Here is a 71,053-nt window from a genome sequence, read left to right as displayed (position 1 = left end):
ACGTCCGCTGGCGCAGTGTATCCGTGAGCGGCGCGGAAAGTCTCAAACCCAGCGTTTCAAATCATTGATAGAGGGCGGTTATTTTTGCTTTCTACTTTGACCAGCGCGATAACTTCCGAGCGCGTTCAAAAATCACCATCTGGGGGAAGAAAGAGAACCGCTTAAGAAACAAAAGAATAGTTTCTCTCCTTCACATCCGCTGGCGCAGTATATCCGCGAGGGGCGCGGAAAGTCTCGAAAGTAGCGTTTCAAATCATTCATAGCGGGCGGCTATTTGTGATTTCTACTTTTACGAGCGCGATAACTTCGGAGCGCGTTCAAAAATCACCGTCAAGGGAAAAAAGGCGAACTGCTTAGGAAACAGAATAATAGTTCCCCTCGTTCACGTCCGATAGCGCAGTGTGTCCGTGAGCGGCGCAAACATCTCGAAAGTGGCGTTTTAAATCATTGATAGGAGGGGGCTATGTTTGCTTTCCACTTTGACGAGCGCGATGAATTCGAAGTGCAATCAAAAGTCACCGTCTAGAGGAAAAAGGCGAACGGCTTAGGAAACAGAATTAGAGTTCCCCTCCTTCACGTCCGATAGAGCAGTGTGTCCGTGAGCGGCGCAAACATCTCGAAAGTGGCGTTTTAAATCATTGATAGGAGGGGGCTATGTTTGCTTTCCACTTTGACGAGCGCGATGAATTCGAAGTGCAATCAAAAGTCACCGTCTAGAGGAAAAAGGCGAACGGCTTAGGAAACAGAATTAGAGTTCCCCTCCTTCACGTCCGATAGAGCAGTGTGTCCGTGAGCGGCGCAAACATCTCGAAAGTGGCGTTTTAAATCATTGATAGGAGGGGGCTATGTTTGCTTTCCACTTTGACGAGCGCGATGAATTCGAAGTGCAATCAAAAGTCACCGTCTAGAGGAAAAAGGCGAACGGCTTAGGAAACAGAATTAGAGTTCCCCTCCTTCACGTCCGATAGCGCAGTGTGTCCGTGAGCGGCGCAAACATCTCGAAAGTGGCGTTTTAAATCATTGATAGGAGGGGGCTATGTTTGCTTTCTACTTTGACGAGCGCGATGAATTCGGAGCGCGTTAAAAAATCACCGTCTAGAGGAAAAAGGCGAACGGCTTAGGAAACAGAATTAGAGTTCCCCTCCTTCACGTCCGATAGAGCAGTGTGTCCGTGAGCGGCGCAAACATCTCGAAAGTGGCGTTTTAAATCATTGATAGGAGGGGGCTATGTTTGCTTTCTACTTTGACGAGCGCGATGAATTCGAAGTGCAATCAAAAGTCACCGTCTAGAGGAAAAAGGCGAACGGCTTAGGAAACAGAATAAGAGTTCCCCTCCTTCACGTCCGATAGAGCAGTGTGTCCGTGAGCGGCGCAAACATCTCGAAAGTGGCGTTTTAAATCATTGATAGGAGGGGGCTATGTTTGCTTTCTACTTTGACGAGCGCGATGAATTCGAAGTGCAATCAAAAGTCACCGTCTAGAGGAAAAAGGCGAACGGCTTAGGAAACAGAATAAGAGTTCCCCTCCTTCACGTCCGATAGAGCAGTGTGTCCGTGAGCGGCGCAAACATCTCGAAAGTGGCGTTTTAAATCATTGATAGGAGGGGGCTATGTTTGCTTTCCACTTTGACGAGCGCGATGAATTCGAAGTGCAATCAAAAGTCACCGTCTAGAGGAAAAAGGCGAACGGCTTAGGAAACAGAATTAGAGTTCCCCTCCTTCACGTCCGATAGAGCAGTGTGTCCGTGAGCGGCGCAAACATCTCGAAAGTGGCGTTTTAAATCATTGATAGGAGGGGGCTATGTTTGCTTTCCACTTTGACGAGCGCGATGAATTCGAAGTGCAATCAAAAGTCACCGTCTAGAGGAAAAAGGCGAACGGCTTAGGAAACAGAATTAGAGTTCCCCTCCTTCACGTCCGATAGAGCAGTGTGTCCGTGAGCGGCGCAAACATCTCGAAAGTGGCGTTTTAAATCATTGATAGGAGGGGGCTATGTTTGCTTTCCACTTTGACGAGCGCGATGAATTCGAAGTGCAATCAAAAGTCACCGTCTAGAGGAAAAAGGCGAACGGCTTAGGAAACAGAATTAGAGTTCCCCTCCTTCACGTCCGATAGCGCAGTGTGTCCGTGAGCGGCGCAAACATCTCGAAAGTGGCGTTTTAAATCATTGATAGGAGGGGGCTATGTTTGCTTTCCACTTTGACGAGCGCGATGAATTCGAAGTGCAATCAAAAGTCACCGTCTAGAGGAAAAAGGCGAACGGCTTAGGAAACAGAATTAGAGTTCCCCTCCTTCACGTCCGATAGAGCAGTGTGTCCGTGAGCGGCGCAAACATCTCGAAAGTGGCGTTTTAAATCATTGATAGGAGGGGGCTATGTTTGCTTTCTACTTTGACGAGCGCGATGAATTCGAAGTGCAATCAAAAGTCACCGTCTAGAGGAAAAAGGCGAACGGCTTAGGAAACAGAATAAGAGTTCCCCTCCTTCACGTCCGATAGAGCAGTGTGTCCGTGAGCGGCGCAAACATCTCGAAAGTGGCGTTTTAAATCATTGATAGGAGGGGGCTGTTTGCTTTCTACTTTGACGAGCGCGATGAATTCGAAGTGCAATCAAAAGTCACCGTCTAGACGAAAAAGGCGAACGGCTTAGGAAACAGAATTAGAGTTCCCCTCCTTCACGTCCGATAGAGCAGTGTGTCCGTGAGCGGCGCAAACATCTCGAAAGTGGCGTTTTAAATCATTGATAGGAGGGGGCTATGTTTGCTTTCTACTTTGACGAGCGCGATGAATTCGAAGTGCAATCAAAAGTCACCGTCTAGAGGAAAAAGGCGAACGGCTTAGGAAACAGAATTAGAGTTCCCCTCCTTCACGTCCGATAGAGCAGTGTGTCCGTGAGCGGCGCAAACATCTCGAAAGTGGCGTTTTAAATCATTGATAGGAGGGGGCTATGTTTGCTTTCTACTTTGACGAGCGCGATGAATTCGAAGTGCAATCAAAAGTCACCGTCTAGAGGAAAAAGGCGAACGGCTTAGGAAACAGAATAAGAGTTCCCCTCCTTCACGTCCGATAGAGCAGTGTGTCCGTGAGCGGCGCAAACATCTCGAAAGTGGCGTTTTAAATCATTGATAGGAGGGGGCTATGTTTGCTTTCTACTTTGACGAGCGCGATGAATTCGAAGTGCAATCAAAAGTCACCGTCTAGAGGAAAAAGGCGAACGGCTTAGGAAACAGAATAAGAGTTCCCCTCCTTCACGTCCGATAGAGCAGTGTGTCCGTGAGCGGCGCAAACATCTCGAAAGTGGCGTTTTAAATCATTGATAGGAGGGGGCTATGTTTGCTTTCTACTTTGACGAGCGCGATGAATTCGAAGTGCAATCAAAAGTCACCGTCTAGAGGAAAAAGGCGAACGGCTTAGGAAACAGAATTAGAGTTCCCCTCCTTCACGTCCGATAGAGCAGTGTGTCCGTGAGCGGCGCAAACATCTCGAAAGTGGCGTTTTAAATCATTGATAGGAGGGGGCTATGTTTGCTTTCTACTTTGACGAGCGCGATGAATTCGAAGTGCAATCAAAAGTCACCGTCTAGAGGAAAAAGGCGAACGGCTTAGGAAACAGAATTAGAGTTCCCCTCCTTCACGTCCGATAGAGCAGTGTGTCCGTGAGCGGCGCAAACATCTCGAAAGTGGCGTTTTAAATCATTGATAGGAGGGGGCTATGTTTGCTTTCTACTTTGACGAGCGCGATGAATTCGAAGTGCAATCAAAAGTCACCGTCTAGAGGAAAAAGGCGAACGGCGTAGGAAACAGAATAAGAGTTCCCCTCCTTCACGTCCGATAGAGCAGTGTGTCCGTGAGCGGCGCAAACATCTCGAAAGTGGCGTTTTAAATCATTGATAGGAGGGGGCTATGTTTTCTTTCTACTTTGACGAGCGCGATGAATTCGGAGCGCGTTAAAAAATCACCGTCTAGAGGAAAAAGGCGAACGGCGTAGGAAACAGAATAAGAGTTCCCCTCCTTCACGTCCGATAGAGCAGTGTGTCCGTGAGCGGCGCAAAAATCTCGAAAGTGGCGTTTTAAATCATTGATAGGAGGGGGCTATGTTTGCTTGCTACTTTGACGAGCGCGATGAATTCGGAGCGCGTTAAAAAATCACCGTCTAGAGGAAAAAGGCGAACGGCTTAGGAAACAGAATAAGAGTTCCCCTCCTTCACGTCCGATAGAGCAGTGTGTCCGTGAGCGGCGCAAACATCTCGAAAGTGGCGTTTTAAATCATTGATAGGAGGGGGCTATGTTTGCTTGCTACTTTGACGAGCGCGATGAATTCGGAGCGCGTTAAAAAATCACCGTCTAGAGGAAAAAGGCGAACGGCGTAGGAAACAGAATAAGAGTTCCCCTCCTTCACGTCCGATAGAGCAGTGTGTCCGTGAGCGGCGCAAACATCTCGAAAGTGGCGTTTTAAATCATTGATAGGAGGGGGCTATGTTTGCTTTCTACTTTGACGAGCGCGATGAATTCGGAGCGCGTTAAAAAATCACCGTCTAGAGGAAAAAGGCGAACGGCTTAGGAAACAGAATAAGAGTTCCCCTCCTTCACGTCCGATAGAGCAGTGTGTCCGTGAGCGGCGCAAAAATCTCGAAAGTGGCGTTTTATATCATTGATAGGAGGGGGCTATGTTTGCTTTCTACTTTTACGAGCGCGATGAATTCGGAGCGCGTTAAAAAATCACCGTCTAGAGTAAAAAAGGCGAACGGCTTAGGAAACAGAATAATAGTTCCCCTCCTTCACGTCCGATAGAGCAGTGTGTCCGTGAGCGGCGCAAAAATCTCGAAAGTGGCGTTTTATATCATTGATAGGAGGGGGCTATGTTTGCTTTCCACTTTGACGAGCGTGATGAATTCGGAGCGCGTTAAAAAATCACCGTCTAGAGGAAAAAGGCGAACGGCTTAGGAAACAGAATAAGAGTTCCCCTCCTTCACGTCCGATAGAGCAGTGTGTCCGTGAGCGGCGCAAAAATCTCGAAAGTGGCGTTTTATATCATTGATAGGAGGGGGCTATGTTTGCTTTCTACTTTTACGAGCGCGATGAATTCGGAGCGCGTTAAAAAATCACCGTCTAGAGGAAAAAGGCGAACGGCTTAGGAAACAGAATAATAGTTCCCCTCCTTCACGTCCGATAGAGCAGTGTGTCCGTGAGCGGCGCAAAAATTTCGAAAGTGGCGTTTCATATCATTGATAGGAGGGGGCTATGTTTGCTTTCCACTTTGACGAGCGCGATGAATTCGGAGCGCGTTAAAAAATCACCGTCTAGAGGAAAAAGGCGAATGGCTTAGGAAACAGAATAAGAGTTCCCCTCCTTCACGTCCGATAGAGCAGTGTGTCCGTGAGGGGCGCAAAAATTTCGAAAGTGGCGTTTTATATCATTGATAGGAGGGGGCTATGTTTGCTTTCTACTTTTACGAGCGCGATGAATTCGGAGCGCGTTAAAAAATCACCGTCTAGAGGAAAAAGGCGAACGGCTTAGGAAACAGAATAATAGTTCCCCTCCTTCACGTCCGATAGAGCAGTGTGTCCGTGAGCGGCGCAAAAATCTCGAAAGTGGCGTTTTATATCATTGATAGGAGGGGGCTATGTTTGCTTTCTACTTTGACGAGCGTGATGAATTTGGAGCGCGTTAAAAAATCACCGTCTAGAGTAAAAAAGGCGAACGGCTTAGGAAACAGAATAATAGTTCCCCTCCTTCACGTCCGATAGAGCAGTGTGTCCGTGAGCGGCGCAAAAATCTCGAAAGTGGCGTTTTATATCATTGATAGGAGGGGGCTATGTTTGCTTTCTACTTTGACGAGCGCGATGAATTTGGAGCGCGTTAAAAAATCACTGTCTAGAGGAAAAAGACGAACGGCTTAGGAAACAGAATAGTAGTTCCCCTCCTTCACGTCCGATAGCGCAGTGTGTCCGTGAGCGGCGCAAAAATCTCGAAAGTGGCGTTCTATATCATTGATAGGAGGGGGCTATGTTTGCTTTCTACTTTGACGAGCGCGATGAATTTGGAGCGCGTTAAAAAATCACTGTCTAGAGGAAAAAGACGAACGGCTTAGGAAACAGAATAGTAGTTCCCCTCCTTCACGTCCGATAGCGCAGTGTGTCCGTGAGCGGCGCAAAAATCTCGAAAGTGGCGTTTTAAATCATTGATAGGAGGGGGCTATGTTTGCTTTCCACTTTGACGAGCGCGATGAATTCGGAGCGCGTTAAAAAATCACTGTCTAGAGGAAAAAGACGAACGGCTTAGGAAACAGAATAGTAGTTCCCCTCCTTCACGTCCGATAGCGCAGTGTGTCCGTGAGCGGCGCAAAAATCTCGAAAGTGGCGTTTTATATCATTGATAGGAGGGGGCTATGTTTGCTTTCTACTTTGACGAGCGCGATGAATTTGGAGCGCGTTAAAAAATCACTGTCTAGAGGAAAAAGACGAACGGCTTAGGAAACAGAATAGTAGTTCCCCTCCTTCACGTCCGATAGCGCAGTGTGTCCGTGAGCGGCGCAAAAATCTCGAAAGTGGCGTTTTAAATCATTGATAGGAGGGGGCTATGTTTGCTTTCTACTTTGACGAGCGCGATGAATTCGAAGTGCAATCAAAAGTCACCGTCTAGAGGAAAAAGGCGAACGGCTTAGGAAACAGAATAAGAGTTCCCCTCCTTCACGTCCGATAGAGCAGTGTGTCCGTGAGCGGCGCAAACATCTCGAAAGTGGCGTTTTAAATCATTGATAGGAGGGGGCTATGTTTGCTTTCTACTTTGACGAGCGCGATGAATTCGAAGTGCAATCAAAAGTCACCGTCTAGAGGAAAAAGGCGAACGGCTTAGGAAACAGAATTAGAGTTCCCCTCCTTCACGTCCGATAGAGCAGTGTGTCCGTGAGCGGCGCAAACATCTCGAAAGTGGCGTTTTAAATCATTGATAGGAGGGGGCTATGTTTGCTTTCTACTTTGACGAGCGCGATGAATTCGAAGTGCAATCAAAAGTCACCGTCTAGAGGAAAAAGGCGAACGGCTTAGGAAACAGAATTAGAGTTCCCCTCCTTCACGTCCGATAGAGCAGTGTGTCCGTGAGCGGCGCAAACATCTCGAAAGTGGCGTTTTAAATCATTGATAGGAGGGGGCTATGTTTGCTTTCTACTTTGACGAGCGCGATGAATTCGAAGTGCAATCAAAAGTCACCGTCTAGAGGAAAAAGGCGAACGGCGTAGGAAACAGAATAAGAGTTCCCCTCCTTCACGTCCGATAGAGCAGTGTGTCCGTGAGCGGCGCAAACATCTCGAAAGTGGCGTTTTAAATCATTGATAGGAGGGGGCTATGTTTTCTTTCTACTTTGACGAGCGCGATGAATTCGGAGCGCGTTAAAAAATCACCGTCTAGAGGAAAAAGGCGAACGGCGTAGGAAACAGAATAAGAGTTCCCCTCCTTCACGTCCGATAGAGCAGTGTGTCCGTGAGCGGCGCAAAAATCTCGAAAGTGGCGTTTTAAATCATTGATAGGAGGGGGCTATGTTTGCTTGCTACTTTGACGAGCGCGATGAATTCGGAGCGCGTTAAAAAATCACCGTCTAGAGGAAAAAGGCGAACGGCTTAGGAAACAGAATAAGAGTTCCCCTCCTTCACGTCCGATAGAGCAGTGTGTCCGTGAGCGGCGCAAACATCTCGAAAGTGGCGTTTTAAATCATTGATAGGAGGGGGCTATGTTTGCTTGCTACTTTGACGAGCGCGATGAATTCGGAGCGCGTTAAAAAATCACCGTCTAGAGGAAAAAGGCGAACGGCGTAGGAAACAGAATAAGAGTTCCCCTCCTTCACGTCCGATAGAGCAGTGTGTCCGTGAGCGGCGCAAACATCTCGAAAGTGGCGTTTTAAATCATTGATAGGAGGGGGCTATGTTTGCTTTCTACTTTTACGAGCGCGATGAATTCGGAGCGCGTTAAAAAATCACCGTCTAGAGGAAAAAGGCGAACGGCTTAGGAAACAGAATAAGAGTTCCCCTCCTTCACGTCCGATAGAGCAGTGTGTCCGTGAGCGGCGCAAAAATCTCGAAAGTGGCGTTTTATATCATTGATAGGAGGGGGCTATGTTTGCTTTCTACTTTTACGAGCGCGATGAATTCGGAGCGCGTTAAAAAATCACCGTCTAGAGTAAAAAAGGCGAACGGCTTAGGAAACAGAATAATAGTTCCCCTCCTTCACGTCCGATAGAGCAGTGTGTCCGTGAGCGGCGCAAAAATCTCGAAAGTGGCGTTTTATATCATTGATAGGAGGGGGCTATGTTTGCTTTCCACTTTGACGAGCGTGATGAATTCGGAGCGCGTTAAAAAATCACCGTCTAGAGGAAAAAGGCGAACGGCTTAGGAAACAGAATAAGAGTTCCCCTCCTTCACGTCCGATAGAGCAGTGTGTCCGTGAGCGGCGCAAAAATCTCGAAAGTGGCGTTTTATATCATTGATAGGAGGGGGCTATGTTTGCTTTCTACTTTTACGAGCGCGATGAATTCGGAGCGCGTTAAAAAATCACCGTCTAGAGGAAAAAGGCGAACGGCTTAGGAAACAGAATAATAGTTCCCCTCCTTCACGTCCGATAGAGCAGTGTGTCCGTGAGCGGCGCAAAAATTTCGAAAGTGGCGTTTTATATCATTGATAGGAGGGGGCTATGTTTGCTTTCCACTTTGACGAGCGCGATGAATTCGGAGCGCGTTAAAAAATCACCGTCTAGAGGAAAAAGGCGAATGGCTTAGGAAACAGAATAAGAGTTCCCCTCCTTCACGTCCGATAGAGCAGTGTGTCCGTGAGGGGCGCAAAAATTTCGAAAGTGGCGTTTTATATCATTGATAGGAGGGGGCTATGTTTGCTTTCTACTTTTACGAGCGCGATGAATTCGGAGCGCGTTAAAAAATCACCGTCTAGAGGAAAAAGGCGAACGGCTTAGGAAACAGAATAATAGTTCCACTCCTTCACGTCCGATAGAGCAGTGTGTCCGTGAGCGGCGCAAAAATCTCGAAAGTGGCGTTTTATATCATTGATAGGAGGGGGCTATGTTTGCTTTCTACTTTGACGAGCGCGATGAATTTGGAGCGCGTTAAAAAATCACCGTCTAGAGTAAAAAAGGCGAACGGCTTAGGAAACAGAATAATAGTTCCCCTCCTTCACGTCCGATAGCGCAGTGTGTCCGTGAGCGGCGCAAAAATCTCGAAAGTGGCGTTTTAAATCATTGATAGGAGGGGGCTATGTTTGCTTTCCACTTTGACGAGCGCGATGAATTCGGAGCGCGTTAAAAAATCACCGTCTAGAGTAAAAAAGGCGAACGGCTTAGGAAACAGAATAATAGTTCCCCTCCTTCACGTCCGATAGAGCAGTGTGTCCGTGAGCGGCGCAAAAATCTCGAAAGTGGCGTTTTATATCATTGATAGGAGGGGGCTATGTTTGCTTTCTACTTTGACGAGCGCGATGAATTTGGAGCGCGTTAAAAAATCACTGTCTAGAGGAAAAAGACGAACGGCTTAGGAAACAGAATAGTAGTTCCCCTCCTTCACGTCCGATAGCGCAGTGTGTCCGTGAGCGGCGCAAAAATCTCGAAAGTGGCGTTTTATATCATTGATAGGAGGGGGCTATGTTTGCTTTCTACTTTGACGAGCGTGATGAATTCGGAGCGCAATCAAAAATCACCGTCTAGAGTAAAAAAGGCGAACGGCTTAGGAAACAGAATAGTAGTTCCCCTCCTTCACGTCCGATAGCGCAGTGTGTCCGTGAGCGGCGCAAAAATCTCGAAAGTGGCGTTTTATATCATTGATAGGATGGGGCTATGTTTGCTTTCTACTTTGACGAGCGTGATGAATTCGGAGCGCAATCAAAAATCACCGTCTAGAGTAAAAAAGGCGAACGGCTTAAGGAAACAGAATAGTAGTTCCCCTCCTTCACGTCCGATAGCGCAGTGTGTCCGTGAGCGGCGCAAAAATCTCGAAAGTGGCGTTTTATATCATTGATAGGAGGGGGCTATGTTTGCTTTCTACTTTGACGTGCGCGATGAATTTGGAGCGCGTTAAAAAATCACCGTCTAGAGGAAAAAAGACGAACGGCTTAGGAAACAGAATAAGAGTTCCCCTCCTTCACGTCCGATAGCGCAGTGTGTCCTTCAGCGGCGCAAAAATCTCGAAAGTGGCGTTTTAAATCATTGACGAGGAGGCTATGTCTGTTTTCTACTTTGACGAGCGCGATGAATTCGGAGCGCGTTAAAAAATCACCGTCTAGAGGAAAAAAGGCGAACGGCTTAGGAAACAGAATAAGAGTTCCCCTCCTTCACGGCCGATAGCGCAGTGTGTCCGTGAGCGGCGCAAAAATCTCGAAAGTGGCGTTTTAAATCATTGACGAGGAGGCTATGTTTGTTTTCTACTTTGACGAGCGCGATGAATTCGGAGCGCGTTAAAAAATCACCGTCTAGAGGAAAAAAGGCGAACGGCTTAGGAAACAGAATAAGAGTTCCCCTCCTTCACGGCCGATAGCGCAGTGTGTCCGTGAGCGGCGCAAAAATCTCGAAAGTGGCGTTTTATATCATTGATAGGAGGGGGCTATGTTTGCTTTCTACTTTGACGAGCGCGATGAATTTGGAGCGCAATCAAAAATCACCGTCTAGAGGAAAAAAGACGAACGGCTTAGGAAACAGAATAAGAGTTCCCCTCCTTCACGTCCGATAGCGCAGTGTGTCCGTGAGCGGCGCAAAAACTCGAAAGTGGCGTTTTAAATCATTGACGAGGAGGCTATGTCTGTTTTCTACTTTGACGAGCGCGATGAATTCGGAGCGCGTTAAAAAATCACCGTCTAGAGTAAAAAAGACGAACGGCTTAGGAAAGAGAATAAGAGTTCCCCTCCTTCACGTCCGATAGCGCAGTGTGTCCGTGAGCGGCGCAAAAATCTCGAAAGTGGCGTTTTAAATCATTGACGAGGAGGCTATGTTTGTTTTCTACTTTGACGAGCGCGATGAATTCGGAGCGCGTTAAAAAATCACCGTCTAGAGGAAAAAAGGCGAACGGCTTAGGAAACAGAATAAGAGTTCCCCTCCTTCACGTCCGATAGCGCAGTGTGTCCGTGAGCGGCGCAAAAATCTCGAAAGTGGCGTTTTAAATCATTGACGAGGAGGCTATGTCTGTTTTCTACTTTGACGAGCGCGATGAATTCGGAGCGCGTTAAAAAATCACCGTCTAGAGTAAAAAAGACGAACGGCTTAGGAAAGAGAATAAGAGTTCCCCTCCTTCACGTCCGATAGAGCAGTGTGTCCGTGAGCGGCGCAAAAATCTCGAAAGTGGCGTTTTATATCATTGATAGGAGGGGGATATGTTTGCTTTCTACTTTTACGAGCGCGATGAATTCGGAGCGCGTTAAAAAATCACCGTCTAGAGTAAAAAAGGCGAACGGCTTAGGAAACAGAATAATAGTTCCCCTCCTTCACGTCCGATAGAGCAGTGTGTCCGTGAGCGGCGCAAAAATCTCGAAAGTGGCGTTTTATATCATTGATAGGAGGGGGCTATGTTTGCTTTCTACTTTCACGAGCGCGATGAATTTTGAGCGCGTTAAAAAATCACCGTCTAGAGTAAAAAAGGCGAACGGCTTAGGAAACAGAATAATAGTTCCCCTCCTTCACGTCCGATAGCGCAGTGTGTCCGTGAGCGGCGCAAAAATCTCGAAAGTGGCGTTTTATATCATTGATAGGAGGGGGCTATGTTTGCTTTCTACTTTTACGAGCGCGATGAATTCGGAGCGCGTTAAAAAATCACCGTCTAGAGGAAAAAGGCGAACGGCTTAGGAAACAGAATAATAGTTCCCCTCCTTCACGTCCGATAGAGCAGTGTGTCCGTGAGCGGCGCAAAAATTTCGAAAGTGGCGTTTTATATCATTGATAGGAGGGGGCTATGTTTGCTTTCCACTTTGACGAGCGCGATGAATTCGGAGCGCGTTAAAAAATCACCGTCTAGAGGAAAAAGGCGAATGGCTTAGGAAACAGAATAAGAGTTCCCCTCCTTCACGTCCGATAGAGCAGTGTGTCCGTGAGCGGCGCAAAAATTTCGAAAGTGGCGTTTTATATCATTGATAGGAGGGGGCTATGTTTGCTTTCTACTTTTACGAGCGCGATGAATTCGGAGCGCGTTAAAAAATCACCGTCTAGAGGAAAAAGGCGAACGGCTTAGGAAACAGAATAATAGTTCCCCTCCTTCACGTCCGATAGAGCAGTGTGTCCGTGAGCGGCGCAAAAATCTCGAAAGTGGCGTTTTATATCATTGATAGGAGGGGGCTATGTTTGCTTTCTACTTTGACGAGCGCGATGAATTTGGAGCGCGTTAAAAAATCACCGTCTAGAGGAAAAAAGACGAACGGCTTAGGAAACAGAATAAGAGTTCCCCTTCTTCACGGCCGATAGCGCAGTGTGTCCGTGAGCGGCGCAAAAACTCGAAAGTGGCGTTTTATATCATTGATAGGAGGGGGCTATGTTTGCTTTCTACTTTTACGAGCGCGATGAATTCGGAGCGCGTTAAAAAATCACCGTCTAGAGGAAAAAGGCGAACGGCTTAGGAAACAGAATAAGAGTTCCCCTTCTTCACGGCCGATAGCGCAGTGTGTCCGTGAGCGGCGCAAAAACTCGAAAGTGGCGTTTTATATCATTGATAGGAGGGGGCTATGTTTGCTTTCTACTTTGACGAGCGTGATGAATTCGGAGCGCAATCAAAAATCACCGTCTAGAGGAAAAAAGACGAACGGCTTAGGAAACAGAATAATAGTTCCCCTCCTTCACGTCCGATAGAGCAGTGTGTCCGTGAGCGGCGCAAAAATCTCGAAAGTGGCGTTTTATATCATTGATAGGAGGGGGCTATGTTTGCTTTCTACTTTTACGAGCGCGATGAATTCGGAGCGCGTTAAAAAATCACCGTCTAGAGGAAAAAGGCGAACGGCTTAGGAAACAGAATAAGAGTTCCCCTTCTTCACGGCCGATAGCGCAGTGTGTCCGTGAGCGGCGCAAAAATCTCGAAAGTGGCGTTTTATATCATTGATAGGAGGGGGCTATGTTTGCTTTCTACTTTTACGAGCGCGATGAATTCGGAGCGCGTTAAAAAATCACCGTCTAGAGGAAAAAGGCGAACGGCTTAGGAAACAGAATAATAGTTCCCCTCCTTCACGTCCGATAGAGCAGTGTGTCCGTGAGCGGCGCAAAAATTTCGAAAGTGGCGTTTTATATCATTGATAGGAGGGGGCTATGTTTGCTTTCCACTTTGACGAGCGCGATGAATTCGGAGCGCGTTAAAAAATCACCGTCTAGAGGAAAAAGGCGAATGGCTTAGGAAACAGAATAAGAGTTCCCCTCCTTCACGTCCGATAGAGCAGTGTGTCCGTGAGCGGCGCAAAAATTTCGAAAGTGGCGTTTTATATCATTGATAGGAGGGGGCTATGTTTGCTTTCTACTTTTACGAGCGCGATGAATTCGGAGCGCGTTAAAAAATCACCGTCTAGAGGAAAAAGGCGAACGGCTTAGGAAACAGAATAATAGTTCCCCTCCTTCACGTCCGATAGAGCAGTGTGTCCGTGAGCGGCGCAAAAATCTCGAAAGTGGCGTTTTATATCATTGATAGGAGGGGGCTATGTTTGCTTTCCACTTTGACGAGCGCGATGAATTCGGAGCGCGTTAAAAAATCACCGTCTAGAGGAAAAAGGCGAATGGCTTAGGAAACAGAATAAGAGTTCCCCTTCTTCACGGCCGATAGCGCAGTGTGTCCGTGAGCGGCGCAAAAACTCGAAAGTGGCGTTTTATATCATTGATAGGAGGGGGCTATGTTTGCTTTCTACTTTCACGAGCGCGATGAATTTTGAGCGCGTTAAAAAATCACCGTCTAGAGTAAAAAAGGCGAACGGCTTAGGAAACAGAATAATAGTTCCCCTCCTTCACGTCCGATAGAGCAGTGTGTCCGTGAGCGGCGCAAAAATCTCGAAAGTGGCGTTTTATATCATTGATAGGAGGGGGCTATGTTTGCTTTCTACTTTGACGAGCGCGATGAATTTGGAGCGCGTTAAAAAATCACCGTCTAGAGGAAAAAGACGAACGGTTTAGGAAACAGAATAATAGTTCCCCTCCTTCACGTCCGATAGAGCAGTGTGTCCGTGAGCGGCGCAAAAATCTCGAAAGTGGCGTTTTATATCATTGATAGGAGGGGGCTATGTTTGCTTTCTACTTTCACGAGCGCGATGAATTTTGAGCGCGTTAAAAAATCACCGTCTAGAGTAAAAAAGGCGAACGGCTTAGGAAACAGAATAATAGTTCCCCTCCTTCACGTCCGATAGCGCAGTGTGTCCGTGAGCGGCGCAAAAATCTCGAAAGTGGCGTTTTATATCATTGATAGGAGGGGGCTATGTTTGCTTTCTACTTTTACGAGCGCGATGAATTCGGAGCGCGTTAAAAAATCACCGTCTAGAGGAAAAAGGCGAACGGCTTAGGAAACAGAATAATAGTTCCCCTCCTTCACGTCCGATAGAGCAGTGTGTCCGTGAGCGGCGCAAAAATTTCGAAAGTGGCGTTTTATATCATTGATAGGAGGGGGCTATGTTTGCTTTCCACTTTGACGAGCGCGATGAATTCGGAGCGCGTTAAAAAATCACCGTCTAGAGGAAAAAGGCGAATGGCTTAGGAAACAGAATAAGAGTTCCCCTCCTTCACGTCCGATAGAGCAGTGTGTCCGTGAGCGGCGCAAAAATTTCGAAAGTGGCGTTTTATATCATTGATAGGAGGGGGCTATGTTTGCTTTCTACTTTTACGAGCGCGATGAATTCGGAGCGCGTTAAAAAATCACCGTCTAGAGGAAAAAGGCGAACGGCTTAGGAAACAGAATAATAGTTCCCCTCCTTCACGTCCGATAGAGCAGTGTGTCCGTGAGCGGCGCAAAAATCTCGAAAGTGGCGTTTTATATCATTGATAGGAGGGGGCTATGTTTGCTTTCCACTTTGACGAGCGCGATGAATTTGGAGCGCGTTAAAAAATCACCGTCTAGAGGAAAAAGACGAACGGTTTAGGAAACAGAATAAGAGTTCCCCTCCTTCACGTCCGATAGCGCAGTGTGTCCGTGAGCGGCGCAAAAACTCGAAAGTGTCGTTTTATATCATTGATAGGAGGGGGCTATGTTTGCTTTCTACTTTTACGAGCGTGATGAATTCGGAGCGCAATCAAAAATCACCGTCTAGAGGAAAAAAGACGAACGGCTTAGGAAACAGAATAAGAGTTCCCCTTCTTCACGGCCGATAGCGCAGTGTGTCCGTGAGCGGCGCAAAAACTCGAAAGTGGCGTTTTATATCATTGATAGGAGGGGGCTATGTTTGCTTTCTACTTTGACGAGCGCGATGAATTTGGAGCGCGTTAAAAAATCACCGTCTAGAGGAAAAAAGACGAACGGCTTAGGAAACAGAATAAGAGTTCCCCTCCTTCACGTCCGATAGCGCAGTGTGTCCGTGAGCGGCGCAAAAACTCGAAAGTGGCGTTTTATATCATTGATAGGAGGGGGCTATGTTTGCTTTCTACTTTGACGAGCGTGATGAATTCGGAGCGCAATCAAAAATCACCGTCTAGAGGAAAAAAGACGAACGGCTTAGGAAACAGAATAATAGTTCCCCTCCTTCACGTCCGATAGAGCAGTGTGTCCGTGAGCGGCGCAAAAATCTCGAAAGTGGCGTTTTATATCATTGATAGGAGGGGGCTATGTTTGCTTTCTACTTTTACGAGCGCGATGAATTCGGAGCGCGTTAAAAAATCACCGTCTAGAGGAAAAAGGCGAACGGCTTAGGAAACAGAATAAGAGTTCCCCTTCTTCACGGCCGATAGCGCAGTGTGTCCGTGAGCGGCGCAAAAACTCGAAAGTGGCGTTTTATATCATTGATAGGAGGGGGCTATGTTTGCTTTCTACTTTGACGAGCGCGATGAATTTGGAGCGCGTTAAAAAATCACCGTCTAGAGGAAAAAGACGAACGGTTTAGGAAACAGAATAAGAGTTCCCCTTCTTCACGGCCGATAGCGCAGTGTGTCCGTGAGCGGCGCAAAAACTCGAAAGTGGCGTTTTATATCATTGATAGGAGGGGGCTATGTTTGCTTTCTACTTTGACGAGCGTGATGAATTCGGAGCGCAATCAAAAATCACCGTCTAGAGGAAAAAAGACGAACGGCTTAGGAAACAGAATAAGAGTTCCCCTCCTTCACGTCCGATAGCGCAGTGTGTCCTTCAGCGGCGCAAAAATCTCGAAAGTGGCGTTTTAAATCATTGACGAGGAGGCTATGTCTGTTTTCTACTTTGACGAGCGCGATGAATTCGGAGCGCGTTAAAAAATCACCGTCTAGAGTAAAAAAGACGAACGGCTTAGGAAAGAGAATAAGAGTTCCCCTCCTTCACGTCCGATAGCGCAGTGTGTCCGTGAGCGGCGCAAAAATCTCGAAAGTGGCGTTTTAAATCATTGACGAGGAGGCTATGTTTGTTTTCTACTTTGACGAGCGCGATGAATTCGGAGCGCGTTAAAAAATCACCGTCTAGAGGAAAAAAGGCGAACGGCTTAGGAAACAGAATAAGAGTTCCCCTCCTTCACGTCCGATAGCGCAGTGTGTCCGTGAGCGGCGCAAAAATCTCGAAAGTGGCGTTTTAAATCATTGACGAGGAGGCTATGTCTGTTTTCTACTTTGACGAGCGCGATGAATTCGGAGCGCGTTAAAAAATCACCGTCTAGAGTAAAAAAGACGAACGGCTTAGGAAAGAGAATAAGAGTTCCCCTCCTTCACGTCCGATTGCGCAGTGTGTCCGTGAGCGGCGCAAAAATCTCGAAAGTGGCGTTTTAAATCATTGACGAGGAGGCTATGTTTGTTTTCTACTTTGACGAGCGCGATGAATTCGGAGCGCGTTAAAAAATCACCGTCTAGAGGAAAAAAGGCGAACGGCTTAGGAAACAGAATAAGAGTTCCCCTCCTTCACGTCCGATAGCGCAGTGTGTCCGTGAGCGGCGCAAAAAGCTCGAAAGTGGCGTTTTAAATCATTGATAGGAGGGGGCTATGTTTGCTTTCTACTTTTACGAGCGCGATGAATTCGGAGCGCGTTAAAAAATCACCGTCTAGAGGAAAAAGGCGAACGGCTTAGGAAACAGAATAATAGTTCCCCTCCTTCACGTCCGATAGAGCAGTGTGTCCGTGAGCGGCGCAAAAATCTCGAAAGTGGCGTTTTATATCATTGATAGGAGGGGGCTATGTTTGCTTTCCACTTTGACGAGCGCGATGAATTCGGAGCGCGTTAAAAAATCACCGTCTAGAGGAAAAAGGCGAATGGCTTAGGAAACAGAATAAGAGTTCCCCTTCTTCACGGCCGATAGCGCAGTGTGTCCGTGAGCGGCGCAAAAACTCGAAAGTGGCGTTTTATATCATTGATAGGAGGGGGCTATGTTTGCTTTCTACTTTCACGAGCGCGATGAATTTTGAGCGCGTTAAAAAATCACCGTCTAGAGTAAAAAAGGCGAACGGCTTAGGAAACAGAATAATAGTTCCCCTCCTTCACGTCCGATAGAGCAGTGTGTCCGTGAGCGGCGCAAAAATCTCGAAAGTGGCGTTTTATATCATTGATAGGAGGGGGCTATGTTTGCTTTCTACTTTGACGAGCGCGATGAATTTGGAGCGCGTTAAAAAATCACCGTCTAGAGTAAAAAAGGCGAACGGCTTAGGAAACAGAATAATAGTTCCCCTCCTTCACGTCCGATAGAGCAGTGTGTCCGTGAGCGGCGCAAAAATCTCGAAAGTGGCGTTTTATATCATTGATAGGAGGGGGCTATGTTTGCTTTCTACTTTCACGAGCGCGATGAATTTTGAGCGCGTTAAAAAATCACCGTCTAGAGTAAAAAAGGCGAACGGCTTAGGAAACAGAATAATAGTTCCCCTCCTTCACGTCCGATAGCGCAGTGTGTCCGTGAGCGGCGCAAAAATCTCGAAAGTGGCGTTTTATATCATTGATAGGAGGGGGCTATGTTTGCTTTCTACTTTCACGAGCGCGATGAATTTTGAGCGCGTTAAAAAATCACCGTCTAGAGTAAAAAAGGCGAACGGCTTAGGAAACAGAATAATAGTTCCCCTCCTTCACGTCCGATAGCGCAGTGTGTCCGTGAGCGGCGCAAAAATCTCGAAAGTGGCGTTTTATATCATTGATAGGAGGGGGCTATGTTTGCTTTCTACTTTTACGAGCGCGATGAATTCGGAGCGCGTTAAAAAATCACCGTCTAGAGGAAAAAGGCGAACGGCTTAGGAAACAGAATAATAGTTCCCCTCCTTCACGTCCGATAGAGCAGTGTGTCCGTGAGCGGCGCAAAAATTTCGAAAGTGGCGTTTTATATCATTGATAGGAGGGGGCTATGTTTGCTTTCCACTTTGACGAGCGCGATGAATTCGGAGCGCGTTAAAAAATCACCGTCTAGAGGAAAAAGGCGAATGGCTTAGGAAACAGAATAAGAGTTCCCCTCCTTCACGTCCGATAGAGCAGTGTGTCCGTGAGCGGCGCAAAAATTTCGAAAGTGGCGTTTTATATCATTGATAGGAGGGGGCTATGTTTGCTTTCTACTTTTACGAGCGCGATGAATTCGGAGCGCGTTAAAAAATCACCGTCTAGAGGAAAAAGGCGAACGGCTTAGGAAACAGAATAATAGTTCCCCTCCTTCACGTCCGATAGAGCAGTGTGTCCGTGAGCGGCGCAAAAATCTCGAAAGTGGCGTTTTATATCATTGATAGGAGGGGGCTATGTTTGCTTTCCACTTTGACGAGCGCGATGAATTTGGAGCGCGTTAAAAAATCACCGTCTAGAGGAAAAAGACGAACGGTTTAGGAAACAGAATAAGAGTTCCCCTCCTTCACGTCCGATAGCGCAGTGTGTCCGTGAGCGGCGCAAAAACTCGAAAGTGTCGTTTTATATCATTGATAGGAGGGGGCTATGTTTGCTTTCTACTTTTACGAGCGTGATGAATTCGGAGCGCAATCAAAAATCACCGTCTAGAGGAAAAAAGACGAACGGCTTAGGAAACAGAATAAGAGTTCCCCTTCTTCACGGCCGATAGCGCAGTGTGTCCGTGAGCGGCGCAAAAACTCGAAAGTGGCGTTTTATATCATTGATAGGAGGGGGCTATGTTTGCTTTCTACTTTGACGAGCGCGATGAATTTGGAGCGCGTTAAAAAATCACCGTCTAGAGGAAAAAAGACGAACGGCTTAGGAAACAGAATAAGAGTTCCCCTCCTTCACGTCCGATAGCGCAGTGTGTCCGTGAGCGGCGCAAAAACTCGAAAGTGGCGTTTTATATCATTGATAGGAGGGGGCTATGTTTGCTTTCTACTTTGACGAGCGTGATGAATTCGGAGCGCAATCAAAAATCACCGTCTAGAGGAAAAAAGACGAACGGCTTAGGAAACAGAATAATAGTTCCCCTCCTTCACGTCCGATAGAGCAGTGTGTCCGTGAGCGGCGCAAAAATCTCGAAAGTGGCGTTTTATATCATTGATAGGAGGGGGCTATGTTTGCTTTCTACTTTTACGAGCGCGATGAATTCGGAGCGCGTTAAAAAATCACCGTCTAGAGGAAAAAGGCGAACGGCTTAGGAAACAGAATAAGAGTTCCCCTTCTTCACGGCCGATAGCGCAGTGTGTCCGTGAGCGGCGCAAAAACTCGAAAGTGGCGTTTTATATCATTGATAGGAGGGGGCTATGTTTGCTTTCTACTTTGACGAGCGCGATGAATTTGGAGCGCGTTAAAAAATCACCGTCTAGAGGAAAAAGACGAACGGTTTAGGAAACAGAATAAGAGTTCCCCTTCTTCACGGCCGATAGCGCAGTGTGTCCGTGAGCGGCGCAAAAACTCGAAAGTGGCGTTTTATATCATTGATAGGAGGGGGCTATGTTTGCTTTCTACTTTGACGAGCGTGATGAATTCGGAGCGCAATCAAAAATCACCGTCTAGAGGAAAAAAGACGAACGGCTTAGGAAACAGAATAAGAGTTCCCCTCCTTCACGTCCGATAGCGCAGTGTGTCCTTCAGCGGCGCAAAAATCTCGAAAGTGGCGTTTTAAATCATTGACGAGGAGGCTATGTCTGTTTTCTACTTTGACGAGCGCGATGAATTCGGAGCGCGTTAAAAAATCACCGTCTAGAGTAAAAAAGACGAACGGCTTAGGAAAGAGAATAAGAGTTCCCCTCCTTCACGTCCGATAGCGCAGTGTGTCCGTGAGCGGCGCAAAAATCTCGAAAGTGGCGTTTTAAATCATTGACGAGGAGGCTATGTTTGTTTTCTACTTTGACGAGCGCGATGAATTCGGAGCGCGTTAAAAAATCACCGTCTAGAGGAAAAAAGGCGAACGGCTTAGGAAACAGAATAAGAGTTCCCCTCCTTCACGTCCGATAGCGCAGTGTGTCCGTGAGCGGCGCAAAAATCTCGAAAGTGGCGTTTTAAATCATTGACGAGGAGGCTATGTCTGTTTTCTACTTTGACGAGCGCGATGAATTCGGAGCGCGTTAAAAAATCACCGTCTAGAGTAAAAAAGACGAACGGCTTAGGAAAGAGAATAAGAGTTCCCCTCCTTCACGTCCGATTGCGCAGTGTGTCCGTGAGCGGCGCAAAAATCTCGAAAGTGGCGTTTTAAATCATTGACGAGGAGGCTATGTTTGTTTTCTACTTTGACGAGCGCGATGAATTCGGAGCGCGTTAAAAAATCACCGTCTAGAGGAAAAAAGGCGAACGGCTTAGGAAACAGAATAAGAGTTCCCCTCCTTCACGTCCGATAGCGCAGTGTGTCCGTGAGCGGCGCAAAAAGCTCGAAAGTGGCGTTTTAAATCATTGATAGGAGGGGGCTATGTTTGCTTTCTACTTTCACGAGCGCGATGAATTTTGAGCGCGTTAAAAAATCACCGTCTAGAGTAAAAAAGGCGAACGGCTTAGGAAACAGAATAATAGTTCCCCTCCTTCACGTCCGATAGCGCAGTGTGTCCGTGAGCGGCGCAAAAATCTCGAAAGTGGCGTTTTATATCATTGATAGGAGGGGGCTATGTTTGCTTTCTACTTTCACGAGCGCGATGAATTTTGAGCGCGTTAAAAAATCACCGTCTAGAGTAAAAAAGGCGAACGGCTTAGGAAACAGAATAATAGTTCCCCTTCTTCACGGCCGATAGCGCAGTGTGTCCGTGAGCGGCGCAAAAATCTCGAAAGTGGCGTTTTATATCATTGATAGGAGGGGCTATGTTTGCTTTCTACTTTGACGAGCGCGATGAATTCGGAGCGCGTTGAAAAATCACCGTCTAGAGGAAAAAGACGAACGGCTTAGGAAACAGAATAATAGTTCCCCTTCTTCACGGCCGATAGCGCAGTGTGTCCGTGAGCGGCGCAAAAATCTCGAAAGTGGCGTTTTATATCATTGATAGGACGGGGCTATGTTTGCTTTCTACTTTGACGAGCGCGATGAATTTTGAGCGCGTTAAAAAATCACCGTCTAGAGTAAAAAAGGCGAACGGCTTAGGAAACAGAATAAGAGTTCCCCTCCTTCACGTCCGATAGCGCAGTGTGTCCGTGAGCGGCGCAAAAATCTCGAAAGTGGCGTTTTATATCATTGATAGGAGGGGCTATGTTTGCTTTCTACTTTGACGAGCGCGATGAATTCGGAGCGCGTTAAAAAATCACCGTCTAGAGGAAAAAGACGAACGGCTTAGGAAACAGAATAATAGTTCCCCTTCTTCACGGCCGATAGCGCAGTGTGTTCGTGAGCGGCGCAAAAATCTCGAAAGTGGCGTTTTATATCATTGATAGGAGGGGGCTATGTTTGCTTTCTACTTTGACGAGCGCGATGAATTTTGAGCGCGTTAAAAAATCACCGTCTAGAGTAAAAAAGGCGAACGGCTTAGGAAACAGAATAAGAGTTCCCCTCCTTCACGTCCGATAGCGCAGTGTGTCCGTGAGCGGCGCAAAAATCTCGAAAGTGGCGTTTTATATCATTGATAGGAGGGGCTATGTTTGCTTTCTACTTTGACGAGCGCGATGAATTCGGAGCGCGTTAAAAAATCACCGTCTAGAGGAAAAAGACGAACGGCTTAGGAAACAGAATAATAGTTCCCCTTCTTCACGGCCGATAGCGCAGTGTGTCCGTGAGCGGCGCAAAAATCTCGAAAGTGGCGTTTTAAATCATTGACGAGGAGGCTATGTTTGTTTTCTACTTTGACGAGCGCGATGAATTCGGAGCGCGTTAAAAAATCACCGTCTAGAGGAAAAAAGGCGAACGGCTTAGGAAACAGAATAAGAGTTCCCCTCCTTCACGTCCGATAGCGCAGTGTGTCCGTGAGCGGCGCAAAAAGCTCGAAAGTGGCGTTTTAAATCATTGATAGGAGGGGGCTATGTTTGCTTTCTACTTTCACGAGCGCGATGAATTTTGAGCGCAATCAAAAATCACCGTCTAGAGTAAAAAAGGCGAACGGCTTAGGAAACAGAATAATAGTTCCCCTTCTTCACGGCCGATAGCGCAGTGTGTCCGTGAGCGGCGCAAAAATCTCGAAAGTGGCGTTTTATATCATTGATAGGAGGGGGCTATGTTTGCTTTCTACTTTCACGAGCGCGATGAATTTTGAGCGCGTTAAAAAATCACCGTCTATAGGAAAAAGACGAACGGCTTAGGAAACAGAATAAGAGTTCCCTTTCTTCACGGCCGATAGCGCAGTGTGTCCGTGAGCGGCGCAAAAACTCGAAAGTGACGTTTTAAATCATTGATAGGAGGGGGCTATGTTTGCTTTCTACTTTCACGAGCGCGATGAATTTTGAGCGCGTTAAAAAATCACCGTCTAGAGGAAAAAGACGAACGGCTTAGGAAACAGAATAAGAGTTCCCTTTCTTCACGGCCGATAGCGCAGTGTGTCCGTGAGCGGCGCAAAAACTCGAAAGTGGCGTTTTAAATCATTGACGAGGAGGCTATGTTTGTTTTCTACTTTGACGAGCGCGATGAATTCGGAGCGCGTTAAAAAATCACCGTCTAGAGGAAAAAAGGCGAACGGCTTAGGAAACAGAATAAGAGTTCCCCTCCTTCACGTCCGATAGCGCAGTGTGTCCGTGAGCGGCGCAAAAAGCTCGAAAGTGGCGTTTTAAATCATTGATAGGAGGGGGCTATGTTTGCTTTCTACTTTCACGAGCGCGATGAATTTTGAGCGCAATCAAAAATCACCGTCTAGAGTAAAAAAGGCGAACGGCTTAGGAAACAGAATAATAGTTCCCCTTCTTCACGGCCGATAGCGCAGTGTGTCCGTGAGCGGCGCAAAAATCTCGAAAGTGGCGTTTTATATCATTGATAGGAGGGGGCTATGTTTGCTTTCTACTTTGACGAGCGCGATGAATTTGGAGCGCGTTAAAAAATCACCGTCTAGAGGAAAAAGACGAACGGCTTAGGAAACAGAATAATAGTTCCCCTCCTTCACGTCCGATAGCGCAGTGTGTCCGTGAGCGGCGCAAAAACTCGAAAGTGGCGTTTTATATCATTGATAGGAGGGGGCTATGTTTGCTTTCTACTTTCACGAGCGCGATGAATTTTGAGCGCGTTAAAAAATCACCGTCTATAGGAAAAAGACGAACGGCTTAGGAAACAGAATAAGAGTTCCCTTTCTTCACGGCCGATAGCGCAGTGTGTCCGTGAGCGGCGCAAAAACTCGAAAGTGGCGTTTTATATCATTGATAGGAGGGGGCTATGTTTGCTTTCTACTTTCACGAGCGCGATGAATTTTGAGCGCGTTAAAAAATCACCGTCTAGAGTAAAAAAGGCGAACGGCTTAGGAAACAGAATAATAGTTCCCCTTCTTCACGGCCGATAGCGCAGCGTGTCCTTCAGCGGCGCAAAAATCTCGAAAGTGGCGTTTTAAATCATTGACGAGGAGGCTATGTCTGTTTTCTACTTTGACGAGCGCGATGAATTCGGAGCGCGTTAAAAAATCACCGTCTAGAGGAAAAAGACGAACGGCTTAGGAAACAGAATAAGAGTTCCCCTCCTTCACGTCCGATAGCGCAGTGTGTCCGTGAGCGGCGCAAAAACTCGAAAGTGGCGTTTTATATCATTGATAGGAGGGGGCTATGTTTGCTTTCTACTTTCACGAGCGCGATGAATTTTGAGCGCGTTAAAAAATCACCGTCTAGAGTAAAAAAGGCGAACGGCTTAGGAAACAGAATAATAGTTCCCCTTCTTCACGGCCGATAGCGCAGCGTGTCCTTCAGCGGCGCAAAAATCTCGAAAGTGGCGTTTTAAATCATTGACGAGGAGGCTATGTTTGTTTTCTACTTTGACGAGCGCGATGAATTCGGAGCGCGTTAAAAAATCACCGTCTAGAGGAAAAAAGGCGAACGGCTTAGGAAACAGAATAAGAGTTCCCCTCCTTCACGTCCGATAGCGCAGTGTGTCCGTGAGCGGCGCAAAAAGCTCGAAAGTGGCGTTTTAAATCATTGATAGGAGGGGGCTATGTTTGCTTTCTACTTTCACGAGCGCGATGAATTTTGAGCGCAATCAAAAATCACCGTCTAGAGTAAAAAAGGCGAACGGCTTAGGAAACAGAATAATAGTTCCCCTTCTTCACGGCCGATAGCGCAGTGTGTCCGTGAGCGGCGCAAAAATCTCGAAAGTGGCGTTTTATATCATTGATAGGAGGGGGCTATGTTTGCTTTCTACTTTCACGAGCGCGATGAATTTTGAGCGCGTTAAAAAATCACCGTCTAGAGTAAAAAAGGCGAACGGCTTAGGAAACAGAATAATAGTTCCCCTCCTTCACGTCCGATAGCGCAGTGTGTTCGTGAGCGGCGCAAAAATCTCGAAAGTGGCGTTTTATATCATTGATAGGAGGGGGCTATGTTTGCTTTCTACTTTCACGAGCGCGATGAATTTTGAGCGCGTTAAAAAATCACCGTCTAGAGTAAAAAAGGCGAACGGCTTAGGAAACAGAATAATAGTTCCCCTTCTTCACGGCCGATAGCGCAGTGTGTCCGTGAGCGGCGCAAAAATCTCGAAAGTGGCGTTTTATATCATTGATAGGAGGGGGCTATGTTTGCTTTCTACTTTCACGAGCGCGATGAATTTTGAGCGCGTTAAAAAATCACCGTCTAGAGGAAAAAGACGAACGGCTTAGGAAACAGAATAAGAGTTCCCCTTCTTCACGGCCGATAGCGCAGTGTGTCCGTGAGCGGCGCAAAAACTCGAAAGTGGCGTTTTATATCATTGATAGGAGGGGGCTATGTTTGCTTTCTACTTTCACGAGCGCGATGAATTTTGAGCGCGTTAAAAAATCACCGTCTAGAGTAAAAAAGGCGAACGGCTTAGGAAACAGAATAATAGTTCCCCTCCTTCACGTCCGATAGCGCAGTGTGTTCGTGAGCGGCGCAAAAATCTCGAAAGTGGCGTTTTATATCATTGATAGGAGGGGGCTATGTTTGCTTTCTACTTTCACGAGCGCGATGAATTTTGAGCGCGTTAAAAAATCACCGTCTATAGGAAAAAGACGAACGGCTTAGGAAACAGAATAAGAGTTCCCTTTCTTCACGGCCGATAGCGCAGTGTGTCCGTGAGCGGCGCAAAAACTCGAAAGTGGCGTTTTAAATCATTGATAGGAGGGGGCTATGTTTGCTTTCTACTTTGACGAGCGCGATGAATTTGGAGCGCAATCAAAAATCACCGTCTAGAGTAAAAAAGGCGAACGGCTTAGGAAACAGAATAATAGTTCCCCTTCTTCACGGCCGATAGCGCAGTGTGTCCGTGAGCGGCGCAAAAATCTCGAAAGTGGCGTTTTATATCATTGATAGGAGGGGGCTATGTTTGCTTTCTACTTTGACGAGCGCGATGAATTTTGAGCGCAATCAAAAATCACCGTCTAGAGGAAAAAAGGCGAACGGCTTAGGAAACAGAATAAGAGTTCCCCTCCTTCACGTCCGATAGCGCAGTGTGTCCGTGAGCGGCGCAAAAAGCTCGAAAGTGGCGTTTTAAATCATTGATAGGAGGGGGCTATGTTTGCTTTCTACTTTCACGAGCGCGATGAATTTTGAGCGCAATCAAAAATCACCGTCTAGAGTAAAAAAGGCGAACGGCTTAGGAAACAGAATAATAGTTCCCCTTCTTCACGGCCGATAGCGCAGTGTGTCCGTGAGCGGCGCAAAAATCTCGAAAGTGGCGTTTTATATCATTGATAGGAGGGGGCTATGTTTGCTTTCTACTTTCACGAGCGCGATGAATTTTGAGCGCGTTAAAAAATCACCGTCTAGAGTAAAAAAGGCGAACGGCTTAGGAAACAGAATAATAGTTCCCCTCCTTCACGTCCGATAGCGCAGTGTGTTCGTGAGCGGCGCAAAAATCTCGAAAGTGGCGTTTTATATCATTGATAGGAGGGGGCTATGTTTGCTTTCTACTTTCACGAGCGCGATGAATTTTGAGCGCGTTAAAAAATCACCGTCTAGAGTAAAAAAGGCGAACGGCTTAGGAAACAGAATAATAGTTCCCCTTCTTCACGGCCGATAGCGCAGTGTGTCCGTGAGCGGCGCAAAAATCTCGAAAGTGGCGTTTTATATCATTGATAGGAGGGGGCTATGTTTGCTTTCTACTTTCACGAGCGCGATGAATTTTGAGCGCGTTAAAAAATCACCGTCTAGAGGAAAAAGACGAACGGCTTAGGAAACAGAATAAGAGTTCCCCTTCTTCACGGCCGATAGCGCAGTGTGTCCGTGAGCGGCGCAAAAACTCGAAAGTGGCGTTTTATATCATTGATAGGAGGGGGCTATGTTTGCTTTCTACTTTCACGAGCGCGATGAATTTTGAGCGCGTTAAAAAATCACCGTCTAGAGTAAAAAAGGCGAACGGCTTAGGAAACAGAATAATAGTTCCCCTCCTTCACGTCCGATAGCGCAGTGTGTTCGTGAGCGGCGCAAAAATCTCGAAAGTGGCGTTTTATATCATTGATAGGAGGGGGCTATGTTTGCTTTCTACTTTCACGAGCGCGATGAATTTTGAGCGCGTTAAAAAATCACCGTCTATAGGAAAAAGACGAACGGCTTAGGAAACAGAATAAGAGTTCCCTTTCTTCACGGCCGATAGCGCAGTGTGTCCGTGAGCGGCGCAAAAACTCGAAAGTGGCGTTTTAAATCATTGATAGGAGGGGGCTATGTTTGCTTTCTACTTTCACGAGCGCGATGAATTTTGAGCGCAATCAAAAATCACCGTCTAGAGTAAAAAAGGCGAACGGCTTAGGAAACAGAATAATAGTTCCCCTTCTTCACGGCCGATAGCGCAGTGTGTCCGTGAGTGGCGCAAAAATCTCGAAAGTGGCGTTTTATATCATTGATAGGAGGGGGCTATGTTTGCTTTCTACTTTGACGAGCGCGATGAATTTTGAGCGCAATCAAAAATCACCGTCTAGAGTAAAAAAGGCGAACGGCTTAGGAAACAGAATAATAGTTCCCCTTCTTCACGGCCGATAGCGCAGTGTGTCCGTGAGCGGCGCAAAAATCTCGAAAGTGGCGTTTTAAATCATTGATAGGAGGGGGCTATGTTTGCTTTCTACTTTCACGAGCGCGATGAATTTTGAGCGCAATCAAAAATCACCGTCTAGAGTAAAAAAGGCGAACGGCTTAGGAAACAGAATAATAGTTCCCCTTCTTCACGGCCGATAGCGCAGCGTGTCCTTCAGCGGCGCAAAAATCTCGAAAGTGGCGTTTTAAATCATTGACGAGGAGGCTATGTCTGTTTTCTACTTTGACGAGCGCGATGAATTCGGAGCGCGTTAAAAAATCACCGTCTAGAGGAAAAAGACGAACGGCTTAGGAAACAGAATAAGAGTTCCCCTCCTTCACGTCCGATAGCGCAGTGTGTCCGTGAGCGGCGCAAAAACTCGAAAGTGGCGTTTTATATCATTGATAGGAGGGGGCTATGTTTGCTTTCTACTTTCACGAGCGCGATGAATTTTGAGCGCGTTAAAAAATCACCGTCTAGAGGAAAAAGACGAACGGCTTAGGAAACAGAATAATAGTTCCCCTCCTTCACGTCCGATAGCGCAGTGTGTCCGTGAGCGGCGCAAAAACTCGAAAGTGACGTTTTAAATCATTGATAGGAGGGGGCTATGTTTGCTTTCTACTTTGACGAGCGCGATGAATTTGGAGCGCGTTAAAAAATCACCGTCTATAGGAAAAAGACGAACGGCTTAGGAAACAGAATAATAGTTCCCCTTCTTCACGGCCGATAGCGCAGTGTGTCCGTGAGCGGCGCAAAAATCTCGAAAGTGGCGTTTTATATCATTGATAGGAGGGGGCTATGTTTGCTTTCTACTTTCACGAGCGCGATGAATTTTGAGCGCGTTAAAAAATCACCGTCTAGAGTAAAAAAGGCGAACGGCTTAGGAAACAGAATAATAGTTCCCCTTCTTCACGGCCGATAGCGCAGCGTGTCCTTCAGCGGCGCAAAAATCTCGAAAGTGGCGTTTTAAATCATTGACGAGGAGGCTATGTCTGTTTTCTACTTTGACGAGCGCGATGAATTCGGAGCGCGTTAAAAAATCACCGTCTAGAGGAAAAAGACGAACGGCTTAGGAAACAGAATAATAGTTCCCCTCCTTCACGTCCGATAGCGCAGTGTGTCCGTGAGCGGCGCAAAAACTCGAAAGTGGCGTTTTATATCATTGATAGGAGGGGGCTATGTTTGCTTTCTACTTTCACGAGCGCGATGAATTTTGAGCGCGTTAAAAAATCACCGTCTAGAGGAAAAAGACGAACGGCTTAGGAAACAGAATAATAGTTCCCCTCCTTCACGTCCGATAGCGCAGTGTGTCCGTGAGCGGCGCAAAAACTCGAAAGTGACGTTTTATATCATTGACGAGGAGGCTATGTCTGTTTTCTACTTTGACGAGCGCGATGAATTCGGAGCGCGTTAAAAAATCACCGTCTAGAGGAAAAAGACGAACGGCTTAGGAAACAGAATAAGAGTTCCCCTTATTCACGGCCCATAGCGCAGTGTGTCCGTGAGCGGCGCAAAAACTCGAAAGTGGCGTTTTATATCATTGATAGGAGGGGGCTATGTTTGCTTTCTACTTTGACGAGCGTGATGAATTCGGAGCGCAATCAAAAATCACCGTCTAGAGGAAAAAAGACGAACGGCTTAGGAAACAGAATAAGAGTTCCCCTCCTTCACGTCCGATAGCGCAGTGTGTCCTTCAGCGGCGCAAAAATCTCGAAAGTGGCGTTTTAAATCATTGACGAGGAGGCTATGTCTGTTTTCTACTTTGACGAGCGCGATGAATTCGGAGCGCGTTAAAAAATCACCGTCTAGAGTAAAAAAGACGAACGGCTTAGGAAACAGAATAAGAGTTCCCCTCCTTCACGTCCGATAGCGCAGTGTGTCCGTGAGCGGCGCAAAAATCTCGAAAGTGGTGTTTTAAATCATTGATAGGAGGGGGCTATGTTTGCTTTCTACTTTGACGAGCGCGATGAATTCGGAGCGCGTTAAAAAATCACCGTCTAGAGCAAAAAAGGCGAACGGCTTAGGAAACAGAATAAGAGTTCCCCTCCTTCACCTCCAATAGCGCAGTGTGTCCGTGAGCGGCGCAAAAATCTCGAAAGTGGTATTTTAAATCATTGATAGGAGGAGGCTATGTTTGCTTTCTACTTTGACGAGCGCGATGAATTCGGAGCGCAATCAAAAATCACCGTCTAGAGTAAAAAAGGCGAACGGCTTAGGAAACAGAATAAGAGTTCCCCTCCTTCACGTCCGATAGCGCAGTGTGTCCGTGAGCGGCGCAAAAATCTCGAAAGTGGTGTTTTAAATCATTGATAGGAGGGGGCTATGTTTGCTTTCTACTTTGACGAGCGCGATGAATTCGGAGCGCGTTAAAAAATCACCGTCTAGAGCAAAAAAGGCGAACGGCTTAGGAAACAGAATAAGAGTTCCCCTTCTTCACGGCCGATAGCGCAGTGTTTCCGTGAGTGGCGCAAAAATCTCGAAAGTGGGGTTTAAAGCATTGATAGGAGGGGGCTATGTTTGCTTTCTACTTTGACGAGCGCGATGAATTCGGTGCGCAATCAAAAATCACCGTCTAGAGGAAAAAGGCGAACGGCGTAGGAAACAGAATAATAGTTCCCCTCCTTCAGGTCCGATAGCGCAGTGTGTCCGTGAGCGGCGCAAAAATCTCGAAACTGGCGTTTTAAATCATTGATAGGAGGGGGCTATGTTTGCTTTCTACTTTGACGAGCGCGATGAATTCGGTGCGCAATCAAAAATCACCGTCTAGAGGAAAAAGGCGAACGGCGTAGGAAACAGAATAATAGTTCCCCTCCTTCAGGTCCGATAGCGCAGTGTGTCCGTGAGCGGCGCAAAAATCTCGAAACTGGCGTTTTAAATCATTGATAGGAGGGGCTATGTTTGCTTTCTACTTTGACGAGCGTGATGAATTCGGAGCGCAATCAAAAATCACCGTCTAGAGGAAAAAAGGCGAACGGCTTAGGAAACAGAATAACAGTTCCCCTCCTTCACGTCCGATAGCGCAGTGTGTCCTTCAGCGGCGCAAAAATCTCGAAAGTGGCGTTTTAAATCATTGACGAGGAGGCTATGTTTGTTTTCTACTTTGACGAGCGCGATGAATTTGGAGCGCAATCAAAAATCACCGTCTAGAGTAAAAAAGGCGAACGGCTTAGGAAACAGAATAATAGTTCCCCTTCTTCACGGCCGATAGCGCAGTGTGTCCGTGAGCGGCGCGAAAATCTCGAAAGTGGCTTTTTATATCATTGATAAGATGGGGCTATGTTTGCTTTCTACTTTGACGAGCGCGATGAATTTGGAGCGCAATCAAAAATCACCGTCTAGAGTAAAAAAGGCGAACGGCTTAGGAAACAGAATAAGAGTTCCCCTCCTTCACGTCCGATAGCGCAGTGTGTCCGTGAGCGGCGCGAAAATCTCGAAAGTGGCTTTTTATATCATTGATAGGATGGGGCTATGTTTGCTTTCTACTTTGACGAGCGCGATGAATTTGGAGCGCAATCAAAAATCAACGTCTAGAGTAAAAAAGGCGAACGGCTTAGGAAACAGAATAATAGTTCCCTTTCTTCACGGCCGATAGCGCAGTGTGTCCGTGAGCGGCGCGAAAATCTCGAAAGTGGCTTTTTATATCATTGATAGGATGGGGCTATGTTTGCTTTCTACTTTGACGAGCGCGATGAATTTGGAGCGCAATCAAAAATCACCGTCTAGAGTAAAAAAGGCGAACGGCTTAGGAAACAGAATAAGAGTTCCCCTCCTTCACGGCCGATAGCGCAGTGTGTCCGTGAGCGGCGCAAAAATCTCGAAAGTGGCTTTTTATATCATTGATAGGATGGGGCTATGTTTGCTTTCTACTTTGACGAGCGCGATGAATTTGGAGCGCAATCAAAAATCACCGTCTAGAGTAAAAAAGGCGAACGGCTTAGGAAACAGAATAAGAGTTCCCCTTCTTCACGGCCGATAGCGCAGTGTGTCCGTGAGCGGCGCAAAAATCTCGAAAGTGGCTTTTTATATCATTGATAGGATGGGGCTATGTTTGCTTTCTACTTTGACGAGCGCGATGAATTTGGAGCGCAATCAAAAATCACCGTCTAGAGTAAAAAAGGCGAACGGCTTAGGAAACAGAATAACAGTTCCCCTCCTTCACGTCCGATAGCGCAGTGTGTCCTTCAGCGGCGCAAAAATCTCGAAAGTGGCGTTTTAAATCATTGACGAGGAGGCTATGTTTGTTTTCTACTTTGACGAGCGCGATGAATTTGGAGCGCAATCAAAAATCACCGTCTAGAGTAAAAAAGGCGAACGGCTTAGGAAACAGAATAATAGTTCCCCTTCTTCACGGCCGATAGCGCAGTGTGTCCGTGAGCGGCGCGAAAATCTCGAAAGTGGCTTTTTATATCATTGATAAGATGGGGCTATGTTTGCTTTCTACTTTGACGAGCGCGATGAATTTGGAGCGCAATCAAAAATCACCGTCTAGAGGAAAAAGGCGAACGGCTTAGGAAACAGAATAAGAGTTCCCCTCCTTCACGTCCGATAGCGCAGTGTGTCCGTGAGCGGCGCGAAAATCTCGAAAGTGGCTTTTTATATCATTGATAGGATGGGGCTATGTTTGCTTTCTACTTTGACGAGCGCGATGAATTTGGAGCGCAATCAAAAATCACCGTCTAGAGTAAAAAAGGCGAACGGCTTAGGAAACAGAATAATAGTTCCCCTTCTTCACGGCCGATAGCGCAGTGTGTCCGTGAGCGGCGCGAAAATCTCGAAAGTGGCTTTTTATATCATTGATAAGATGGGGCTATGTTTGCTTTCTACTTTGACGAGCGCGATGAATTTGGAGCGCAATCAAAAATCAACGTCTAGAGTAAAAAAGGCGAACGGCTTAGGAAACAGAATAATAGTTCCCTTTCTTCACGGCCGATAGCGCAGTGTGTCCGTGAGCGGCGCGAAAATCTCGAAAGTGGCTTTTTATATCATTGATAAGATGGGGCTATGTTTGCTTTCTACTTTGACGAGCGCGATGAATTTGGAGCGCAATCAAAAATCACCGTCTAGAGTAAAAAAGGCGAACGGCTTAGGAAACAGAATAAGAGTTCCCCTCCTTCACGGCCGATAGCGCAGTGTGTCCGTGAGCGGCGCAAAAATCTCGAAAGTGGCTTTTTATATCATTGATAGGATGGGGCTATGTTTGCTTTCTACTTTGACGAGCGCGATGAATTTGGAGCGCAATCAAAAATCACCGTCTAGAGTAAAAAAGGCGAACGGCTTAGGAAACAGAATAACAGTTCCCCTCCTTCACGTCCGATAGCGCAGTGTGTCCTTCAGCGGCGCAAAAATCTCGAAAGTGGCGTTTTAAATCATTGACGAGGAGGCTATGTTTGTTTTCTACTTTGACGAGCGCGATGAATTTGGAGCGCAATCAAAAATCACCGTCTAGAGTAAAAAAGGCGAACGGCTTAGGAAACAGAATAATAGTTCCCCTTCTTCACGGCCGATAGCGCAGTGTGTCCGTGAGCGGCGCGAAAATCTCGAAAGTGGCTTTTTATATCATTGATAAGATGGGGCTATGTTTGCTTTCTACTTTGACGAGCGCGATGAATTTGGAGCGCAATCAAAAATCACCGTCTAGAGGAAAAAGGCGAACGGCTTAGGAAACAGAATAAGAGTTCCCCTCCTTCACGTCCGATAGCGCAGTGTGTCCGTGAGCGGCGCGAAAATCTCGAAAGTGGCTTTTTATATCATTGATAGGATGGGGCTATGTTTGCTTTCTACTTTGACGAGCGCGATGAATTTGGAGCGCAATCAAAAATCACCGTCTAGAGTAAAAAAGGCGAACGGCTTAGGAAACAGAATAATAGTTCCCCTTCTTCACGGCCGATAGCGCAGTGTGTCCGTGAGCGGCGCGAAAATCTCGAAAGTGGCTTTTTATATCATTGATAAGATGGGGCTATGTTTGCTTTCTACTTTGACGAGCGCGATGAATTTGGAGCGCAATCAAAAATCACCGTCTAGAGGAAAAAGGCGAACGGCTTAGGAAACAGAATAAGAGTTCCCCTCCTTCACGTCCGATAGCGCAGTGTGTCCGTGAGCGGCGCAAAAATCTCGAAAGTGGCCTTTTATATCATTGATAGGAGGGGGCTATGTTTGCTTTCTACTTTGACGAGCGCGATGAATTTGGAGCGCAATCAAAAATCAACGTCTAGAGTAAAAAAGGCGAACGGCTTAGGAAACAGAATAATAGTTCCCCTTCTTCACGGCCGATAGCGCAGTGTGTCCGTGAGCGGCGCGAAAATCTCGAAAGTGGCTTTTTATATCATTGATAAGATGGGGCTATGTTTGCTTTCTACTTTGACGAGCGCGATGAATTTGGAGCGCAATCAAAAATCACCGTCTAGAGTAAAAAAGGCGAACGGCTTAGGAAACAGAATAAGAGTTCCCCTCCTTCACGTCCGATAGCGCAGTGTGTCCGTGAGCGGCGCGAAAATCTCGAAAGTGGCTTTTTATATCATTGATAGGATGGGGCTATGTTTGCTTTCTACTTTGACGAGCGCGATGAATTTGGAGCGCAATCAAAAATCACCGTCTAGAGTAAAAAAGGCGAACGGCTTAGGAAACAGAATAATAGTTCCCTTTCTTCACGGCCGATAGCGCAGTGTGTCCGTGAGCGGCGCGAAAATCTCGAAAGTGGCTTTTTATATCATTGATAGGATGGGGCTATGTTTGCTTTCTACTTTGACGAGCGCGATGAATTTGGAGCGCAATCAAAAATCAACGTCTAGAGTAAAAAAGGCGAACGGCTTAGGAAACAGAATAAGAGTTCCCCTTCTTCACGGCCGATAGCGCAGTGTGTCCGTGAGCGGCGCGAAAATCTCGAAAGTGGCTTTTTATATCATTGATAGGATGGGGCTATGTTTGCTTTCTACTTTGACGAGCGCGATGAATTTGGAGCGCAATCAAAAATCACCGTCTAGAGTAAAAAAGGCGAACGGCTTAGGAAACAGAATAATAGTTCCCTTTCTTCACGGCCGATAGCGCAGTGTGTCCGTGAGCGGCGCGAAAATCTCGAAAGTGGCTTTTTATATCATTGATAAGATGGGGCTATGTTTGCTTTCTACTTTGACGAGCGCGATGAATTTGGAGCGCAATCAAAAATCACCGTCTAGAGTAAAAAAGGCGAACGGCTTAGGAAACAGAATAAGAGTTCCCCTCCTTCACGGCCGATAGCGCAGTGTGTCCGTGAGCGGCGCAAAAATCTCGAAAGTGGCTTTTTATATCATTGATAGGATGGGGCTATGTTTGCTTTCTACTTTGACGAGCGCGATGAATTTGGAGCGCAATCAAAAATCACCGTCTAGAGTAAAAAAGGCGAACGGCTTAGGAAACAGAATAAGAGTTCCCCTTCTTCACGGCCGATAGCGCAGTGTGTCCGTGAGCGGCGCAAAAATCTCGAAAGTGGCTTTTTATATCATTGATAGGATGGGGCTATGTTTGCTTTCTACTTTGACGAGCGCGATGAATTTGGAGCGCAATCAAAAATCACCGTCTAGAGTAAAAAAGGCGAACGGCTTAGGAAACAGAATAAGAGTTCCCCTCCTTCACGTCCGATAGCGCAGTGTGTCCGTGAGCGGCGCAAAAATCTCGAAAGTGGCTTTTTATATCATTGATAGGATGGGGCTATGTTTGCTTTCTACTTTGACGAGCGCGATGAATTTGGAGCGCAATCAAAAATCACCGTCTAGAGTAAAAAAGGCGAACGGCTTAGGAAACAGAATAATAGTTCCCCTTCTTCACGGCCGATAGCGCAGTGTGTCCGTGAGCGGCGCAAAAATCTCGAAAGTGGCTTTTTATATCATTGATAGGATGGGGCTATGTTTGCTTTCTACTTTGACGAGCGCGATGAATTTGGAGCGCAATCAAAAATCACCGTCTAGAGTAAAAAAGGCGAACGGCTTAGGAAACAGAATAAGAGTTCCCCTCCTTCACGTCCGATAGCGCAGTGTGTCCGTGAGCGGCGCAAAAATCTCGAAAGTGGCTTTTTATATCATTGATAGGATGGGGCTATGTTTGCTTTCTACTTTGACGAGCGCGATGAATTTGGAGCGCAATCAAAAATCACCGTCTAGAGTAAAAAAGGCGAACGGCTTAGGAAACAGAATAAGAGTTCCCCTTCTTCACGGCCGATAGCGCAGTGTGTCCGTGAGCGGCGCAAAAATCTCGAAAGTGGCTTTTTATATCATTGATAAGATGGGGCTATGTTTGCTTTCTACTTTGACGAGCGCGATGAATTTGGAGCGCAATCAAAAATCACCGTCTAGAGTAAAAAAGGCGAACGGCTTAGGAAACAGAATAAGAGTTCCCCTTCTTCACGGCCGATAGCGCAGTGTGTCCGTGAGCGGCGCGAAAATCTCGAAAGTGGCTTTTGATATCATTGATAGGATGGGGCTATGTTTGCTTTCTACTTTGACGAGCGCGATGAATTTGGAGCGCAATCAAAAATCACCGTCTAGAGTAAAAAAGGCGAACGGCTTAGGAAACAGAATAATAGTTCCCCTTCTTCACGGCCGATAGCGCAGTGTGTCCGTGAGCGGCGCAAAAATCTCGAAAGTGGCTTTTTATATCATTGATAGGATGGGGCTATGTTTGCTTTCTACTTTGACGAGCGCGATGAATTTGGAGCGCAATCAAAAATCACCGTCTAGAGTAAAAAAGGCGAACGGCTTAGGAAACAGAATAAGAGTTCCCCTTCTTCACGGCCGATAGCGCAGTGTGTCCGTGAGCGGCGCGAAAATCTCGAAAGTGGCTTTTGATATCATTGATAGGATGGGGCTATGTTTGCTTTCTACTTTGACGAGCGCGATGAATTTGGAGCGCAATCAAAAATCACCGTCTAGAGTAAAAAAGGCGAACGGCTTAGGAAACAGAATAATAGTTCCCCTTCTTCACGGCCGATAGCGCAGTGTGTCCGTGAGCGGCGCAAAAATCTCGAAAGTGGCTTTTTATATCATTGATAGGATGGGGCTATGTTTGCTTTCTACTTTGACGAGCGCGATGAATTTGGAGCGCAATCAAAAATCACCGTCTAGAGTAAAAAAGGCGAACGGCTTAGGAAACAGAATAATAGTTCCCCTTCTTCACGGCCGATAGCGCAGTGTGTCCGTGAGCGGCGCGAAAATCTCGAAAGTGGCTTTTGATATCATTGATAGGATGGGGCTATGTTTGCTTTCTACTTTGACGAGCGCGATGAATTTGGAGCGCAATCAAAAATCACCGTCTAGAGTAAAAAAGACGAACGGCTTAGGAAACAGAATAATAGTTCCCCTTCTTCACGGCCGATAGCGCAGTGTGTCCGTGAGCGGCGCAAAAATCTCGAAAGTGGCTTTTTATATCATTGATAGGATGGGGCTATGTTTGCTTTCTACTTTGACGAGCGCGATGAATTTGGAGCGCAATCAAAAATCACCGTCTAGAGTAAAAAAGACGAACGGCTTAGGAAACAGAATAATAGTTCCCCTTCTTCACGGCCGATAGCGCAGTGTGTCCGTGAGCGGCGCGAAAATCTCGAAAGTGGCTTTTGATATCATTGATAGGATGGGGCTATGTTTGCTTTCTACTTTGACGAGCGCGATGAATTTGGAGCGCAATCAAAAATCACCGTCTAGAGTAAAAAAGACGAACGGTTTAGGAAACAGAATAATAGTTCCCCTTCTTCACGGCCGATAGCGCAGTGTGTCCGTGAGCGGCGCAAAAATCTCGAAAGTGGCTTTTTATATCATTGATAGGATGGGGCTATGTTTTCTTTCTACTTTGACGAGCGCGATGAATTTGGAGCGCAATCAAAAATCACCGTCTAGAGTAAAAAAGACGAACGGTTTAGGAAACAGAATAAGAGTTCCCCTTCTTCACGGCCGATAGCGCAGTGTGTCCGTGAGCGGCGCAAAAACTCGAAAGTGGCGTTTTATATCATTGATAGGAGGGGGCTATGTTTGCTTTCTACTTTGACGAGCGTGATGAATTCGGAGCGCAATCAAAAATCACCGTCTAGAGGAAAAAAGACGAACGGCTTAGGAAACAGAATAAGAGTTCCCCTCCTTCACGTCCGATAGCGCAGTGTGTCCTTCAGCGGCGCAAAAATCTCGAAAGTGGCGTTTTAAATCATTGACGAGGAGGCTATGTCTGTTTTCTACTTTGACGAGCGCGATGAATTCGGAGCGCGTTAAAAAATCACCGTCTAGAGTAAAAAAGACGAACGGCTTAGGAAAGAGAATAAGAGTTCCCCTCCTTCACGTCCGATAGCGCAGTGTGTCCGTGAGCGGCGCAAAAATCTCGAAAGTGGCGTTTTAAATCATTGACGAGGAGGCTATGTTTGTTTTCTACTTTGACGAGCGCGATGAATTCGGAGCGCGTTAAAAAATCACCGTCTAGAGTAAAAAAGACGAACGGCTTAGGAAACAAAATAAGAGTTCCCCTCCTTCACGGCCGATAGCGCAGTGTCTCCGTGAGCGGCGCAAAAATCTCGAAAGTGGCGTTTTAAATCATTGACGAGGAGGCTATGTTTGTTTTCTACTTTGACGAGCGCGATGAATTCGGAGCGCGTTATAAAATCACCGTCTAGAGGAAAAAAGGCGAACGGCTTAGGAAAGAGAATAAGAGTTCCCCTCCTTCACGTCCGATAGCGCAGTGTGTCCGTGAGCGGCCCAAAAATCTCGAAAGTGGTATTTTAAATCATTGATAGGAGGAGGCTATGTTTGCTTTCTACTTTGACGAGCGCGATGAATTCGGAGCGCGTTAAAAAATCACCGTCTAGAGTAAAAAAGGCGAACGGCTTAGGAAACAGAATAAGAGTTCCCCTCCTTCACGTCCGATAGCGCAGTGTGTCCGTGAGCGGCGCAAAAATCTCGAAAGTGGCGTTTTAAATCATTGACGAGGAGGCTATGTCTGTTTTCTACTTTGACGAGCGCGATGAATTCGGAGCGCGTTAAAAAATCACCGTCTAGAGTAAAAAAGACGAACGGCTTAGGAAAGAGAATAAGAGTTCCCCTCCTTCACGTCCGATTGCGCAGTGTGTCCGTGAGCGGCGCAAAAATCTCGAAAGTGGCGTTTTAAATCATTGACGAGGAGGCTATGTTTGTTTTCTACTTTGACGAGCGCGATGAATTCGGAGCGCGTTAAAAAATCACCGTCTAGAGGAAAAAAGGCGAACGGCTTAGGAAAGAGAATAAGAGTTCCCCTCCTTCACGTCCGATAGCGCAGTGTGTCCGTGAGCGGCGCAAAAATCTCGAAAGTGGTATTTTAAATCATTGATAGGAGGAGGCTATGTTTGCTTTCTACTTTGACGAGCGCGATGAATTCGGAGCGCGTTAAAAAATCACCGTCTAGAGTAAAAAAGGCGAACGGCTTAGGAAACAGAATAAGAGTTCCCCTCCTTCACGTCCGATAGCGCAGTGTGTCCGTGAGCGGCGCAAAAATCTCGAAAGTGGCGTTTTAAATCATTGACGAGGAGGCTATGTTTTTTTTCTACTTTGACGAGCGCGATGAATTCGGAGCGCGTTAAAAAATCACCGTCTAGAGTAAAAAAGGCGAACGGCTTAGGAAACAGAATAAGAGTTCCCCTTCTTCACGGCCGATAGCGCAGTGTGTCCGTGAGTGGCGCAAAAATCTCGAAAGTGGGGTTTAAATCATTGATAGGAGGGGGCTATGTTTGCTTTCTACTTTGACGAGCGCGATGAATTCGGAGCGCGTTAAAAAATCACCGTCTAGGGTAAAAACGACGAACGGCTTAGGAAACAGAATAAGAGTTCCCCTCCTTCACGTCCGATAGCGCAGTGTGTCCGTGAGCGGCGCAAAAATCTCGAAAGTGGGGTTTAAATCATTGATAGGAGGGGGCTATGTTTGCTTTCTACTTTCACGAGCGCGATGAATTTGGAGCGCGTTAAAAAATCACCGTCTAGAGTAAAAAAGGCGAACGGCTTAGGAAACAGAATAAGAGTTCCCCTCCTTCACGTCCGATAGCGCAGTGTGTCCGTGAGCGGCGCAAAAATCTCGAAAGTGGCTTTTTATATCATTGATAGGATGGGGCTATGTTTGCTTTCTACTTTGACGAGCGCGATGAATTTGGAGCGCAATCAAAAATCACCGTCTAGAGTAAAAAAGGCGAACGGCTTAGGAAACAGAATAATAGTTCCCCTTCTTCACGGCCGATAGCGCAGTGTGTCCGTGAGCGGCGCAAAAATCTCGAAAGTGGCGTTTTATATCATTGATAGGAGGGGGCTATGTTTGCTTTCTACTTTGACGAGCGCGATGAATTCGGAGCGCAATCAAAAATCACCGTCTAGAGTAAAAAAGGCGAACGGCTTAGGAAACAGAATAAGAGTTCCCCTCCTTCACGTCCGATAGCGCAGTGTGTCCTTCAGCGGCGCAAAAATCTCGAAAGTGGCGTTTTAAATCATTGACGAGGAGGCTATGTCTGTTTTCTACTTTGACGAGCGCGATGAATTCGGAGCGCGTTAAAAAATCACCGCCTAGAGGAAAAAGACGAAGGGCTTAGGAAACAGAATAAGAGTTCCCCTTCTTCACAGCCGATAGCGCAGTGTGTCCGTGAGCGGCGCAAAAACTCGAAAGTGGCGTTTTATATCATTGATAGGAGGGGGCTATGTTTGCTTTCTACTTTGACGAGCGTGATGAATTCGGAGCGCAATCAAAAATCACCGTCTAGAGGAAAAAAGACGAACGGTTTAGGAAACAGAATAAGAGTTCCCCTCCTTCACGTCCGATAGCGCAGTGTGTCCTTCAGCGGCGCAAAAATCTCGAAAGTGGCGTTTTAAATCATTGACGAGGAGGCTATGTCTGTTTTCTACTTTGACGAGCGCGATGAATTCGGAGCGCGTTAAAAAATCACCGTCTAGAGTAAAAAAGACGAACGGCTTAGGAAACAGAATAAGAGTTCCCCTCCTTCACGTCCGATAGCGCAGTGTGTCCGTGAGCGGCGCAAAAATCTCGAAAGTGGGGTTTAAATCATTGATAGGAGGGGGCTATGTTTGCTTTCTACTTTGACGAGCGCGATGAATTCGGAGCGCGTTAAAAAATCACCGTCTAGAGTAAAAAAGGCGAACGGCTTAGGAAACAGAATAAGAGTTCCCCTCCTTCACGTCCGATAGCGCAGTGTGTCCGTGAGCGGCGCAAAAATCTCGAAAGTGGCGTTTTAAATCATTGACGAGGAGGCTATGTTTTTTTTCTACTTTGACGAGCGCGATGAATTCGGAGCGCGTTAAAAAATCACCGTCTAGAGTAAAAAAGGCGAACGGCTTAGGAAACAGAATAAGAGTTCCCCTTCTTCACGGCCGATAGCGCAGTGTGTCCGTGAGTGGCGCAAAAATCTCGAAAGTGGGGTTTAAATCATTGATAGGAGGGGGCTATGTTTGCTTTCTACTTTGACGAGCGCGATGAATTCGGAGCGCGTTAAAAAATCACCGTCTAGGGTAAAAACGACGAACGGCTTAGGAAACAGAATAAGAGTTCCCCTCCTTCACGTCCGATAGCGCAGTGTGTCCGTGAGCGGCGCAAAAATCTCGAAAGTGGGGTTTAAATCATTGATAGGAGGGGGCTATGTTTGCTTTCTACTTTCACGAGCGCGATGAATTTGGAGCGCGTTAAAAAATCACCGTCTAGAGTAAAAAAGGCGAACGGCTTAGGAAACAGAATAAGAGTTCCCCTCCTTCACGTCCGATAGCGCAGTGTGTCCGTGAGCGGCGCAAAAATCTCGAAAGTGGCTTTTTATATCATTGATAGGATGGGGCTATGTTTGCTTTCTACTTTGACGAGCGCGATGAATTTGGAGCGCAATCAAAAATCACCGTCTAGAGTAAAAAAGGCGAACGGCTTAGGAAACAGAATAAGAGTTCCCCTCCTTCACGTCCGATAGCGCAGTGTGTCCTTCAGCGGCGCAAAAATCTCGAAAGTGGCGTTTTAAATCATTGACGAGGAGGCTATGTCTGTTTTCTACTTTGACGAGCGCGATGAATTCGGAGCGCGTTAAAAAATCACCGCCTAGAGGAAAAAGACGAAGGGCTTAGGAAACAGAATAAGAGTTCCCCTTCTTCACAGCCGATAGCGCAGTGTGTCCGTGAGCGGCGCAAAAACTCGAAAGTGGCGTTTTATATCATTGATAGGAGGGGGCTATGTTTGCTTTCTACTTTGACGAGCGTGATGAATTCGGAGCGCAATCAAAAATCACCGTCTAGAGGAAAAAAGACGAACGGTTTAGGAAACAGAATAAGAGTTCCCCTCCTTCACGTCCGATAGCGCAGTGTGTCCTTCAGCGGCGCAAAAATCTCGAAAGTGGCGTTTTAAATCATTGACGAGGAGGCTATGTCTGTTTTCTACTTTGACGAGCGCGATGAATTCGGAGCGCGTTAAAAAATCACCGTCTAGAGTAAAAAAGACGAACGGCTTAGGAAACAGAATAAGAGTTCCCCTCCTTCACGTCCGATAGCGCAGTGTGTCCGTGAGCGGCGCAAAAATCTCGAAAGTGGTGTTTTAAATCATTGATAGGAGGGGGCTATGTTTGCTTTCTACTTTGACGAGCGCGATGAATTCGGAGCGCGTTAAAAAATCACCGTCTAGAGGAAAAAAGGCGAACGGCTTAGGAAACAGAATAAGAGTTCCCCTTCTTCACGGCCGATAGCGCAGTGTGTCCGTGAGCGGCGCAAAAATCTCGAAAGTGGGGTTTAAATCATTGATAGGAGGGGGCTATGTTTGCTTTCTACTTTGACGAGCGCGATGAATTTGGAGCGCGTTAAAAAATCACCGTGTAGAGGAAAAAGACGAACGGCTTAGGAAACAGAATAAGAGTTCCCCTTCTTCACGGCCGATAGCGCAGTGTGTCCGTGAGCGGCGCAAAAACTCGAAAGTGGCGTTTTATATCATTGATAGGAGGGGGCTATGTTTGCTTTCTACTTTGACGAGCGCGATGAATTTGGAGCGCGTTAAAAAATCACCGTCTAGAGGAAAAAGACGAACGGCTTAGGAAACAGAATAAGAGTTCCCCTTCTTCACGGCCGATAGCGCAGTGTGTCCGTGAGCGGCGCAAAAACTCGAAAGTGGCGTTTTATATCATTGATAGGAGGGGGCTATGTTTGCTTTCTGCTTTGACGAGCGCGATGATTTCGGAGCGCAATCAAAAATCACCGTCTAGAGTAAAAATGGCGAACGGCTTAGGAAACAGAATAAGAGTTCCCCTTCTTCACGGCCGATAGCGCAGTGTGTCCGTGAGCGGCGCAAAAATCTCGAAAGTGGTGTTTTAAATCATTGATAGGAGGGGGCCATGTTTGCTTTCTACTTTGACGACCGCGATGAATTCGGAGCGCGTTAAAAAATCACCGTCTAGAGGAAAAAAGGCGAACGGCTTAGGAAACAGAATAAGAGTTCCCCTTCTTCACGGCCGATAGCGCAGTGTTTCCGTGAGTGGCGCAAAAATCTCGAAAGTGGGGTTTAAATCATTGATAGGAGGGGGCTATGTTTGCTTTCTACTTTGACGAGCGCGATGAATTCGGTGCGCAATCAAAAATCACCGTCTAGAGGAAAAAGGCGAACGGCGTAGGAAACAGAATAATAGTTCCCCTCCTTCAGGTCCGATAGCGCAGTGTGTCCGTGAGCGGCGCAAAAATCTCGAAACTGGCGTTTTAAATCATTGATAGGAGGGGCTATGTTTGCTTTCTACTTTGAGGAGCGCGATAACTTCGGAGCGCGTTCAAAAATCACCGTCAGGGGAAAAAAGGCGAACTGCTTAGAAACAGAATAACAGTTCCCCTCCTTCACGTCCGATAGCGCAGTGTGTCCTTCAGCGGCGCAAAAATCTCGAAAGTGGCGTTTTAAATCATTGATAGGAGGGGGCTATGTTTGCTTTCTACTTTGACGAGCGCGATGAATTCGGAGCGCGTTAAAAAATCACCGTCTAGAGTAAAAAAGACGAACGGCTTAGGAAACAGAATAAGAGTTCCCCTCCTTCACGTCCGATAGCGCAGTGGGTCCGTGAGCGGCGCAAAAAGCTCGAAAGTGGCGTTTTAAATCATTGATAGGAGGGGGCTATGTTTGTTTTCTACTTTGACGAGCGCGATGAATTCGGAGCGTGTTAAAAAATCACCGTCTAGAGTAAAAAAGACGAACGGCTTAGGAAACAAAATAAGAGTTCCCCTCCTTCACGGCCGATAGCGCAGCGTGTCCGTGAGCGGCGCAAAAATCTCGAAAGTGGCGTTTTAAATCATTGATAGGAGGGGGCTATGTTTGCTTTCTACTTTGACGAGCGCGATGAATTCGGAGCGCGTTAAAAAATCACCGTCTAGAGTAAAAAAGGCGAACGGCTTAGGAAACAGAAAAAGAGTTCCCCTCCTTCACGTCCGATAGCGCAGTGTGTCCGTGAGCGGCGCAAAAAGCTCGAAAGTGGTGTTTTAAATCATTGATAGGAGGGGGCTATGTTTGCTTTCTACTTTGACGAGCGCGATGAATTCGGAGCGCAATCAAAAATCACCGTCTAGAGTAAAAAAGACGAACGGCTTAGGAAACAGAATAAGAGTTCCCCTCCTTCACGTCCGATAGCGCAGTGTGTCCGTGAGCGGCGCAAAAATCTCGAAAGTGGCGTTTTATATCATTGATAGGAGGGGGCTATGTTTGCTTTCTACTTTGACGAGCGCGATGAATTCGGAGCGCGTTAAAAAATCACCGTCTAGAGTAAAAAAGGCGAACGGCTTAGGAAACAGAATAAGAGTTCCCCTCCTTCACGTCCGATAGCGCAGTGTGTCCGTGAGCGGCGCAAAAATCTCGAAAGTGGTGTTTTAAATCATTGATAGGAGGGGGCTATGTTTGCTTTCTACTTTGACGAGCGCGATGAATTCGGAGCGCGTTAAAAAAATCACCGTCTAGAGTAAAAAAGACGAACGGCTTAGGAAACAGAATAAGAGTTCCCCTCCTTCACGTTCGATAGCGCAGTGTGTCCGTGAGCGGCGCAAAAATCTCGAAAGTGGCCTTTTATATCATTGATAGGAGGGGGCTATGTTTGCTTTCTACTTTGACGAGCGCGATGAATTCGGAGCGCGTTAAAAAATCACCGTCTAGAGTAAAAAAGGCGAACGGCTTAGGAAACAGAATAAGAGTTCCCCTCCTTCACGTCCGATAGCGCAGTGTGTCCGTGAGCGGCGCAAAAATCTCGAAAGTGGTGTTTTAAATCATTGATAGGAGGGGGCTATGTTTGCTTTCTACTTTGACGAGCGCGATGAATTCGGAGCGCGTTAAAAAATCACCGTCTAGAGTAAAAAAGGCGGACGGCTTAGGAAACAGAATAAGAGTCCCCCTCCTTCACGTCCGATAGCGCAGTGTGTCCGTGAGCGGCGCAAAAATCTCGAAAGTGGTGTTTTAAATCATTGATAGGAGGGGGCTATGTTTGCTTTCTATTTTGACGAGCGCGATGAAATCGGAGCGCGTTAAAAAATCACCGTCTAGAGTAAAAAAGGCGAACGGCTTAGGAAACAGAATAATAGTTCCCCTCCTTCACGTCCGATAGCGCAGTGTGTCCGTGAGCGGCGCAAAAATCTCAAAGGGGTGTTTTAAATCATTGATAGGAGGGGGCTATGTTTGCTTTCTACTTTGACGAGCGCGATGAATTCGGAGCGCGTTAAAAAATCACCGTCTATAGGAAAAAAGGCGAACGGCTTAGGAAACAGAATAAGAGTTCCCCTCCTTCACGTCCGATAGCGCAGTGTGTCCGTGAGCGGCGCAAAAATCTCGAAAGTGGTATTTTAAATCATTGATAGGAGGAGGCTATGTTTGCTTTCTACTTTGACGAGCGCGATGAATTCGGAGCGCAATCAAAAATCACCGTCTAGAGTAAAAAAGGCGAACGGCTTAGGAAACAGAATAAGAGTTCCCCTCCTTCACGTCCGATAGCGCAGTGTGTCCATGAGCGGCGCAAAAATCTCGAAAGTGGTGTTTTAAATCATTGATAGGAGGGGGCTATGTTTGCCTTCTACTTTGACGAGCGCGATGAATTCGGAGCGCGTTAAAAAATCACCGTCTAGAGGAAAAAAGGCGAACGGCTTAGGAAACAGAATAATAGTTCCCCTCCTTCACGTCCGATAGCGCAGTGTGTCCGTGAGCGGCGCAAAAATCTCGAAAGTGGTGTTTTAAATCATTGATAGGAGGGGGCTATGTTTGCTTTCTACTTTGACGAGCGCGATGAATTCGGAGCGCGTTAAAAAATCACCGTCTAGAGTAAAAAAGACGAACGGCTTAGGAAAGAGAATAATAGTTCCCCTCCTTCACGTCCGATTGCGCAGTGTGTCCGTGAGCGGCGCAAAAATCTCGAAAGTGGCGTTTTAAATCATTGATAAGAGGGGGCTATGTTTGCTTTCTACTTTGACGAGCGCGATGAATTCGGAGCGCGTTAAAAAATCACCGTCTAGAGTAAAAAAGGCGAACGGCTTAGGAAACAGAATAAGAGTTCCCCTCCTTCACGTCCGATAGCGCAGTGTGTCCGTGAGCGGCGCAAAAATCTCGAAAGTGGTGTTTTAAATCATTGATAGGAGGGGGCTAGGTTTGCTTTCTACTTTGACGAGCGCGATGAATTCGGAGCGCGTTAAAAAATCACCGTCTAGAGTAAAAAAGGCGAACGGCTTAGGAAACAGAATAAGAGTCCCCCTCCTTCACGTCCGATAGCGCAGTGTGTCCGTGAGCGGCGCAAAAATCTCGAAAGTGGTGTTTTAAATCATTGATAGGAGGGGGCTATGTTTGCTTTCTACTTTGACGAGCGCGATGAATTCGGAGCGCGTTAAAAAATCACCGTCTAGAGTAAAAAAGGCGAACGGCTTAGGAAACAGAATAATAGTTCCGCTCCTTCACGTCCGATAGCGCAGTGTGTCCGTGAGCGGAGCAAAAATCTCGAAAGTGGTGTTTTAAATCATTGATAGGAGGGGGCTATGTTTGCTTTCTACTTTGACGAGCGCGATGAATTCGGAGCGCGTTAAAAAATCACCGTCTAGAGGAAAAAAGGCGAACGGCTTAGGAAACAGAATAAGAGTTCCCCTCCTTCACGTCCGATAGCGCAGTGTGTCCGTGAGCGGCGCAAAAATCTCGAAAGTGGTATTTTAAATCATTGATAGGAGGAGGCTATGTTTGCTTTCTACTTTGACGAGCGCGATGAATTCGGAGCGCAATCAAAAATCACCGTCTAGAGTAAAAAAGGCGAACGGCTTAGGAAACAGAATAAGAGTTCCCCTCCTTCACGTCCGATAGCGCAGTGTGTCCGTGAGCGGAGCAAAAATCTCGAAAGTGGTGTTTTAAATCATTGATAGGAGGGGGCTATGTTTGCTTTCTACTTTGACGAGCGCGATGAATTCGGAGCGCGTTAAAAAATCACCGTCTAGAGGAAAAAAGGCGAACGGCTTAGGAAACAGAATAAGAGTTCCCCTCCTTCACGTCCGATAGCGCAGTGTGTCCGTGAGCGGAGCAAAAATCTCGAAAGTGGTGTTTTAAATCATTGATAGGAGGGGGCTATGTTTGCTTTCTACTTTGACGAGCGCGATGAATTCGGAGCGCGTTAAAAAATCACCGTCTAGAGGAAAAAAGGCGAACGGCTTAGGAAACAGAATAAGAGTTCCCCTCCTTCACGTCCGATAGCGCAGTGTGTCCGTGAGCGGCGCAAAAATCTCGAAAGTGGTATTTTAAATCATTGATAGGAGGAGGCTATGTTTGCTTTCTACTTTGACGAGCGCGATGAATTCGGAGCGCGTTAAAAAATCACCGTCTAGAGTAAAAAAGGCGAACGGCTTAGGAAACAGAATAAGAGTTCCCCTCCTTCACGTCCGATAGCGCAGTGTGTCCGTGAGCGGCGCAAAAATCTCGAAAGTGGCGTTTTAAATCATTGACGAGGAGGCTATGTTTTTTTTCTACTTTGACGAGCGCGATGAATTCGGAGCGCGTTAAAAAATCACCGTCTAGAGTAAAAAAGGCGAACGGCTTAGGAAACAGAATAAGAGTTCCCCTCCTTCACGTCCGATAGCGCAGTGTGTCCGTGAGCGGCGCAAAAATCTCGAAAGTGGTATTTTAAATCATTGATAGGAGGGGGCTATGTTTGCTTTCTACTTTGACGAGCGCGATGAATTCGGAGCGCAATCAAAAATCACCGTCTAGAGTAAAAAAGGCGAACGGCTTAGGAAACAGAATAAGAGTTCCCCTCCTTCACGTCCGATAGCGCAGTGTGTCCGTGAGCGGCGCAAAAAGCTCGAAAGTGGTGTTTTAAATCATTGATAGGAGGGGGCTATGTTTGCTTTCTACTTTGACGAGCGCGATGAATTCGGAGCGCAATCAAAAATCACCGTCTAGAGTAAAAAAGGCGAACGGCTTAGGAAACAGAATAAGAGTTCCCCTCCTTCACGTCCGATAGCGCAGTGTGTCCGTGAGCGGCGCAAAAATCTCGAAAGTGGTGTTTTAAATCATTGATAGGAGGGGGCTATGTTTGCTTTCTACTTTGACGAGCGCGATGAATTCGGAGCGCGTTAAAAAATCACCGTCTAGAGGAAAAAAGGCGAACGGCTTAGGAAACAGAATAAGAGTTCCCCTCCTTCACGTCCGATAGCGCAGTGTGTCCGTGAGCGGCGCAAAAATCTCGAAAGTGGTATTTTAAATCATTGATAGGAGGAGGCTATGTTTGCTTTCTACTTTGACGAGCGCGATGAATTCGGAGCGCAATCAAAAATCACCGTCTAGAGTAAAAAAGGCGAACGGCTTAGGAAACAGAATAAGAGTTCCCCTCCTTCACGTCCGATAGCGCAGTGTGTCCGTGAGCGGCGCAAAAAGCTCGAAAGTGGTGTTTTAAATCATTGATAGGAGGGGGCTATGTTTGCTTTCTACTTTGACGAGCGCGATGAATTCGGAGCGCGTTAAAAAATCACCGTCTAGAGTAAAAAAGACGAACGGCTTAGAAAACAGAATAAGAGTTCCCCTCCTTCACGTCCGATAGCGCAGTGTGTTCGTGAGCGGCGCAAAAATCTCGAAAGTGGCGTTTTAAATCATTGACGAGGAGGCTATGTTTGCTTTCTACTTTGACGAGCGCGATGAATTCGGAGCGCTTTAAAAAATCACCGTCTAGAGTAAAAAAGACGAACGGCTTAGGAAACAGAATAAGAGTTCCCCTCCTTCACGTCCGATTGCGCAGTGTGTCCGTGAGCGGCGCAAAAATCTCGAAAGTGGCGTTTTAAATCATTGATAGGAGGGGGCTATGTTTGCTTTCTACTTTGACGAGCGCGATGAATTCGGAGCGCGTTAAAAAATCACCGTCTAGAGTAAAAAAGACGAACGGCTTAGAAAACAGAATAAGAGTTCCCCTCCTTCACGTCCGATAGCGCAGTGTGTCCGTGAGCGGCGCAAAAATCTCGAAAGTGGCGTTTTATATCATTGATAGGGGGGGGGGGGGCTATGTTTGCTTTCTACTTTGACGAGCGCGATGAATTCGGAGCGCAATCAAAAATCACCGTCTAGAGTAAAAAAGGCGAACGGCTTAGGAAAGAGAATAATAGTTCCCCTCCTTCACGTCCGATAGCGCAGTGTGTCCGTGAGCGGCGCAAAAAGCTCGAAAGTGGTGTTTTAAATCATTGATAGGAGGGGGCTATGTTTGTTTTCTACTTTGACGAGCGCGATGAATTCAGGGCGCGTTAAAAAATCACCGTCTAGAGTAAAAAAGGCGAACGGCTTAGGAAACAGAATAATAGTTCCCCTCCTTCACGTCCGATAGCGCAGTGTGTTCGTGAGCGGCGCAAAAATCTCGAAAGTGGCGTTTTAAATCATTGACGAGGAGGCTATGTTTGCTTTCAACTTTGACGAGCGCGATGAATTCGGAGCGCTTTAAAAAATCACCGTCTAGAGTAAAAAAGACGAACGGCTTAGGAAACAGAATAAGAGTTCCCCTCCTTCACGTCCGATTGCGCAGTGTGTCCGTGAGCGGCGCAAAAATCTCGAAAGTGGCGTTTTAAATCATTGATAGGAGGGGGCTATGTTTGCTTTCTACTTTGACGAGCGAGATGAATTCGGAGCGCGTTAAAAAATCACCGTCTAGAGTAAAAAAGGCGAACGGCTTAGGAAACAGAATAATAGTTTCCCTCCTTCACGTCCGATAGCGCAGTGTGTCCGTGAGCGGCGCAAAAATCTCGAAAGTGGTGTTTTAAATCATTGACGAGGAGGCTATGTTTGCTTTCTACTTTGACGAGCGCGATGAATTCGGAGCGCGTTAAAAAATCACCGTCTAGAGTAAAAAAGACGAACGGCTTAGAAAACAGAATAAGAGTTCCCCTCCTTCACGTCCGATAGCGCAGTGTGTCCGTGAGCGGCGCAAAAATCTCGAAAGTGGCGTTTTATATCATTGATAGGGGGGGGCTATGTTTGCTTTCTACTTTGACGAGCGCGATGAATTCGGAGCGCAATCAAAAATCACCGTCTAGAGTAAAAAAGGCGAACGGCTTAGGAAAGAGAATAATAGTTCCCCTCCTTCACGTCCGATAGCGCAGTGTGTCCGTGAGCGGCGCAAAAAGCTCGAAAGTGGTGTTTTAAATCATTGATAGGAGGGGGCTATGTTTGTTTTCTACTTTGACGAGCGCGATGAATTCGGAGCGCGTTAAAAAATCACCGTCTAGAGTAAAAAAGGCGAACGGCTTAGGAAACAGAATAATAGTTCCCCTCCTTCACGTCCGATAGCGCAGTGTGTCCGTGAGCGGCGCAAAAATCTCGAAAGTGGTGTTTTAAATCATTGATAGGAGTGGGCTATGTTTGCTTTCTACTTTGACGAGCGCGATGAATTCGGAGCGAAATCAAAAATCACCGTCTAGAGTAAAAAAGACGAACGGCTTAGGAAACAGAATAAGAGTTCCCCTCCTTCACGTCCGATAGCGCAGTGTGTCCGTGAGCGGCGCAAAAAGCTCGAAAGTGGTGTTTTAAATCATTGATAGGAGGGGGCTATGTTTGCTTTCTACTTTGACGAGCGCGATGAATTGGGAGCGCAATCAAAAATCACCGTCTAGAGTAAAAAAGGCGAACGGCTTAGGAAACAGAATAATAGTTCCCCTCCTTCACGTCCGATAGCGCAGTGTGTCCGTGAGCGGCGCAAAAATCTCGAAAGTGGCGTTTTAAATCATTGATAGGAGGGTCTATATTTTCTTTCTACTTTGACGAGCGCGATGAATTCGGAGCGCAATCAAAAATCACCGTCTAGAGGAAAAAGACGAACGGCTTAAGAAACAGAATAAGAGTTCCCCTCCTTGACGTCCGATAGCGCAGTGTGTCCGTGAGTGGCGCAAAAATCTCGAAAGTGGGTTTTAAATCATTGATAGGAGGGGGCTATGTTTGCTTTCTACTTTGACGAGCGCGATGAATTCGGAGCGCAATCAAAAATCACCGTCTAGAGGAAAAAGACGAACGGCTTAGGAAACAGAATAATAGTTCCCCTCCTTGACGTCCGATAGCGCAGTGTGTCCGTGAGTGGCGCAAAAATCTCGAAAGTGGGGTTTAAATCATTGATAGGAGTGGGCTATGTTTGCTTTCTACTTTGACGAGCGCGATGAATTCGGAGCGAAATCAAAAATCACCGTCTAGAGTAAAAAAGACGAACGGCTTAGGAAACAGAATAAGAGTTCCCCTCCTTCACGTCCGATAGCGCAGTGTGTCCGTGAGCGGCGCAAAAAGCTCGAAAGTGGTGTTTTAAATCATTGATAGGAGGGGGCTATGTTTGCTTTCTACTTTGACGAGCGCGATGAATTGGGAGCGCAATCAAAAATCACCGTCTAGAGTAAAAAAGGCGAACGGCTTAGGAAACAGAATAATAGTTCCCCTCCTTGACGTCCGATAGCGCAGTGTGTCCGTGAGTGGCGCAAAAATCTCGAAAGTGGGGTTTAAATCATTGATAGGAGGGGGCTATGTTTGCTTTCTACTTTGACGAGCGCGATGAATTCGGAGCGCAATCAAAAATCACCGTCTAGAGGAAAAAGACGAACGGCTTAAGAAACAGAATAAGAGTTCCCCTCCTTGACGTCCGATAGCGCAGTGTGTCCGTGAGTGGCGCAAAAATCTCGAAAGTGGGTTTTAAATCATTGATAGGAGGGGGCTATGTTTGCTTTCTACTTTGACGAGCGCGATGAATTCGGAGCGCAATCAAAAATCACCGTCTAGAGGAAAAAGACGAACGGCTTAGGAAACAGAATAATAGTTCCCCTCCTTGACGTCCGATAGCGCAGTGTGTCCGTGAGTGGCGCAAAAATCTCGAAAGTGGGGTTTAAATCATTGATAGGAGGGGGCTATGTTTGCTTTCTACTTTGACGAGCGCGATGAATTCGGAGCGCAATCAAAAATCACCGTCTAGAGGAAAAAGACGAACGGCTTAGGAAACAGAATAAGAGTTCCCCTCCTTGACGTCCGATAGCGCAGTGTGTCCGTGAGCGGCGCAAAAATCTCGAAAGTTGCGTTTTAAATCATTGATAGGAGGGGGCTATGTTTGCTTTCTACTTTGACGAGCGCGATGAATTCGGAGCGCAATCAAAAATCACCGTCTAGAGGAAAAAGACGAACGGCTTAGGAAACAGAATAATAGTTCCCCTCCTTGACGTCCGATAGCGCAGTGTGTCCGTGAGTGGCGCAAAAATCTCGAAAGTGGGGTTTAAATCATTGATAGGAGGGGGCTATGTTTGCTTTCTACTTTGACGAGCGCGATGAATTCGGAGCGCAATCAAAAATCACCGTCTAGAGGAAAAAGACGAACGGCTTAGGAAACAGAATAGGAGTTCCCCTTCTTCACGGCCGATAGCGCAGTGTGTCCGTGAGCGGCGCAAAAATCTCGAAAGTTGCGTTTTAAATCATTGATAGGAGGGGGCTATGTTTGCTTTCTACTTTGACGAGCGCGATGAATTCGGAGCGCAATCAAAAATCACCGTTTAGACGAAAAAGACGAACGGCTTAGGAAACAGAATAATAGTTCCCCTCCTTGACGTCCGATAGCGCAGTGTGTCCGTGAGCGGCGCAAAAATCTCGAAAGTTGCGTTTTAAATCATTGATAGGAGGGGGCTATGTTTGCTTTCTACTTTGACGAGCGCGATGAATTCGGAGCGCAATCAAAAATCACCGTCTAGACGAAAAAGACGAACGGCTTAGGAAACAGAATAATAGTTCCCCTCCTTCACGTCCGATAGCGCAGTGTGTCCTTCAGCGGCGCAAAAATCTCGAAAGTGGCGTTTTAAATCATTGACGAGGAGGCTATGATTGCTTTCTACTTTGACGAGCGCGATGAATTCGGAGCGCGTTAAAAAATCACCGTCTAGAGTAAAAAAGGCGAACGGCTTAGGAAACAGAATAAGAGTTCCCCTCCTTCACGTCCGATAGCGCAGTGTGTCCGTGAGCGGCGCAAAAATCTCGAAAGTGGCGTTTTAAATCATTGATAGTAGGGGGCTATGTTTGCTTTCTACTTTGACGAGCGCGATGAATTCGGAGCGCGTTAAAAAATCACTGTCTAGAGTAAAAAAGACGAACGGCTTAGGAAACAGAATAAGAGTTCCCCTCCTTCACGTCCGATTTCGCAGTGTGTCCGTGAGCGGCGCAAAAATCTCGAAAGTGGCGTTTTATATCACTGATAGGAGGGGGCTATGTTTGCTTTCTACTTTGACGAGCGTGATGAATTCGGAGCGCAATCAAAAATCACCGTCTAGAGTAAAAAAGGCGAACGGCTTAGGAAACAGAATAATAGTTCCCCTCCTTGACGTCCGATAGCGCAGTGTGTCCGTGAGCGGCGCAAAAGGCTCGAAAGTGGTGTTTTAAATCATTGATAGGAGGGGGCTATGTTTGCTTTCTACTTTGACGAGCGCGATGAATTCGGAGCGCGTTAAAAAATCACCGTATAGAGTAAAAAAGACGAACGGCTTAGGAAACAGAATAAGAGTTCCCGTCCTTCACGTCCGATAGCGCAGTGTGTCCGTGAGCGGCGCAAAAATCTCGAAAGTGGTGTTTTAAATCATTGATAGGAGGGGGCTATGTTTGCTTTCTACTTTGACGAGCGCGATGAATTCGGAGCGCAATCAAAAATCACCGTCTAGAGTAAAAAAGGCGAACGGCTTAGGAAACAGAATAATAGTTCCCCTCCTTCACGTCCGATAGCGCCGTGGGTCCGTGAGCGGCGCAAAAAGCTCGAAAGTCGCGTTTTAAATCATTGATAGGAGGGGGCTATGTTTGCTTTCTACTTTGACGAGCGCGATGAATTCGGAGCGCGTTAAAAAATCACCGTCTAGAGTAAAAAAGACGAACGGCTTAGGAAACAGAATAAGAGTTCCCCTCCTTCACGTCCGATAGCGCAGTGTGTCCGTGAGCGGCGCAAAAGGCTCGAAAGTGGTGTTTTAAATCATTGATAGGAGGGGGCTATGTTTGCTTTCTACTTTGACGAGCGCGATGAATTCGGAGCGCGTTAAAAAATCACCGTATAGAGTAAAAAAGATGAACGGCTTAGGAAACAGAATAAGAGTTCCCCTCCTTCACGTCCGATTTCGAAGTGTGTCCGTGAGCGGCGCAAAAAGCTCGAAAGTCGCGTTTTAAATCATTGATAGGAGGGGGCTATGTTTGCTTTCTACTTTGACGAGCGCAATGAATTCGGAGCGCGTTAAAAAATCACCGTCTAGAGTAAAAAAGACGAACGGCTTAGGAAACAGAATAAGAGTTCCCCTCCTTCACGTCCGATTTCGCAGTGTGTCCGTGAGCGGCGCAAAAATCTCGAAAGTCGCGTTTTAAATCATTGATAGGAGGGGGCTATGTTTGCTTTCTACTTTGACGAGCGCGATGAATTCGGAGCGCGTTAAAAAATCACCGTCTAGAGTAAAAAAGACGAACGGCTTAGGAAACAGAATAAGAGTTCCCCTCCTTCACGTCCGATTTCGCAGTGTGTCCGTGAGCGGCGCAAAAGGCTCGAAAGTGGTGTTTTAAATCATTGATAGGAGGGGTTATGTTTGCTTTCTACTTTGACGAGCGCGATGAATTCGGAGCGCAATCAAAAATCACCGTCTAGAGTAAAAAAGACGAACGGCTTAGGAAACAGAATAAGAGTTCCCCTCCTTCACGTCCGATAGCGCAGTGTGTCCGTGAGCGGCGCAAAAAGCTCGAAAGTCGCGTTTTAAATCATGGATAGGAGGGGGCTATGTTTGCTTTCTACTTTGACGAGCGCGATGAATTCGGAGCGCGTTAAAAAATCACCGTATAGAGTAAAAAAGACGAACGGCTTAGGAAACAGAATAAGAGTTCCCGTCCTTCACGTCCGATAGCGCAGTGTGTCCGTGAGCGGCGCAAAAATCTCGAAAGTGGTGTTTTAAATCATTGATAGGAGGGGGCTATGTTTGCTTTCTACTTTGACGAGCGCGATGAATTCGGAGCGCAATCAAAAATCACCGTCTAGAGTAAAAAAGGCGAACGGCTTAGGAAACAGAATAATAGTTCCCCTCCTTCACGTCCGATAGCGTCGTGGGTCCGTGAGCGGCGCAAAAAGCTCGAAAGTCGCGTTTTAAATCATTGATAGGAGGGGGCTATGTTTGCTTTCTACTTTGACGAGCGCGATGAATTCGGAGCGCGTTAAAAAATCACCGTCTAGAGTAAAAAAGACGAACGGCTTAGGAAACAGAATAAGAGTTCCCCTCCTTCACGTCCGATTTCGCAGTGTGTCCGTGAGCGGCGCAAAAATCTCGAAAGTGGCGTTTTATATCACTGATAGGAGGGGGCTATGTTTGCTTTCTACTTTGACGAGCGTGATGAATTCGGAGCGCAATCAAAAATCACCGTCTAGAGTAAAAAAGGCGAACGGCTTAGGAAACAGAATAATAGTTCCCCTCCTTCACGTCCGATAGCGCCGTGGGTCCGTGAGCGGCGCAAAAAGCTCGAAAGTCGCGTTTTAAATCATTGATAGGAGGGGGCTATGTTTGCTTTCTACTTTGACGAGCGCGATGAATTCGGAGCGCGTTAAAAAATCACCGTCTAGAGTAAAAAAGACGAACGGCTTAGGAAACAGAATAAGAGTTCCCCTCCTTCACGTCCGATTTCGCAGTGTGTCCGTGAGCGGCGCAAAAATCTCGAAAGTGGCGTTTTATATCACTGATAGGAGGGTGCTATGTTTGCTTTCTACTTTGACGAGCGTGATGAATTCGGAGCGCAATCAAAAATCACCGTCTAGAGTAAAAAAGGCGAACGGCTTAGGAAACAGAATAATAGTTCCCCTCCTTCACGTCCGATAGCGCCATGGGTCCGTGAGCGGCGCAAAAAGCTCGAAAGTCGCGTTTTAAATCATTGATAGGAGGGGGCTATGTTTGCTTTCTACTTTGACGAGCGCGATGAATTCGGAGCGCAATCAAAAATCACCGTCTAGACGAAAAAGACGAACGGCTTAGGAAACAGAATAATAGTTCCCCTCCTTGACGTCCGATAGCGCAGTGTGTCCGTGAGCGGCGCAAAAATCTCGAAAGTTGCGTTTTAAATCATTGATAGGAGGGGGCTATGTTTGCTTTCTACTTTGACGAGCGCGATGAATTCGGAGCGCAATCAAAAATCACCGTCTAGAGGAAAAAGACGAACGGCTTAGGAAACAGAATAATAGTTCCCCTCCTTGACGTCCGATAGCGCAGTGGGTCCGTGAGCGGCGCAAAAATCTCGAAAGTTGCGTTTTAAATCATTGATAGGAGGGGGCTATGTTTGCTTTCTACTTTGACGAGCGCGATGAATTCGGAGCGCAATCAAAAATCACCGTCTAGAGGAAAAAGACGAACGGCTTAGGAAACAGAATAATAGTTCCCCTCCTTGACGTCCGATAGCGCAGTGGGTCCGTGAGCGGCGCAAAAATCTCGAAAGTTGCGTTTTAAATCATTGATAGGAGGGGGCTATGTTTGCTTTCTACTTTGACGAGCGCGATGAATTCGGAGCGCAATCAAAAATCACCGTCTAGAGGAAAAATACGAACGGCTTAGGAAACAGAATAATAGTTCCCCTCCTTGACGTCCGATAGCGCAGTGGGTCCGTGAGCGGCGCAAAAATCTCGAAAGTTGCGTTTTAAATCATTGATAGGAGGGGGCTATGTTTGCTTTCTACTTTGACGAGCGCGATGAATTCGGAGCGCAATCAAAAATCACCGTCTAGAGGAAAAAGACGAACGGCTTAGGAAACAGAATAATAGTTCCCCTCCTTGACGTCCGATAGCGCAGTGGGTCCGTGAGCGGCGCAAAAATCTCGAAAGTTGCGTTTTAAATCATTGATAGGAGGGGGCTATGTTTGCTTTCTACTTTGACGAGCGCGATGAATTCGGAGCGCAATCAAAAATCACCGTCTAGACGAAAAAGACGAACGGCTTAGGAAACAGAATAAGAGTTCCCCTTCTTCACGTCCGATAGCGCAGTGTGTCCATGAGCGGCGCAAAAATCTCGAAAGTGGTGTTTTAAATCATTGATAGGAGGGGGCTATGTTTGCCTTCTACTTTGACGAGCGCGATGAATTCGGAGCGCGTTAAAAAATCACCGTCTAGAGGAAAAAAGGCGAACGGCTTAGGAAACAGAATAATAGTTCCCCTCCTTCACGTCCGATAGCGCAGTGTGTCCGTGAGCGGCGCAAAAATCTCGAAAGTGGTGTTTTAAATCATTGATAGGAGGGGGCTATGTTTCTTTCTACTTTGACGAGCGCGATGAATTCGGAGCGCGTTAAAAAATCACCGTCTAGAGTAAAAAAGACGAACGGCTTAGGAAACAGAATAAGAGTTCCCGTCCTTCACGTCCGATAGCGCAGTGTGTCCGTGAGCGGCGCAAAAATCTCGAAAGTGGTGTTTTAAATCATTGATAGGAGGGGGCTATGTTTGCTTTCTAGTTTGACGAGCGCGATGAATTCGGAGCGCAATCAAAAATCACCGTCTAGAGTAAAAAAGGCGAACGGCTTAGGAAACAGAATAATAGTTCCCCTCCTTCACGTCCGATAGCGCCGTGGGTCCGTGAGCGGCGCAAAAAGCTCGAAAGTGCCGTTTTAAATCATTGATAGGAGGGGGCTATGTTTGCTTTCTACTTTGACGAGCGCGATGAATTCGGAGCGCGTTAAAAAATCACCGTCTAGAGTAAAAAAGGCGAACGGCTTAGGAAACAGAATAAGAGTTCCCCTCCTTCACGTCCGATAGCGCAGTGTGTCTGTGAGCGGCGCAAAAATCTCGAAAGTTGCGTTTTAAATCATTGATAGGAGGGGGCTATGTTTGCTTTCTACTTTGACGAGCGTGATGAATTCGGAGCGCAATCAAAAATCACCGTCTAGAGTAAAAAAGGCGAACGGCTTAGGAAACAGAATAAGAGTTCCCCTCCTTGACGTCCGATAGCGCAGTGTGTCCGTGAGTGGCGCAAAAATCTCGCAAGTGGGGTTTAAATCATTGATAGGAGGGGGCTATGTTTGCTTTCTACTTTGACGAGCGCGATGAATTCGGAGCGCAATCAAAAATCACCGTCTAGACGAAAAAGACGAACGGCTTAGGAAACAGAATAATAGTTCCCCTCCTTGACGTCCGATAGCGCAGTGTGTCCGTGAGCGGCGCAAAAATCTCGAAAGTTGCGTTTTAAATCATTGATAGGAGGGGGCTATGTTTGCTTTCTACTTTCATGAGCGCGATGAATTCGGAGCGCGTTAAAAAATCACCGTCTAGAGTAAAAAAGACGAACGGCTTAGGAAACAGAATAAGGGTTCCCCTCCTTCACGTCCGATAGCGCAGTGTGTCCGTGAGCGGCGCAAAAATCTCGAAAGTGGCGTTTTAAATCATTGATAGGAGGGGGCTATGTTTGCTTTCTACTTTGACGAGCGCGATGAATTCGGAGCGCGTTAAAAAATCACCGTCTAGAGTAAAAAAGACGAACGGCTTAGGAAACAGAATAAGAGTTCCCCTCCTTCACGTCCGATTGCGCAGTGTGTCCGTGAGCGGCGCAAAAATCTCGAAAGTGGCGTTTTAAATCATTGATAGGAGGGGGCTATGTTTGCTTTCTACTTTGACGAGCGTGATGAATTCGGAGCGCAATCAAAAATCACCGTCTAGAGTAAAAAAGGCGAACGGCTTAGGAAACAGAATAATAGTTCCCCTCCTTCACGTCCGATAGCGCAGTGTGTCCTTGAGCGGCGCAAAAGGCTCGAAAGTGGTGTTTTAAATCATTGATAGGAGGGGGCTATGTTTGCTTTCTACTTTGACGAGCGCGATGAATTCGGAGCGCGTTAAAAAATCACCGTCTAGAGTAAAAAAGACGAACGGCTTAGGAAACAGAATAAGAGTTCCCCTCCTTCACGTCCGATAGCGCAGTGTGTCCGTGAGCGGCGCAAAAATCTCGAAAGTGGCGTTTTAAATCATTGATAGGAGGGGGCTATGTTTGCTTTCTACTTTGACGAGCGTGATGAATTCGGAGCGCGTTAAAAAATCACCGTCTAGAGTAAAAAAGACGAACGGCTTAGGAAACAGAATAAGAGTTCCCCTCCTTCACGTCCGATAGCGCAGTGTGTCCGTGAGCGGCGCAAAAATCTCGAAAGTGGCGTTTTAAATCATTGATAGGAGGGGGCTATGTTTGCTTTCTACTTTGACGAGCGCGATGAATTCGGAGCGCGTTAAAAAATCACCGTCTAGAGTAAAAAAGACGAACGGCTTAGGAAACAGAATAAGAGTTCCCCTCCTTCACGTCCGATTGCGCAGTGTGTCCGTGAGCGGCGCAAAAATCTCGAAAGTGGCGTTTTAAATCATTGATAGGAGGGGGCTATGTTTGCTTTCTACTTTGACGAGCGTGATGAATTCGGAGCGCAATCAAAAATCACCGTCTAGAGTAAAAAAGGCGAACGGCTTAGGAAACAGAATAATAGTTCCCCTCCTTCACGTCCGATAGCGCCGTGGGTCCGTGAGCGGCGCAAAAAGCTCGAAAGTGGCGTTTTAAATCATTGATAGGAGGGGGCTATGTTTGCTTTCTACTTTGACGAGCGCGATGAATTCGGAGCGCGTTAAAAAATCACCGTCTAGAGTAAAAAAGGCGAATGGCTTAGGAAACAGAATAAGAGTTCCCCTCCTTCACGTCCGATAGCGCAGTGTGTCTGTGAGCGGCGCAAAAATCTCGAAAGTTGCGTTTTAAATCATTGATAGGAGGGGGCTATGTTTGCTTTCTATTTGACGAGCGTGATGAATTCGGAGCGCAATCAAAAATCACCGTCTAGAGTAAAAAAGGCGAACGGCTTAGGAAACAGAATAAGAGTTCCCCTCCTTGACGTCCGATAGCGCAGTGTGTCCGTGAGTGGCGCAAAAATCTCGCAAGTGGGGTTTAAATCATTGATAGGAGGGGGCTATGTTTGCTTTCTACTTTGACGAGCGCGATGAATTCGGAGCGCAATCAAAAATCACCGTCTAGACGAAAAAGACGAACGGCTTAGGAAACAGAATAATAGATCCCCTCCTTGACGTCCGATAGCGCAGTGTGTCCGTGAGCGGCGCAAAAATCTCGAAAGTTGCGTTTTAAATCATTGATAGGAGGGGGCTATGTTTGCTTTCTACTTTCATGAGCGCGATGAATTCGGAGCGCGTTAAAATATCACCGTCTAGAGTAAAAAAGACGAACGGCTTAGGAAACAGAATAAGGGTTCCCCTCCTTCACGTCCGATAGCGCAGTGTGTCCGTGAGCGGCGCAAAAATCTCGAAAGTGGCGTTTTAAATCATTGATAGGAGGGGGCTATGTTTGCTTTCTACTTTGACGAGCGCGATGAATTCGGAGCGCGTTAAAAAATCACCGTCTAGAGTAAAAAAGACGAACGGCTTAGGAAACAGAATAAGAGTTCCCCTCCTTCACGTCCGATTGCGCAGTGTGTCCGTGAGCGGCGCAAAAATCTCGAAAGTGGCGTTTTAAATCATTGATAGGAGGGGGCTATGTTTGCTTTCTACTTTGACGAGCGTGATGAATTCGGAGCGCAATCAAAAATCACCGTCTAGAGTAAAAAAGGCGAACGGCTTAGGAAACAGAATAATAGTTCCCCTCCTTCACGTCCGATAGCGCAGTGTGTCCTTGAGCGGCGCAAAAGGCTCGAAAGTGGTGTTTTAAATCATTGATAGGAGGGGGCTATGTTTGCTTTCTACTTTGACGAGCGCGATGAATTCGGAGCGCGTTAAAAAATCACCGTCTAGAGTAAAAAAGACGAACGGCTTAGGAAACAAAATAAGAGTTCCCGTCCTTCACGTCCGATAGCGCAGTGTGTCCGTGAGCGGCGCAAAAATCTCGAAAGTGGTGTTTTAAATCATTGATAGGAGGGGGCTATGTTTGCTTTCTAGTTTGACGAGCGCGATGAATTCGGAGCGCAATCAAAAATCACCGTCTAGAGTAAAAAAGGCGAACGGCTTAGGAAACAGAATAATAGTTCCCCTCCTTCACGTCCGATAGCGCCGTGGGTCCGTGAGCGGCGCAAAAAGCTCGAAAGTGGCGTTTTAAATCATTGATAGGAGGGGGCTATGTTTGCTTTCTACTTTGACGAGCGCGATGAATTCGGAGCGCGTTAAAAAATCACCGTCTAGAGTAAAAAAGACGAACGGCTTAGGAAACAGAATAAGAGTTCCCCTCCTTCACGTCCGATAGCGCAGTGTGTCCGTGAGCGGCGCAAAAATCTCGAAAGTTGCGTTTTAAATCATTGATAGGAGGGGGCTATGTTTGCTTTCTACTTTGACGAGCGCGATGAATTCGGAGCGCAATCAAAAATCACCGTCTAGAGGAAAAAGACGAACGGCTTAGGAAACAGAATAATAGTTCCCCTCCTTGTCGTCCGATAGCGCAGTGTGCCCGTGAGTGGCGCAAAAATCTCGAAAGTTGCGTTTTAAATCATTGATAGGAGGGGGCTATGTTTGCTTTCTACTTTGACGAGCGCGATGAATTCGGAGCGCAATCAAAAATCACCGTCTAGAGGAAAAAGACGAACGGCTTAGGAAACAGAATAATAGTTCCCCTCCTTGACGTCCGATAGCGCAGTGTGTCCGTGAGCGGCGCAAGAATCTCGAAAGTTGCGTTTTAAATCATTGATAGGAGGGGGCTATGTTTGCTTTCTACTTTGACGAGCGCGATGAATTCGGAGCGCAATCAAAAATCACCGTCTAGACGAAAAAGACGAACGGCTTAGGAAACAGAATAATAGTTCCCCTCCTTGACGTCCGATAGCGCAGTGTGTCCGTGAGTGGCGCAAAAATCTCGAAAGTGGGGTTTAAATCATTGATAGGAGGGGGCTATGTTTGCTTTCTACTTTGACGAGCGCGATGAATTCGGAGCGCAATCAAAAATCACCGTCTAGACGAAAAAGACGAACGGCTTAGAAAACAGAATAATAGTTCCCCTCCTTGACGTCCGATAGCGCAGTGTGTCCGTGAGCGGCGCAAAAATCTCGAAAGTTGCGTTTTAAATCATTGATAGGAGGGGGCTATGTTTGCTTTCTACTTTGACGAGCGTGATGAATTCGGAGCGCAATCAAAAATCACCCTCTAGAGTAAAAAAGGCGAACGGCTTAGGAAACAAAATAATAGTTCCCCTCCTTCACGTCCGATAGCGCAGTGTGTCCTTGAGCGGCGCAAAAGGCTCGAAAGTGGTGTTTTAAATCATTGATAGGAGGGGGCTATGTTTGCTTTCTACTTTGACGAGCGCGATGAATTCGGAGCGCGTTAAAAAATCACCGTCTAGAGTAAAAAAGACGAACGGCTTAGGAAACAGAATAAGAGTTCCCGTCCTTCACGTCCGATAGCGCAGTGTGTCCGTGAGCGGCGCAATAATCTCGAAAGTTGCGTTTTAAATCATTGATAGGAGGGGGCTATGTTTGCTTTCTAGTTTGACGAGCGCGATGAATTCGGAGCGCAATCAAAAATCACCGTCTAGAGTAAAAAAGGCGAACGGCTTAGGAAACAGAATAATAGTTCCCCTCCTTCACGTCCGATAGCGCCGTGGGTCCGTGAGCGGCGCAAAAAGCTCGAAAGTGGCGTTTTAAATCATTGATAGGAGGGGGCTATGTTTGCTTTCTACTTTGACGAGCGCGATGAATTCGGAGCGCGTTAAAAAATCACCGTCTAGAGTAAAAAAGGCGAACGGCTTAGGAAACAGAATAAGAGTTCCCCTCCTTCACGTCCGATAGCGCAGTGTGTCCGTGAGCGGCGCAAAAATCTCGAAAGTTGCGTTTTAAATCATTGATAGGAGGGGGATATGTTTGCTTTCTACTTTGACGAGCGCGATGAATTCGGAGCGCAATCAAAAATCACCGTCTAGAGGAAAAAGACGAACGGCTTAGGAAACAGAATAATAGTTCCCCTCCTTGACGTCCGATAGCGCAGTGTGCCCGTGAGTGGCGCAAAAATCTCGAAAGTTGCGTTTTAAATCATTGATAGGAGGGGGCTATGTTTGCTTTCTACTTTGACGAGCGCGATGAATTCGGAGCGCAATCAAAAATCACCGTCTAGAGGAAAAAGACGAACGGCTTAGGAAACAGAATAATAGTTCCCCTCCTTGACGTCCGATAGCGCAGTGTGTCCGTGAGCGGCGCAAGAATCTCGAAAGTTGCGTTTTAAATCATTGATAGGAGGGGGCTATGTTTGCTTTCTACTTTGACGAGCGCGATGAATTCGGAGCGCAATCAAAAATCACCGTCTAGAGGAAAAAGACGAACGGCTTAGGAAACAGAATAATAGTTCCCCTCCTTGACGTCCGATAGCGCAGTGTGTCCGTGAGTGGCGCAAAAATCTCGAAAGTGGGGTTTAAATCATTGATAGGAGGGGGCTATGTTTGCTTTCTACTTTGACGAGCGCGATGAATTCGGAGCGCAATCAAAAATCACCGTCTAGACGAAAAAGACGAACGGCTTAGGAAACAGAATAATAGTTCCCCTCCTTGACGTCCGATAGCGCAGTGTGTCCGTGAGCGGCGCAAAAATCTCGAAAGTTGCGTTTTAAATCATTGATAGGAGGGGGCTATGTTTGCTTTCTACTTTCACGAGCGCGATGAATTTGGAGCGCGTTAAAAAATCACCGTCTAGAGTAAAAAAGGCGAACGGCTTAGGAAACAGAATAAGAGTTCCCCTCCTTCACGTCCGATAGCGCAGTGTGTCCGTGAGCGGCGCAAAAATCTCGAAAGTGGTGTTTTAAATCATTGATAGGAGGGGGCTATGTTTGCTTTCTAATTTACGAGCGCGATGAATTCGGAGCGCGTTAAAAATCACCGTCTAGAGGAAAAAAGGCGAACGGCTTAGGAAACAGAATACTAGTTCCCCTCCTTCACGTCCGATAGCGCAGTGTGTCCGTGAGCGGCGCAAAAATCTCGAAAGTGGCGTTTTATATCATTGATAGGAGGGGGCTATGTTTGCTTTCTACTTTGACGAGCGCGATGAATTTGGAGCGCGTTAAAAAATCACCGTCTAGAGGAAAAAATTATCGACGATTACGTTACTTCCTAATGCGAAATTTGAGCGCAGCAAATAAGCTGTTTCACCTTTTCGATAGATTGAGGCAAAGAAATCGAGCAACACATGTATGCGCTATCACAGAATTTTTTTTTATTTTTCACACGTATTCCTTTAACAAAGACTCCATTAACAGTTCCTGACAGTCATGAAGGAAGCTTTGTGGTCGGAGAAATAGACTGATATATGTTCGACTTGGTACACCAATGCTTGATTCTCAAAGACGAGATCTATACAAGTGCCTCGCGAGGTTGTCACAGCCGTGGGACGCGTTACGAGCGAGAGGAACGGGATGTTCTCCCGCATAAGTGTTAGGAAATTGCTGTTTGTCTTTATGTCAACATTAAAGTCCCCCACTACTAACATCGGTGTGGATCGATGGACGGTTAATGCGAGTTGCAGGAAGTGCACGACGTCTTTCGTGAGTGCGGTAGCGGACTCACGAAAGCGGTATCAGTCGGTCGCTGCTAGCGCTGGGGGGATGAAAGGGGGGCGGAGCTGGTTACGAGGCCGACGATAACGCGAAACCCAGGAACGGACGCCAAAGAGCCATTTGTGTAGCCAGCCCTCCTCCACAGTCTCTCCTCCTCCCTTCCATCATCCTCCCTCACCCGGAGAGCCGACAGCGCGCATGCGCGGCGGCGGAGCAGCGGCGCATGCGCGGCGGCGGAGCGCGGCGGCGGAGGCGAGCTGGTTACGAGGCCGACGACAACGCCGACAACGCCGACGCCGACGACGACGACGACGCCGACGACGACGCGAAACCCAGGAACGGACGCCAAAGAGCTGCGCTCTAAAAGACGAACGGCTTAGGAAACAGAATCATAGTTCCCTTTCTTCACGGCCGATAGCGCAGTGTGTCCGTGAGCGGCGCAAAAACTCGAAAGTGGCGTTTTATATCACTGATAGGAGGGGGCTATGTTTGCTTTCTACTTTACGAGCGCGATGAATTTAGAGCGCGTTAAAAAATCACCGTCTAGAGGAAAAAGACGAACGGCTTAGGAAACAGAATAAGAGTTCCCCTTCTTCACGGCCGATAGCGCAGTGTGTCCGTGAGCGGCGCAAAAACTCGAAAGTGGCGTTTTATATCATTGATAGGAGGGGGCTATGTTTGCTTTCTACTTTGACGAGCGCGATGAATTTGGAGCGCGTTAAAAAATCACCGTCTAGAGGAAAAAGACGAACGGCTTAGGAAACAGAATAAGAGTTCCCCTTCTTCACGGCCGATAGCGCAGTGTGTCCGTGAGCGGCGCAAAAACTCGAAAGTGGCGTTTTATATCATTGATAGGAGGGGGCTATGTTTGCTTTCTACTTTGACGAGCGTGATGAATTCGGAGCGCAATCAAAAATCACCGTCTAGAGGAAAAAAGACGAACGGCTTAAGAAACAGAATAAGAGTTCCCCTCATTCACGTCCGATAGCGCAGTGTGTCCTTCAGCGGCGCAAAAATCTCGAAAGTGGCGTTTTAAATCATTGACGAGGAGGCTATGTCTGTTTTCTACTTTGACGAGCGCGATGAATTCGGAGCGCGTTAAAAAATCACCGTCTAGAGTAAAAAAGACGAACGGCTTAGGAAACAGAATAAGAGTTCCCCTCCTTCACGTCCGATAGCGCAGTGTGTCCGTGAGCGGCGCAAAAATCTCGAAAGTGGCATTTTAAATCATTGATAGGAGGAGGCTATGTTTGCTTTCTACTTTGACGAGCGCGATGAATTCGGAGCGCAATCAAAAATCACCGTCTAGAGTAAAAAAGGCGAACGGCTTAGGAAACAGAATAAGAGTTCCCCTCCTTCACGTCCGATAGCGCAGTGTGTCCGTGAGCGGTGCAAAAATCTCGAAAGTGGCGTTTTAAATCATTGATAGGAGGGGGCTATGTTTGCTTTCTACTTTCACGAGCGCGATGAATTCGGAGCGCGTTAAAAAATCACCGTCTAGAGTAAAAAAGGCGAACGGCTTAGGAAACAGAATAAGAGTTCCCCTCCTTCACGTCCGATAGCGCTGTGTGTCCGTGAGCGGCGCAAAAATCTCGAAAGTGGCGTTTTATATCATTGATAGGAGGGGGCTATGTTTGCTTTCTACTTTGACGAGCGCGATGAATTCGGAGCGCAATCAAAAATCACCGTCTAGAGTAAAAAAGGCGAACGGCTTAGGAAACAGAATAAGAGTTCCCCTCCTTCACGTCCGATAGCGCAGTGTGTCCGTGAGCGGCGCAAAAATCTCGAAAGTGGCTTTTTATATCATTGATAGGATGGGGCTATGTTTGCTTTCTACTTTGACGAGCGCGATGAATTTGGAGCGCGTTAAAAAATCACCGTCTAGAGGAAAAAGACGAACGGCTTAGGAAACAGAATAAGAGTTCCCCTTCATCACGGCCGATAGCGCAGTGTGTCCGTGAGCGGCGCAAAAACTCGAAAGTGGCGTTTTATATCATTGATAGGAGGGGGCTATGTTTGCTTTCTACTTTGACGAGCGCGATGAATTTGGAGCGCGTTAAAAAATCACCGTCTAGAGGAAAAAGACGAACGGTTTAGGAAACAGAATAAGAGTTCCCCTCCTTCACGGCCGATAGCGCAGTGTGTCCGTGAGCGGCGCAAAAACTCGAAAGTGGCGTTTTATATCATTGATAGGAGGGGGCTATGTTTGCTTTCTACTTTGACGAGCGTGATGAATTCGGAGCGCAATCAAAAATCACCGTCTAGAGGAAAAAAGACGAACGGCTTAAGAAACAGAATAAGAGTTCCCCTCCTTCACGTCCGATAGCGCAGTGTGTCCTTCAGCGGCGCAAAAATCTCGAAAGTGGCGTTTTAAATCATTGACGAGGAGGCTATGTCTGTTTTCTACTTTGACGAGCGCGATGAATTCGGAGCGCGTTAAAAAATCACCGTCTAGAGTAAAAAAGACGAACGGCTTAGGAAACAGAATAAGAGTTCCCCTCCTTCACGTCCGATAGCGCAGTGTGTCCGTGAGCGGCGCAAAAACTCGATAGTGGCGTTTTATATCATTGATAGGAGGGGGCTATGTTTGCTTTCTACTTTGACGAGCGTGATGAATTCGGAGCGCAATCAAAAATCACCGTCTAGAGGAAAAAAGACGAACGGCTTAAGAAACAGAATAAGAGTTCCCCTCCTTCACGTCCGATAGCGCAGTGTGTCCTTCAGCGGCGCAAAAATCTCGAAAGTGGCGTTTTAAATCATTGACGAGGAGGCTATGTCTGTTTTCTACTTTGACGAGCGCGATGAATTCGGAGCGCGTTAAAAAATCACCGTCTAGAGTAAAAAAGACGAACGGCTTAGGAAACAGAATAAGAGTTCCCCTCCTTCACGTCCGATAGCGCAGTGTGTCCGTGAGCGGCGCAAAAATCTCGAAAGTGGTATTTTAAATCATTGATACGAGGAGGCTATGTTTGCTTTCTACTTTGACGAGCGCGATGAATTCGGAGCGCAATCAAAAATCACCGTCTAGAGTAAAAAAGGCGAACGGCTTAGGAAACAGAATAAGAGTTCCCCTGCTTCACGTCCGATAGCGCAGTGTGTCCGTGAGCGGCGCAAAAATCTCGAAAGTGGTGTTTTAAATCATTGATAGGAGGGGGGTATGTTTGCTTTCTACTTTGACGAGCGCGATGAATTCGGAGCGCGTTAAAAAATCACCGTCTAGAGGAAAAAAGGCGAACGGCTTAGGAAACAGAATAAGAGTTCCCCTTCTTCACGGCCGATAGCGCAGTGTGTCCGTGAGTGGCGCAAAAATCTCGAAAGTGGGGTTTAAATCATTGATAGGAGGCGGCTATGTTTGCTTTCTACTTTGACGAGCGCGATGAATTCGGTGCGCAATCAAAAATCACCGTCTAGAGGAAAAAGGCGAACGGCGTAGGAAACAGAATAATAGTTCCCCTCCTTCACGTCCGATAGCGCAGTGTGTCCGTGAGCGGCGCAAAAATCTCGAAACTGGCGTTTTAAATCATTGATAGGAGGGGCTATGTTTGCTTTCTACTTTGAGGAGCGCGATGAATTCGGAGCGCGTTAAAAAATCACCGTCTAGAGTAAAAAAGACGAACGGCTTAGGAAACAGAATAAGAGTTCCCCTCCTTCACGTCCGATAGCGCAGTGTGTCCGTGAGCGGCGCAAAAATCTCGGAAGTGGCGTTTTAAATCATTGATAGGAGGGGGCTATGTTTGCTTTCTACTTTGACGAGCGCGATGAATTCGGAGCGCGTTAAAAAATCACCGTCTAGAGTAAAAAAGATGAACGGCTTAGGAAACAGAATAAAAGTTCCCCTCCTTCACGTCCGATAGCGCAGCGTGTCCGTGAGCGGCGCAAAAATCTCGATAGTGGCGTTTTGTATAATTGATAGGAGGGGGCTTTGTTTGCTTTCTACTTTGACGAGCCCGATGAATTCGGAGCGCGTTAAAAAATCACCGTCTAGAGTAAAAAAAACGAACGGCTTAAGAAACAGAATAAGAGTTCCCCTCCTTCACGTCCGATAGCGCAGTGTGTCCGTGAGCGGCGCAAAAATCTCGAAAGTGGTGTTTTAAATCATTGATAGGAGGGGGCTATGTTTGCTTTCTACTTTGACGAGCGCGATGAATTCGGAGCGCGTTAAAAAATCACCGTCTAGAGTAAAAAAGACGAACGGCTTAGGAAACAGAATAATAGTTCCCCTCCTTCACGTCCGATAGCGCAGTGGGTCCGTGAGCGGCGGAAAAAGCTCGAAAGTGGCGTTTTAAATCATTGATAGGAGGGGGCTATGTTTGCTTTCTACTTTGACGAGCGCGATGAATTCGGAGCGCGTTAAAAAATCACCGTCTAGAGGAAAAAAGGCGAACGGCTTAGGAAACAGAATAAGAGTTCCCCTTCTTCACGGCCGATAGCGCAGTGTGTCCGTGAGTGGCGCAAAAATCTCGAAAGTGGGGTTTAAATCATTGATAGGAGGCGGCTATGTTTGCTTTCTACTTTGACGAGCGCGATGAATTCGGTGCGCAATCAAAAATCACCGTCTAGAGGAAAAAGACGAACGGCTTAGGAAACAGAATAAGAGTTCCCCTCCTTCACGTCCGATAGCGCAGTGTGTCCGTGAGCGGCGCAAAAATCTCGAAAGTGGTATTTTAAATCATTGATACGAGGAGGCTATGTTTGCTTTCTACTTTGACGAGCGCGATGAATTCGGAGCGCAATCAAAAATCACCGTCTAGAGTAAAAAAGGCGAACGGCTTAGGAAACAGAATAAGAGTTCCCCTGCTTCACGTCCGATAGCGCAGTGTGTCCGTGAGCGGCGCAAAAATCTCGAAAGTGGTGTTTTAAATCATTGATAGGAGGGGGGTATGTTTGCTTTCTACTTTGACGAGCGCGATGAATTCGGAGCGCGTTAAAAAATCACCGTCTAGAGGAAAAAAGGCGAACGGCTTAGGAAACAGAATAAGAGTTCCCCTTCTTCACGGCCGATAGCGCAGTGTGTCCGTGAGTGGCGCAAAAATCTCGAAAGTGGGGTTTAAATCATTGATAGGAGGCGGCTATGTTTGCTTTCTACTTTGACGAGCGCGATGAATTCGGTGCGCAATCAAAAATCACCGTCTAGAGGAAAAAGGCGAACGGCGTATAGAAACAGAATAATAGTTCCCCTCCTTCACGTCCGATAGCGCAGTGTGTCCGTGAGCGGCGCAAAAATCTCGAAACTGGCGTTTTAAATCATTGATAGGAGGGGCTATGTTTGCTTTCTACTTTGAGGAGCGCGATGAATTCGGAGCGCGTTAAAAAATCACCGTCTAGAGTAAAAAAGACGAACGGCTTAGGAAACAGAATAAGAGTTCCCCTCCTTCACGTCCGATAGCGCAGTGTGTCCGTGAGCGGCGCAAAAATCTCGGAAGTGGCGTTTTAAATCATTGATAGGAGGGGGCTATGTTTGCTTTCTACTTTGACGAGCGCGATGAATTCGGAGCGCGTTAAAAAATCACCGTCTAGAGTAAAAAAGATGAACGGCTTAGGAAACAGAATAAAAGTTCCCCTCCTTCACGTCCGATAGCGCAGCGTGTCCGTGAGCGGCGCAAAAATCTCGATAGTGGCGTTTTGTATAATTGATAGGAGGGGGCTTTGTTTGCTTTCTACTTTGACGAGCCCGATGAATTCGGAGCGCGTTAAAAAATCACCGTCTAGAGTAAAAAAAAACGAACGGCTTAAGAAACAGAATAAGAGTTCCCCTCCTTCACGTCCGATAGCGCAGTGTGTCCGTGAGCGGCGCAAAAATCTCGAAAGTGGTGTTTTAAATCATTGATAGGAGGGGGCTATGTTTGCTTTCTACTTTGACGAGCGCGATGAATTCGGAGCGCGTTAAAAAATCACCGTCTAGAGTAAAAAAGACGAACGGCTTAGGAAACAGAATAATAGTTCCCCTCCTTCACGTCCGATAGCGCAGTGGGTCCGTGAGCGGCGGAAAAAGCTCGAAAGTGGCGTTTTAAATCATTGATAGGAGGGGGCTATGTTTGCTTTCTACTTTGACGAGCGCGATGAATTCGGAGCGCGTTAAAAAATCACCGTCTAGAGGAAAAAAGGCGAACGGCTTAGGAAACAGAATAAGAGTTCCCCTTCTTCACGGCCGATAGCGCAGTGTGTCCGTGAGTGGCGCAAAAATCTCGAAAGTGGGGTTTAAATCATTGATAGGAGGCGGCTATGTTTGCTTTCTACTTTGACGAGCGCGATGAATTCGGTGCGCAATCAAAAATCACCGTCTAGAGGAAAAAGGCGAACGGCGTAGGAAACAGAATAATAGTTCCCCTCCTTCACGTCCGATAGCGCAGTGTGTCCGTGAGCGGCGCAAAAATCTCGAAAGTGGCGTTTTAAATCATTGATAGGAGGGGGATATGTTTGCTTTCTACTTTCACGAGCGCGATGAATTCGGAGCGCGTTAAAAAATCACCGTCTAGAGTAAAAAAGGCGAACGGCTTAGGAAACAGAATAAGAGTTCCCCTCCTTCACGTCCGATAGCGCAGTGTGTCCGTGAGCGGCGCAAAAATCTCG

Source organism: Dermacentor albipictus, chromosome 1, assembly GCF_038994185.2.
Source record: "Dermacentor albipictus isolate Rhodes 1998 colony chromosome 1, USDA_Dalb.pri_finalv2, whole genome shotgun sequence".
Taxonomy (NCBI): domain Eukaryota; kingdom Metazoa; phylum Arthropoda; class Arachnida; order Ixodida; family Ixodidae; genus Dermacentor; species Dermacentor albipictus.
This window is presented reverse-complemented; position numbering follows the sequence as displayed.